Raw genomic sequence first — 56,536 nt, 5'->3', positions numbered from 1 at the left:
ACACATATCCATGCCTCAGGCCTAGGGTTCAAATATATAGATGCCTGGCCCGTGGTAAGGCATATTACGCAATCACTGGTGAAACCTTTATATGACTTACTACTTGTATGTTATTACTATATACCAGAAATAAATTTACACTTCTTAGCTGTTCGTGTCATTGAAATTATCCTGTCTAGATAATGCTAAAACCGTGGTAGGAGTTTCTTCAAAATTAAAAAAAAATTCATATATTTTGAAGGTCAGTCTGGGCCAAAAGATAAAAGGAAATCCCCATCCTTATGATTTTTCTAACCCCTTCATGCATAGAACGATGCGCGATTTCGTAAGGAGTACAGTTGCTTCTGTCACGAAAGAAGAAAATACAGACTAGGACTTAGTCAAGTCTCTAAAAGTAATTGTGGTGCTTACAAGTACCGCAAATTACCAAAATCTGCGAGCCATTTCTTAACGGATCGAAGGCAGGGGCATAGTTTGCTATGGAGTAGGAAGGGCAACTGGTCCCTCTAGACCCAATTTGCCCCCCCCCCCCCTAGACCTCAGTTTTCCCGCCCAGCTGAAATTTAGTTTCTGCAAAAAATCTTGTCACTAAGATAAGCCTGCAAAATTCAAGTATCCAGAGAAACAGACAGTTTTCTTTAGTATATTTTTGTATTTACGGTAATATATGGATCATTTCTCAATTTTCACTGTCATTTTCATTTGATTTGGGAAAATTGGCTCCAACTTTGCCCCCCCCCCCCAGGATTTTGACAGGATTTTGGATTTTGACGCCACTGTTCGAGGGGCAAATAAAATTGATTTCATGACTTCTAAGCAAAACAGTATCTGTTTGGGTTTTTTTTTGGTGGAAGGGAACAAAAAAAAACCTCAAAAATTTGTTTATATATAGGCTATTTTGGTTGAGTTTTTACGAGTCTGACAAAAATCTCAGAGGGGCTAAACCACCCCTCAATACGACCTTGCTTCTGAGAAAATATTTCATTTTTTAACGAGTAGGGCAAACCCAATGAAAAATCGAGTTTCGAATTAGGTTTTTAACGAAAGTTTATTTAGCTACTCAAGTATTTATTGTGTCAGCTAATTCCCTCCTCAGACCGTTCCCCCTCAGAAAAATTCTCCCCGCGTATAAAACTTTCCTCAATCAAAATAACCTCATTTCTTAAAATCACCAGTTTATTTAAAATCACCTCTGACTCATTCTTTTTATTTTCCTCCGTCAAGGTGAAAGGCATTTTACATAGAAACATTTGCTCCAATCTATTCATTTGAAAACTTCAACCAATTCTAACTCCCTTCTTACTAGTCAAACCACAAATTCTTGATGACAACTAGTCATCTGTAAGAGTTTGCTAAATGTTAGATTCCTGCTAAAATGTCACAGATTCTTGCCACTAAATTAAGTAATCTCTATGCTTTTAATTTTCTGGAAAAAGAATTCAGAATCGGTAATCCGGAAACTATTCAGCGAACTAACGAGCCTTAACAGACCCTTAACATGAAAACACTGCCTTAATAAATGTACGTCATTCCTTTTAAAACCCGTTCATTTTTGAAGCCACCTATTATCCAAGTTGAATTGTATGCTTTTTGTGCGTCGTCACCGGTGCCCCCTTTAACGGTTAGACAGAATGCATTTGACTTGTATAATTTGGGCTATAGGATAATATTTGCACATTAAGGGTGAGGATGGGGTTAGGTTACGTTACATTAGGTTTGGTTAGGTTTCCATAATTTTGTTTTTACAGTATTATTTTATCATCATGTTTTGTTATTTTTATTAAGATTAACTTAACTTTTTAGGTGTGTTTCCAATAGCCGACAAGTACCCAAACTATCCTAACTCATGCAAAAACTTCCTGTTAGTCTCTTCTTAATCGTCTCCTGAGAACCTCCAAAAGTCTTGGCTATATAAAATATCTTTTAAGCTTATAGGCCTTGCTAAAATCACGCTCTAGGATAGGTCACGGTTGCCACACACCTCAACTCACGTTTCTAGAAATTGTGTAGCAACTATGAAGATTATCTCCAAGTTTAGAATAAAACAGCAAGAGACATGGATTGGGGCTTACTGGAATCTGTATCAACAGATGAAAGTGCCGTCACAGTCCCTGTGATTCAGCCACTACAGAATCAATCCAGTTTTTGGGGAGCACATGGCGGAATTTCTGTAGTCAATGCAAAGCAAGCTTCATCAGCAGCTGCACCTTTCACGGCTCTTCAGGTTTTCAGTAGGGAGTCCTTAGTTCCAATAAAAACTGATCCACTCAAGTCGTGGAAGTTTTGTAATATGGGTCTCAGAAATACCTATACGAACTTGTCATAAAATTAGTGTCCATGTCCGCCGCCAATGTCCTTTCTGAAAGTGGATTCCAAGCCTGATCAGTTATTAAAATAGTTCGTGGTAACAATTTGTAAGTAAGGAACAACTCGGCCCAATAACAACCGAAGCTCTAAAATACGAAATTATGAGATTCGGCGTATCAGAAAATCACACTGCAAGGGTTTCTAGCTTCTATGTGCAAAAATGTGAAATTTTGTAATTTTTGCCAGAAGAAAGATGACGGATGTGGGTTTATTGGTTCAGTTGTTTTTATTTTTTGTTTTTTTTTTTTCGTTTTTTTGCCAGGATGATCGCATCGAACCAATGACCATGTAAGATCTAATCCTCCATTGTTAGACCAAAATGATCGGAGGGACGGAGGGCAACTAGATTTACCCTCCCTCCCACGCTCCTTTTTCCCAAAGTCATCCGATCAACATTTTGAGATAGCCAATTTGACCAGTATAGTTGAAAGGTCAAGTAATCATGTCTCTGAGAACGACACGGCCCTGCAAGTCCCTGTGGATTGGGTTGTAAGCTATGAAATTTGTCCAGTGTTTACATATAGTATTTGTTATTGGGAAGTAGACATTTTTGGGGGCGGGTGATTTTTCTGGAGGGTAATTTTATGTGGTGGAGGGGAATGTTCTGCGAGGGGATTTTCCAAGGGGAAAATTTTCTGGGAGGAGGGAAGTTTCCGGGGATGAACTTTCAAAGGGAAATTGTACACGGGAGAATTTACCAGAATTCTTAAGTAGTGTAGCTATAATGATAAGTAGCAGAGTGTCCCCCCATATAGATATAATGATAAGTAGCAGAGTGTCCCCCCATGTAGCTATAATGATAGGTACGGAGCAGGTAGCAAATTACTGTATCAATTAAAGAGAGTGGGCAGGCGTGGCAATAACAGTTTCAATCGGGCAGTCCCCCCATGTAGCTATAATGATAGGTACGGGGCAGGTAGCAAATTACTGTATCAATTAAAGAGAACAGGCAGGTGTAGCTATAACAGTTTCAAGCGGGCAGTACTCCCGCCATACAAGCAGGCAGTACAATGACCAGCTTCAACCAACCATGAAAATTCGTGCTTTTCACAAAACTATGGTATTGGAGTTAAACAACATGTTTCTATTAAAAGTCGTGCGTGTTTTCAATATATGGTGATTCGTTTCCTGGTATGAAGTTATGAAATTCTGTCTGTAAATTAATTTGGTAGTCGTTATTGTTTTATGTTTAACCTTGAAAACGGGTATAAAAACTTTGTCGATTAGTTATTTTCTCAGTTCAAAATTGGCATTTGAAATACAATGATGCATTCTAACAAAAGGAATATTGACGAAGGCTACACGCAAGAAGTAAGTTACTCTTTTATATTCTTAGTGGGTACAGAAATTAATTCTAATAAAATTTATCGAGTGGTTTATACATTCCCCTTATAGTTAACAGATTGTTAAATATTTTTGAACCTGGGTCTCCAGAGGTCGGTAAAGAGCAATATCAAAACAAGAAAAAAATATGTAAACACTGCATGTAAATGGCTTGCGAGCCATCAAATCATACCTATTTTTTTATTTCGGGCCAAAGTTCCCCACCCCCCACTATGCCACAGTCGTCTATCCCCCCCCCCACCGACCCCCCATATCCCTCCACCTCCCCCTCCCAAACGACCCCCCACCCCCACCCCAACTTTTTTTTAACTTTTTTTTTCGTTTTTTTTTTAACTTTTTTTTATATCTTTTAGAATGTCATGAAACATACTTAAAACACAAAAATTCACATTTAATATCTTCCAACTTCAAAATGGGAATGATATAGACATGTGTGTCGCGACTTTTACTATTAGAAAAATAATATTTGTAGTGACTACTTTTTCTTCTGACAGTTTTTTTTAACTATTTTTTAAACTTTTTTTACATCTCTAAATCATATCAGAAAAATAGAGTGACACTTTGGATTTAAGTTTTTAAACATATTCTTGTGCATACTATTGGTGAGTACTGATGGTCCTCTTTCAAGATTTTTTTTTCATAAAAAAACAAACTATTTTTTCTTCTTTTTTAAGACCAATTATGAAGAATGGGTTATAAAAAAATAAAATAAAAACAATAACACGCTCAATTTAAGGATAAATGAGAGAAGAGGAGTCCAGGGGAGGAGGGGTGTCTTTAAGGGACAGTGGGCAGTTTTTTGGTCAACAACGCAACATTAACATTTTTTCTGCGGTTATATTTATAATTTATTTTTCATTGTGCAAATCAGTAGTTTTTAAGTGTAGATTTAATGTTACCCAACCTCCTTAAGTGAAAATGATTTATTCTAAGAAAGTGTGCTGTATTTGTTAGAGTTTCAGAAACATTACATATTTATTTAATTTAAGCCCTTTTTTCAGTTATAATAATGTTTCGTGTGATTGACACAGAAAATATTGGTCTTAAATATTCCTCAACTGGCATTATTTTCGAAGCAGCTTTCTTACTCCTAGACGAACAACGACGTGAAATTCATAGCTATAAATGGAACGTCAGATACAATATGTATAAGTACGAGAAAAACAGATGGAGTCCAACACTAAATTTTATAAATCGAAACGGCTTTTACGTTAAAACCATAAGACCACGTAATGAAATTGGCTACACAGAAATACCAAAACCATAGGTTAGGTTAGGTTAGCCTATGTACGCGCGCGTACATAGGCTAACCTAACCTATGGTTTTGGTATTTATGTGCAATAATGTAGAATTTTGTGGTTAAGTTAGTTTAGTATTGTCATCAATAACTATTGTTTCCCTCCTTGACACCTAGCTCTTTCCGCTAAATTTTGAATTCTGTCCGTTCCGTCTCCACGGAAAAAATCGGTAAAATATCTCCCTGAAAATTTAACCCCTGGAAACCCCCCTCTTCATGTAAATTTAATCCCCGTTCAAAATCCTTACACTTGGAGATTTTTATTTTCTTTGGAGAAAATAGAATTGGACTATAGCTTTTTTATTTTCTTTGAGAAAATTCAGAAGAGAACTTGAACTTTTCTACCAGAACTAATCTGTAACTTATTTCTTTTTCATTGAGAAAATTCTGAAGAAAACTTGGACTTTTCTTCACTTCATTGAGAAAATTAGAATTAAAGTGAAACTTTTTATTTTCATTGAAAATATACACAATCATAGTATAACTTTTCCTATCTTCTATGGAAAGATTTAGAACATTACTTAAAATTTTTTCATGTCTTTGAGAAATTAAGAACTGAAGTGGAAGCTTTTTTTTCATTTTCTTTGGTAAAATTCAGAATTGAGTTAATTTTTTCTCTTCTTTAAGAAAATTCAGAAGAGAACTTGAACATTTTGCACTTCTTCGAGAAAACTCAGATTTAAAGTGTAGCTCCTTATCGTCATGGTGAATATTCAGGATCAAAGTATAACTTTTTTCTATCTTCTAAGAAAAATTTGGAAGAGAACTTTAAATTTTTCATCTCCTTGATGAAAATCGGAATTAAAATTAAGAAAATTTTTGAATTAAAATGAAACTTTTTATCTTCATGGAAAATATTCACAATCACAGTATAACTTTTCCTATCTTCTATGGAAAAATTTAGAACAGAACTTAAACTTTTTTATCTCTTTGAGAAATTAAGAACTGAAGTGGAAGCTTTTTTCATTTTCCTTGGTAAATTTCAGAATTGTGCTAAATTTTTCTCTTCTTTAAGAAAATTCAGAAGAGAACTTGAAACTTTTGCACTTCATCGAGAAAACTTAGAATTAAAGTGTAGCTCCTTATCGTCATGGCGAATACTCACGATCAAAGTATAACTTTTTCTATCTTCTACGAAAAATTTGGAACAGAACTTGAAGTTTTCTTTACTTCCTTGAGAATGTGTGTGTGTTTGTTGGGGTGTGTGTGTGGGTTTTTGTGTGTGTTATTGTGTGTGTTTAGGTTTTCTTTTGTGTGTTTTTTTGTTTTTGTGTGTTTTTGTGTGTGTGTTTTTGTGTATGTGTGTGTGTTTGTGTTTTTGTGTGTTTGTGTGTGTGTTTGTGTGTGTTTGTTTGTGTGTGTGTGTTTGTGTGTATGTGTGTGTGTGTCTATGTTAGTGTGTTTGTGTGAGTGTGTGTGTTTGTGTCTGTGTGTTTGTGTGCGTGTTTGTGCGTGTGTGTGTTTGTGTGTGTGTTTTTGTGTGTGTGCGTGTTTTTGTGTTTGTTTTTCTGTGTGTTTGTCTGTGTATTTGTTTGTTTTTATGTGTTTTTTTGTATGTTTTTTTTTTTTTGTTTGTGTTTTTGTTTGTGTTTGTGTGTGTGTTTGCGAGGGTTTTGTTTGTTTGTGTTTTTTTGTGTTTGTGTGTGTGTGTGTTTGTGTGTGTGTGTTTGTGTGTGTGTGTGTGTGTGTTTTTTTGTGTGTGTGTGTGTGTGTTTGTGTGTGTGTGTGTGTTTGTGTGTGTTTCTTTGTTTGTGTGTGTGTGTGTTTGTTGTTGTTTGTGTGGGTTTGTTTTTTTTTTTGTTGGTGTTTGTGGTTGTGTGTGTGTGTGTGTGTATTTGTGTTTTTGTGTGTTTTTTTGTTTGTGTTTGTTTTTTTTTGTTTGTTTGTGTGTGTGGGTGTGTTTGTTTGTGTGTGTGTTTGTGTGTTTGTTTGTGAGTGTTTGAGTTTGTTTGTGTTTGTTTTTTTGTGTGTTTGTGTGTTTGTGTGTGTGTGTTTTTGTGTGTGTGTGTGTGTTTGTGTGTGTGTTTGTGTGTGTGTGTTTTTGTGTGTGTGTGTGTGTGTTGTGTGTGTGTGTTTGTGTGTGTTTGTGTGTGTTTTTTTTTTTTTGTTTTTTTGTGTGTGTTTGTGTTTTTGTGTTTTTGTATGTGTGTTTCTGTGTGTTTGTCTCTGTGTGTTTGTGCGTGTATGTGTGTTTGTGTGCTTTTGTGTGTGTGTGTTTTTGTTTTTGTGCTTTTGTTTGTGTTTGTTTGTGTGTGTGTTTGTGTGTGTGTTTATGTGTTTATGTGTTTGTGTTTGTTTGTGTGTTTGTGATTGTGTGTGTGTGTTTGTGTTTGTGTTTGTGTGTTTGTGTGTGTGTGTTTGTGTTTTTGTGTGTGTTTGTGTGTGTGTATTTGTGTTTGTGTGTGTGTGTGTGTGTGTGTTTTTGTGTTCGGTTGTCTGTGTGTTTGTGTTTGTGTGTGTGTGTATTTGTGTGTGTGTGTTTGTTTGTGTGTGTGTGTGTTTGTGTGTGTGTGTGTGTTTGTGTGTGTGTTTGTGTGTGTGTGTGTGGCTGTGTGTGTGTTTGTGTGTTTTTGTATGTTTTTTTGTGTATTTGTGTGTTTTTCTATATTTGTGTTTTTTTTAATGTGTGTGTGTTTTTTTGTTTTTGTGTTTGTGTTTGTGTGTGTGTGATTTTGTGTTTGTGTTTTTTTGTGTATGCGTTTGTGTTTGTGTCTGTGTGTTTGGGTTTGTATGTTTGTGTTTTTTTTTTTGTGTGTTTGTTTGTGTTTGTGTGTCTTTGTGTGTGTGTGTGTTTGTGTGTGTTTGTTTGTGTGAGTGTATGTGTGTTTGTGTGTATGTTTATTTGTTTGTTTGTGTGTGTGTGTGTGTTTGTGTGTGTGTCTTTGTGTTTGTGTGTGTGTGTTTATGTGTGTGTATGTATGTGTGTGTGTTTGAGTGTGTGTGTGTGTGTGTGTGTTTGTGTGTTTGTGTGTGTGTTTTCAGGGGTGAGCATTTAGGGTTCTCCAATATGTTGAATCTGAAAGTGTGTTCCCTGACATGCTGAATCTGAAAGTGGGATTTCAGAAAAAATCTTTAACCTTTTAGGGTTAACTTACCTTTTTAGGGATGAACATTTAGGGTTCTCCTACATGCTGAACCTGAAAGTGTGTTCCCTGACATGCTGAATCTGAAAGTGTGATTTCAGAAAAATTTTTTAATCTTTTAGGGTTAACTTGCCGTTTTAGGGTTGAGCTTTTAGGCTTCTCCTACATGCTGAACCTGAAAGTGTGTTCCCTGACATGGTGAATCTGAAAGTGGGATTTTCATGGCGATGAACTATTCTAAAGAATAAAGATGGTTGAGGCTTAAGATGTTTATTGCTTGAACATATTAAAAAACATTTTGAAAAAATACATATTGACATATTTATAAAAAAATCTTAATCAATTCGATATGAGGAGGAGCAAGAGTTTAGGTCTTTGGATATCTGATGCATTTTTCCATGTCAGGTATCTTTTCCGGCATCCATTGAGCAAAATATCTAACTTCATCTTCCGGATCATGTACTGAATGCAGGTATTTCTCACATTTGAAGTCTTCTAAATTGAATAATGCTATGTCTTTATCACATTTTTCTAGTAAGAGTTCATTCCCATTTTTCAGTTAATGTTGAGTTCTTGACCAAAAAACTGCCCACCGTCCCTTAAAGACACTCCCTCCTCCCCTGGAGTCCTCTTCTCTCATTTACCCTTAAATTGAGCGTGTTATTGTTTTTTATTTTATTCTTTTATAACCCATTCTTCATAATTGGCCTTAAAAAAGAAGAAAAAATAGTTTGTTTTTCATGAAAAAAAAATCTTGAAAAAGAACCATCAGTCCTCATCAATAGTATGCACAAGAATATGTTTAAAAAATTAAATCAAAAGTGTAATTCTATTTTTCTGATATGATTTAGAGATGTAAAAAAAGTTGAAAAGAAAAGTTTAAAATAACTGTCAGAAAAAAAAAGTGGTCACTAGAAACATTATTTTTCTAATAGTAAAAGTCTCGACACACATATCCATATCATTCCCATTTTGAAGTTGGAAAATATTAAATGTGAATTTTTTGTGTTTTAAGTATGTTTCATGACATTCTAAGAGATGTAAAAAAAAGTTAAAAAAAACGAAAACAAAAGTTGAAAAATTGGGGGGGGGGGGGGGTGAGGGGGTTGTTGGGGGGGAGGGATATGGGGGGAGTCGGTGGCGGGGTTGACGACTGTGGCATAGTGGCGGGTGGGGAACTTTGGCCCGAAATAAAAAAAATAGGTATGATTTACCTCATGTACTAAGCTCGCAAGCCATTTACATGCAGTGTTTACATATTTTTTTCTTGTTTTGATATTGCTCTTTACCTACCTCTGCAGATCGAGGTTAAAAAATATTTAAAAATCTGTTAACTATAGGGGGAATGTATAAAACACTCGATAAATTTTAGAATTAATTTCTTTACCCTCTAAGAATATAAAAGAATAACTTACTTCTTGCGTGTAGCTTTCATCAATATTCCTTTTGTTAGAATGCCTCATTGGATTTCAAATGCCAATTTTGAACTGAGAAAACAACTCATCGACAAAGTTTTTATACCCGTGTTCAAGGTTAAACATAAAACAACCACGCCTAACAAATTAATTTACAGACAAAATGTCATAACTTCATACCAGGAATCAAATCACCATCATGAAAACACACGACTTTTAACACAAACATGATATTTAACTCCAAAACCATGGTTTCGTGAACAGCACGAATTTTCATGGTAGGCTGAATCTGATCATTGTACTGCCTGCTTGTATGGCGGGAGTACTGCCCGCTTGAAACTGTTATAGCTACACCTGCCTGCTCTCTTTAATTGATACAGTAATTTGCTACCTGCCCCGTACCTATCATTATAGCTACATGTGGGGACTGCCCGCTTGAAACTGTTATAGCTACACCTGCCCGCTCTCTTTAATTGATACAGTAATTTGCTACCTGCCCCGTACTTATCATTATAGCTACATGGGGGAAAACTCTGCTACTTATCAATATAGCTATATGGGGGGACACTCTGCTACTTATCATTATAGCTACACTACTTTCTTATACGAAATTAATTTTATTGGACCTAATTTGTCTTTACCAATTCAATTTTATATTTGAAGATATTCTGGAGAAATAGGCCAGGTAAAATTTTCAAAGGAGTTAAAGTTGTTTGGACCATATTTTTGTGGGGGTGGTAATTTTTGCAGTAGAAATTCTCCATGGGGGAATTTCACTCGGGAAAAACCTTCCGATGCAATATTTTTGCAGTAGAAATTCTCCATGGGGGAATTTCACTCGGGAAAAACCTTCCGTTGAGACATTGGGTGGGGAGAGTTTCCAGGAAAAAGTTTCCAAGGAGGGAGGATTTCTAGCTTAATTTGAAAAACCATTAAAAATTAAAATAAAAACAAGTCTTTTTTTCAAACAAAAGTAGGTTAAAAACAATTTTCCAGGCGGAATTGCCGCAAGAAGCTTTTTATGGGGAATTTTCAGCAGGGATGGAATTGTGTGAGGGAAAGGGGATCTTACGTGGGAGAAACTTTCCAAAAAAAAAATTTCTTGGGTAGGTTTTCCCAGGAGAGAAAAGGGGGATCTTCCAGCATTATTTGAAAACGAACAGAAATTAAATAAGAAAACTAATTTTTTGACTAAAAGTAAAGAGCAACATTAAAACAAACAGAAAATACCCCGTGTATGAGGGTGGATCCCCCTCATCAATACATCGCTCTTAATACTAATTTTAACTTTTTGTTCCAATTATTAAAAACAACTCTTGAAACACAAGAGTCGTTTAGTTGGAATCAGGAGATTTCTAAAATACAAAAAGAAACCTCTTGTGAAGAGCGAGGTATTGAGGAGGTTTTATCCCCCTTATGTACGGAAAAATTTCTGTTCTTTTAAGTTTTAATGTTGCTCCTTACTTTCAGTTTTAGAAAATGTTTTTATTTTTTTTAATCACTGAAAGGCTGAACCGATTCTCAGGGGAAAATATTGACATGTTACTGATTTGAATAGCCAAAAATAACCAGTAGTTTATTTTTCTTTACCCTGAGCGCGAGTAATTCCAAACCAGGATTTTTGTGATGTTTATTCATGTAATGGAAGTTTGTTTATTTTATTAAAAATTTAAATAATGTGCAATTAAAATTCAAATTAAAATGTGCAAAATACTCTTTATTTGCAAATTTTGTTATTGAATTTTGCCAAACCCTTAAGTTAATCTAAGTAAAAAATTTATCAGAAATATCGAAATCGATATATCGATTACCGAATATCGAAATTAAAAATATTGATATATCGTTTAATTAAGATATCGCCCAACACTACACTGCACTAGCGAACTATTGTTTTCCCGCAGACTGAAAGAAGCCTTGAGATAGTTAAGCATAATAATGATAATATCTCATACTAAGTCACATATAATATAAATAATTAAACGAATTATTTAATTCCCTTCAAAAACTTCTCCTTACCTCCTTTATGAGCTTCCTCTGGGATATAAAAACACGGATCCAAGTTTCCGCTAATTTGGTCAATTTGCATAGGAATGCATGGCAAACAAAGAAACAGACAAGAAAATATAAACACACAGTATCGTGTGGGTGCATGGTATTGCATTGATGTGCACCAGAAATGGTGGGCGATTGGATCATTTTGGGAGGGAGGGGAGTTTGAATTCTCAAAAAGTATTTTTGGACAAAATTTTTGAGCTTTCAACGAAAGGTCTTCCAAACCAATATGGAGGGGTTTACTCCTAGTGTCTCTCCATTTGATTGAATATTTTTGTAATAATCGTGCGATATGGACTCAGAGGTGACGGCAGATCGCTTTCTATAGTGAAAATGTTTTTAGCGTAAAATAAACGATTACATTCATATTCTTCCAGACCTAGATATGTGACTGCTGGGTAGTAATTACAAGGTTTTTCTGAAGCCCCCCCCCCCCGCCACCCGAAAAATTTTATGACTATGGCACGGAAATTCATTTTTGGGATTTATAAACTTAGCTTCGAGGAGCATGACGTTGATGACAAAACATGGCCAGTCTCCAGTTGGATTAAAAAAAATAAGATAATGATTCCGTCGGATAATCCCAGCATTCAATTTGAAAAGGCCTGAGGAGAAGCTTAAGTCAAAAGAAATGTAAATAACGATAGTTGTACGTGAGCTTGCGCTTATCATTTCTGACCAATAAGATAAAGTTTCTTTTCCAGGAAATTTTTCCCAACTTACTGGCCAATCATGGCTAAGCTAATGAATAAAAAGCGGGCTACTTGTTGTGCTTTCCACTACTCTGTTCTTCATGAGGTGACAAAAATTAGTAAGCGAATGGAAAGACGATAGATTAAAAGAAGAACAAAAAATAATCTGTTAGAAAAGGATATACGTATTCAAAGTAAGTTTTTTTTAACCAGATTTCGCTGATTTTTTAGACTCGTTAAAAACAGCATCACCTAATTTCATGGCTTTTCAGCCTTTCTAGCCGTAGTGAAAAGCAGTTGAATTTATCTACCTTAATCCTAAACAGAAAAAAACACATCTCTTTAAAAGAAATCAAACCCTGCCAACAACAATAGAAGAATCTAAAAAGCCATGACATCGTAGCATAACAAAATTAGCCCATGTCAATATTCCTACTTACTGCTCGCAATTTTTTTTAAGCTTAAACGTAGTATCTAAAAAAAACGTACCCTCTGATAATAAGCATTTTAGTTAATCTGCCATAAAATAATGCCCGCTTTATTTCTCTGCATCGTTTTGCATCATTGGTTTAAGGGTCATTTACTATAGAATTTAAATTCAAAGGAAACATTTGGGCACAGGCTATTCAACTTATATTATTGCCCGTTTCATTAAATCCTGTCTATCCTCTTCGGATGTAATGGGCAGGCAGCCATACAGAAATTCAATTCCAGAAAGGTGAGCTGCTAAACTAAAAACATATATTCAGCTCTTAAATTTTGCAAAAAATGTATTTCATTTCCTTGATAAATGCCTTGTATTAGGGCCTTTTCCTTAGAAATATCTGGAACTAGGTCTTATAATTATCAAAAGTTCTTGCTAATGAACTGTAAGTAAGGAGTGACTCGGCTCAATAGTAACCAAAACTCTAAAAAATAGAATTTTGATAATAGTAGATACACCAAAAGACTTGTCTTTTTATGCTGGTTACAAATATATAGGTTTCATTAAGTTTCATGTAACCTATCAAAAGCTACGAGCCTGAGAAAATTTACCTGATTTTTGAAAGAGGGGGGAAACATCCCGCAAAAGTCAAGGAATCTTAATGAAAATTGTAGCTGGAGATTCAAGGTATCAGACAACACTACCAGGCACGTACGCAGGAATTTTTTTCGGGGGGGGCCAATTTGTTTCGGGGGGGAGCCAAATCCTTCAAACCCATTATTCTGTGAGAAAAATCAGAAAATTATGGGAAAATGAAAAAAATCGTGAGATTTTGGGGGGGGGGGGGGGCCCGGAGGCAACCCCCCTTCGTAGGTCCCTGAACCCTACTATAGAGTTTTCAAGCTCCCATCTTTAAAAATGCGAAACTTTGTACTTTTTGCCAGGAGAAAGATCGCTGATGTGTGTTTGTTTGTATTTTTTTTTCCTTTGTTCTTCCCAGGAGTAATCGTAACGAACCAATCATCTCACAAAATTGGAAGAGCACTCATTTGCACAAAATTAGAAGTTTCATTGTCCTTTTAAAGTTACCAGAACAATTGGAGGGCAACTAGCCCCCCTCCCACACCCAATATCCCCCAAAGTCATCCGATTGAAACTTTGAGAAGGTCATTTTATTCAGCATAGTCAAAAGATCCAACAACTATGTCTTTCAGGATGACTTGACCCACCACAGTTCTCGGAGGAAGGGCTGTAAGCTATGAAGTTTGCCCATTGTTTGCATATAGTACAGGTTATTTGGAGATATACATATATGGGGGGGGGGTCTGTGGGTAAGATAAATTTACTGCTGAGGAGAATTTTATGTTGGGAGAGAAGTTTCCGGGGATGAACTTTCCAGAGGAAATTTTACACAGGGGGAAATTTGGCAGAATTTATATACAAAATGTGTTTTAATTGTTTTACTTTCTCTTTGGCAACTCCAATTCATGTGTGGAGATGTCCTGGGGGAATTATCCGCGGGAAACTTTCAGCGGGGTTGGAATTCTTTGGGAGATTTTTCCATGAGAAGGAGACTATCGACGGAAGAAATTCTCCATGGAGGAATTACCGCCAGGAAAAATACTTCACGGGGAAATTTTGCACGGGAGAAACTATCCACTGGGGGGGGGATTTCTGGAGAAGTTTTTTCCATCTAGCGGGGTTTCCCCCATGACAGCAAAACAATCAGAAATAAAATAAAATAAAAGTTTTTTTCTAATGACAGTATGCTAAGGAAATTTTTTCAGGCAGAATTTCCACGGGGGATTTCAGCAAAGATGGAATTGTCTGGGGAAAATTCTGCATCGACAATTATCGCGAAGTATCAGCAGTTTGTTACATAGTAGAGAGGAGGACAACTGCCTAATCTATCAAAGAACCTATGTTTACGCTAACTTTCTAGAGGAAATTTTAAACTGGGGCCTCATTTTACATGTGGAGATGCTCTGGGGTATTGTCTGGGGGGAAGGTTCAGCGGAGTTGGAATTCTTTGGGGATTTGTACGTGGGAAGATATTCCACGGGAGAAATTCTCCATAGAGCAATTACCACCAGGAGAATCTCTCAATGGGGAAATTTTCCACGGGAGAAAAATTGTGTGCTGGAGGGGGGGGGAGAAATGCTTTCGGCGCAAGAGAATTTCACCGTGACCTGAAAAACGATCACAAATTAAATAAGAAACAAGTCATTTTTTTCAAATTAAAGTATGTTAAGGAGTATTTTTCAGACGTAGGCTAATCGTCCGCAAAAAATTTTCTTGAGGGAATTCGCAGCGAGGAAGGAATTGTCCTGGGGTAATTTATTAGGGGGAAGGTTTTTGCGTGGGAGGAACTTTCTATGGAAAAATTGTCGTGGGGAAGGGGGATTGTCCAAGGAGAGGGAGGTATATATCCTGGGATTATCTGAAAAATGACCAGAAATTAAACAAAGCAAGCAAGCAAGTGAAAGAATCTACTGAAAGCAAGGAGCAACATTAAAACTTCTAACGAATAGAAATTATTCTGTATATTAGGAAGCCTGCCCCTCTTCTATAACCCGCTCTTTGTGCTAGACTTTGACCTTTTGTCTCAATTCTTTCAGAACGACTCCTTAAACACAAGGGCTGTTCGTTTTGAATCAGATTTTTTTTTAAGTACTAAAAAACTTAAATTTGATTGGTTGGCAAAACAATCAAATACTAAAGAAAAATTAAGTTTAAATACTCATTCTTAAACTTTGTGAAGGAAAATCAGTTGGTGGGTGCTGTTTCATGAGGGTCACCATGGAGGGACTAGCGCTGCGTGACAACCCCTCCTGGGGAGCATAAAATTATTTGAGGCCCAAGGTTGGCGAGAGCCACCACCCTCTAGAGATTGTGATGGGATAGGTGCCTTAACAATGAAGTCACTAACCCCTCAGTATTTCCTAAATGGCGTTTGTAATGAACACATCTTGTAAAAAAAAAATTGGTGTCTAATGCTTCGATCAGAACATCTAGGATTATTGAAAATTTCTCAGCACGCTTTAGAAACCCTTATAAATCAATTTCAGTAGAAACCACGCATAACTTGTGGAATAGTGTCATTCTGCAATCTTTAATGCTGCGGGTATGAGGTAGAGGGCGTGGGTTATTTTTTTAATTCGGACTCTACAGTCAAGCAAACTAAAAATCCTTGTAGAAATCTTATTTCAAAAAGTAGCGACACGTTTAACATTTGCGAAATGCATACTCAATGTCTATTATTGTGGATGTCTGTAGTATTTCCGTCTTTTCAAATGTGCAGAAAAAACAAATAGTGAAACAAAATATTCTATTTAAGCGATCAATTTAATTTTCAGCAAAGCACAAATATCTATACTTTATTGGTGGTTTGAACGGCAACCAAAATATCGTTAATAGTAGTTATTGTGATGCGGGAGCAGCACTTTGGCTTTTTCCTGCATTTCTTTTTTTTTATCCCAAAGAGTTAAGTTGGTTCCAAGAAATTTTTAAGGAGCTTTTGTTGATGTTACGGGACCTTGGGCCTAATTGATGAATACCACACTGCATTTATCATGGCTGAGCATAACTCGTGCATTAGGCCAAGAAGAGTGGTTCTTGTGTGTCCTTGAGCCAGAGCCTACTGTGCAAGTGAGATGAATCTAAAAGCGCTTAAAATGTGTGACGCTTCCCTGGAACCATCGCCAAAGTGTCTTCTAATAAACTTAGAACACTATAAATAATTGAAAAGAAGTGTTTTCTCACGGCTCAGAAAGTGGAACCCAATCTAGCACTAGTAGTCATTTTTATTCGTGATTTGGGTTGAGTTTGTTCTTTTATTTCCTAAGTCTAGGACGGAGACTGAAAAAAGGTATTACATACACATCCGAAGCTCCAATAGTCCTTCCATTGTAAAGAAGTTGTATTAAAATGCATTTCTTTTGCTCCTACTTAGATGTGGTTTTAAAAAGTTAATCCGTGATAAAAAAAAAAAAAAAAAAAAACGATCTTTTGTTGGCTCTTTAAATGTAAAGTCTTATCTTTAAAAAAGCGACATCAAATAATTAACAACTAAATAACAGAAAAACGAAGTTTGACCGTGACCCCAGAAACTGCAAATTATACGCATTATATACGCATATACGCAATTATACGCATTAGCTACTCGCATAATTTAGATAAAAATATTCTACGTAGACATAGATCCTATTTAACAAATTATATGATGCAATTTTTTGTCAAGGGTGATGTTTATATCAAATATCTGTTGCTTGTTGATGTTATCAGTGTTGCAGAGCCAATTTACAGCTGGACAGCCTATTGTTAATTATATTGGGCAATCATCACAAGAAAATCGGCTAGAAACTCAGCCTCGGCATCGATTTACTCAATATGATCGACAATATTTCAACGAGGGCAAACTAGCAGATCCTTGGTACTGGCAGAAACGATCGATGCAACTGGTAAACAGTAAACCTCTCAAGGTAAGAACCTTCTTCTGCATATCTCTGGTGCGGTTGTTCAAGGGGTACTGTGTGACGTAAAAAAAAAAAAAAAAATACATTTAACTAAAATACATTTTAACTTCTTCACTTTTTTAAACAGAAATTTGTTCACCCGATGGCAAGGCCGTACCCAGAATTTTTTTTGGAGGGGTTTTTACTCAAATTTTTTTTTTAGGGGGGGGTACACAAAAAAAAACTCAAAAAGCGCATACAAAATTTTTTCATATCCATTTTTAATTTAGTTTCCGTTTGTTTAAAAAGACATTTTCCTTGGTTAAAAAAAGAATATTTTAAATTATTTCGGTTTTTCTCTACAATAATAGAGATTCTGGCTTACTATGTTGGATAAAATTCTGCAACAAGCTTTAATGATAATTGTGTTATAATGGTTTGAATTGATGGGTACGGGGGAAGACGTTCAAATATATGAATTAGACATCTGCATAGTGTCTGGGGATCTATATGGCTGACAGAATTCTAACCCCAGTGTGCTATAGCCTTGAGTATAGAAAAAATATTAATAAACTATCCCCCTCAACTTACCCTGAAATTTTCAACTTAATTCACTTAATTTTTCCTAAGATATTGCAGATACACCTATTTGACAACCTTAAAAGCACATAGTACATTTGATGATTATTTACTTAAATGTCCCACTCAACATGCCCTGACAAATCCCCAAAATATTCCCCGAAGTTCCAATGCAAAACCTGGAGTTTTTCCTGGTGCTGTTGTTGTTGTAGTAGTAACAGCAGTAGTATTGGTATTAGTAGTAGCTTAAGAGTAATTGAAACGGTAGTAGAAGTAGTTGCAGCATGCACTTAGTACCTTTTGGCTGGTTCAACATTCCCCTCACCGTGCACTGATAGTTTCAGCTTACTTCTCTAAGCTACTCCTTGGATAAAGTTGCTACGCATTTTCGCTAACTTCCGTCCGTAGTATGTTTTGATTTAGTTTCACTTCCACCTCAACACTCCCTGAAAGTCTTATATTAATACCTTTAGCATCAGTAACGGTAGTAGTCGTAGCAGTGATAGTAGCAGATGTATTAGTACTAGTAGTAATACAAGTTCTTAGGAATAACAGTAGTAATATGTATATAGTGCCTTTCTGTTAGTTCAACATCTCTTCTTAACATGCCCTGAAAGTTTCAAATTCATAACCTAAGCCGCTCCTGGGATATTTGAGATACGCCCTTTTAATAACTTGTATGCACATAATGTGTTTTTTTTAATTTAATTCAACATTTCGATCATTCCCTGAAATTTCCACCTTAAAACCCATAGCTTTATTGGTAGCAGTAGTAGCAGCAGTGTCAGTAGTAGAAGTTTTTTTTTTTTTTGGGGGGGGGGGGTACACAAAAAAAACACAAAAAACGCATTCAAAATTTGTTTATTTCCATTTTTGTTACATTTTTACGAGTCAAAAACACATTTCGGGGGAGGGGGGGTTTAAACCCCCCTATCCCACCTCTGGGTACGGTCTTGCAAGATGGAGATTTTTGTATTGCCATCTTATCTCTTTGGTCACTAAAAAGGGGACTAGAACCATTGATTTCCGTTTGAATGAGCTTTCTCCTGATCTTCTTGTATCATTGGTTCGATACAATCACCCATGAAAAAAAAATAATAATAAAAAGAACACACGCATCCACGCAGGGTATTGTCTTGCAGAAGCTCTTAGGCAGATTAAAACACAAGTTTATTGCTCTTCACATTTCCTCCCTTAAACACAACAATTGAAAAAGCCTTCTCCCCCTCTCCTTCCACAGCATCGACAGTTTCGAATCAAACCCCAAAGCCATTTATGAGATGCTGCAGATATGGCATTTTGATAACGTAAATACCTACAGTATTTTTTTTTTGTGTTTTTTTATTATTCAACTCTTTCCGTCTTCCTAAGTCAAAATTAAACGGTGACTTAGCCCCTCTTGGTTCCCTGAAAGTTTACAGCTGATTTTTCAACGTGAGTAGTAACCGTACAATTACTTGAGAACCTACCCGCAAACCTACGCCTGAGGCATCGGGTATGTGTGTAGGTTTTCAAGTAATTGGGTTACCAGGCTCATTTGCCTATTACAATGAACTCTACATGGGTTGATAGACATGTTTTCTATTATGACACTCATTTTGAGGACATCAGAGAGCGAGCAATGTTCACTAAAGTTCAATGTCTTTTTTTGATAAGTTCAAAAAAACCAGCGTGTCTCGTTTCTTTTTTACTCGCCTATTATTTTTTTGTATATTATCAGGTTCCATATTTGAGTCTCCCTCAGTTTCGAATTGTTTATATTCGAGATAGCATTTTTGTAATTACATAGAAAAAAAATGGATAATTCTAACCATTGTCTGGTGAGTAAAAAATATTCGCATTATTAAAAATAAATTTTCATTAAGTTGAGTAAGAAATTATTTACTTAAACTATAAATAAGGGATAATTATACACTTAGAAGCCTGTTGTTTTTAGGAGCTGAAAAAACCTCTAATTCTCTTATAGGTTGAAATTTACGGTGTGATTTTTTATCAAGATCAGTGGTCTTTTAGGGAATGTTTTTTTTTGAAAAAAAGTGCTTAGCTTTTCGATCGGTAATTTGGGATTAGAATAAAATTTTTTTTTTTTATTTTTTATATTTTTTAAAAAAGTTCCTTTTTTATCAAGTTCCGTGGCTTTTTTTTTTTTTTTTTTTTTTTTTATATCAAGAAACTTGTTTTTTTTTTTTTTAGGGATGTTTTTGAAAATACTTACAGGCCAGTCTGCATTTATGGTGTTATTTTTTATCAAGATAATTTGCCTTTTTTAAGGATTTTTTTGAAAAAAAAAGTTCTTATCTTTCGATAAGTAAATTAGGATTATAATAAAATGTTGATTCTTTTAATGTATTAATTGTTACAAAAGCTTCCTTTTTATTACAGTGTGATTTTTTTTTATCACTATCACTTGTTTTTTTAGGGGTGTTTTTTTTTTAAAATATTTAATGACCAGTCTGCATTGAATAATATCTTACTGAAATTTAATGCATTCAAAAACCTCACCCCCCATTTACTCAAAAATAAAATTTTTTACCTTATAACCCTATTTAATAAATAATATTGTTAGCTATCCTTTTTATTTAACGGACATAATTATCTCATAAGAGGGATTGACAGAGCAATGCTAATTAACTTTTCCACTTCTTAAATGTAAATTTATGTCTACAATTTATTGAAATCTTAGCTTTTTACTTTACGTTCACATGAAATTAGTCTCCATAGTGTTTAATAAGGAACGCAAATACTGCTTTTTAATTTTGAATGTACAAATACAGTCACGGACACATGGACGGAGGAGGGGGAGGGTGGAGGGGGGGAGGAGCAGTTTATAAAAGGTCCTCCATCCCAATATAAAAACCTCTTATTTTGAAATAAATATGTATAAAATAAAATTAATTATTTTAAAAAAAACCAAAATGCATTTTTGAAAAATTATAATTTTTTTTTTTTTTTTTTAAGGAATACGTTAAGTGCAAAAAAAAAACTTCTGTGTAGAATGAAAAATATTGCGACCAGAAATTAAAAAACACTACAATGGCAGATGGTATAAAATTAGCTAGAAAAGTTACTCGCGATCCGGACCATCCATCGAACACTCAACTTATAGCGACAGAACCCTCTGACTCCCGCGTTGGCTCCATGGCAAACCCCCCTCAAGTATTACAAAGGAGTTCAGATATAGAAGTCCAATCAGAATTTGTAAGTATATACATAATTTTTTTCTATCCTTATTTTCAAAAATAAGACAAAATTTTCTCAGGCGCATAGCTTTTTAAAAACTTAAAATTTGTTTTTAAGCTATTTAATTTTCTTTAATTAACCAAATTAGCGATAAATAAAGGAGTGCTTATCATGCATTTCTATAACAAAAAACCTTACCTCTTAACTTATAACTAAGATGCGTTCTAATTCAATATTCCTTTTAGACAAAAAAAACTAACTATTTGAACGCGCACTTTTAGACTGGTATTTTTGTCCCTAATGCATTTGAATACATCCGCTATACTTATCAGATCTACCACTGCCTTTTAATCCGATATGGATTCTAAGTAGGGGCGTATGCAAAGTGGACTTTAAATAGCCAGATGTTTATCTTCAATAAGCAATTTACACAGGAAAAAAGGTTTTTTGACAATTTCCAAAATATGTCATAGCAGTAATGTTAAGAAACATTATTTGAATGAAGCTGTTTTTGGCCATTTCATTGAAACACTTAGGTGTTTTCAAGAAAAGAATTTGAGACTGTTCTTTTTGAACAGTGTTGTGAAATCCGATACCCCCTCAACTCGGAATGGGTATTAATTTTTTCTATCATTCTCTTGTTCGAACTTACCCTTCTAATAATACTACATTTGCCCGACAAAAAAATATTTTTTTTTTTTTTAACATGTTCAGTTGACATTATGAAAGACATAAGGCAATGTAACTTTTTTTCTTCTTTTAATGGTTCAGGTGGTGGGAAAATGACTATTAGAAATTGACAAAGTTTAATAATCATAAAATAATGATTATTTCAAATAAAAAATAAAACTTTTTTTTTTCTACATATTAAAAATATATAATTACAAGTGGCACCATCGACTGGCGATACAAGTATCTTTACTGTAACAAGACTGTCTCACCCCGCCGAGTAACATTCCTACGATAACCCATGTAGCTAGACTTTGAATTGGTTGGGTTGAGTCATGATTTTTGTGTGAGGGAGCCTGGCTGGTATGGATGACTTAACTTACGATATTGACATGGTTGAGGACCCAGAGCGGGCGGATAGTTCCATGCGCGAATATTTAGATGATGATGCTACATGTAAATCCGAACTGAGTCCTCATAACGAAATTAGATCAGAGGACAATACAGGCTGGCTCGATCAATTGTCTCCAAACACCTTAGAATATGTGCTGGGGGACCTCATGTCACATCCCCCCGATATGATTGAACAGACTGGGTGCGGTGTTATTGACAATTCTCTGCCACCCGCCACCGCTCCACTTAATGCTATAGATAGAAGTAGTACTAATACAACAGCAATAGTACCCCCTCTTCCGGATTTTTTTCTCTCCAACTCTGCCTTGCATCACACATTGGTCTACAGTACCAAATTTGGTGACCCTTTCACCTCTCGAGTGTCGGGTGATATAAGAAAAGACCCTCGGACCATTACAAATTCCTAGACGTATCCGATTAGAGTCTTTCTTGAACAAACCCGGGGTGTTTGGGGAGTAGGGGTCAGTTTAAAATCATGAAGTTAACTAAAAATATTTTTTTTTAATGAAAGTATGGGTAAGAAGTATTTGAAATACTTGCGCACCGTACAGAGCAGTGGGCAATTCACCTGATTTTATAAATTTATGGGGTTTTTTTTCTAATTTGGTTTAATAGTATTCAAAGTCCGTGGTACATTTATAAGAAGGGGGGTAGTGGATCTCTGGTTTTATTTCTAGAAAGTTTAAATGTTAAAATTTGTAGGTTTAAAAAGGATTTTATTGTAAGAGGGGGGATGCGGGGAAGGCAATTGAATTAAAATATCATTCAGATTTAGAGGGGTGTAGGGGGATACAACGAATCTGTTTCGATACGAGGCTGCAGTGTTTCAAGTATGCGTTTTTAATTGCGGCATACAGACCACTTAAAATAGATGCATCTAAGAAAAAGTTGGATGAAATGGCAGTTAATGGGAGGGAGGATTCAAAGTTCCCCAAAGTAAATTTTTATTTTTTAAATGATTAATTTCCTGTGAGACTAAAAGGAATAGATATTTTTGAGTGGGATAATGCGCATTTAAAGATTGGTGTCAAGGTTCTACAGTATGAACCAGTCTTCGAAGAGGGTCAGTGTTCCAATAAGAAGGGTGTATTATTTCCAGTGCGGGCTCCTTCAATTGAATCAGTAGAATATTGGGTGTGGCTTCTATACACCCCACCCACAGACTCCGATTCAATTGGTCATTTCAATCCAATTACGTATATTAGTAGGGTTTTATGTGAGGGTAAAAAGGGAGCGTGGGGGTGTGTGTTATTACTGTCCAACATGCCTCTCAAGATTTCTCTCTGATTTAAATTTAAAGCATCACATGAAACACTGTAAACGTCATTGATGTCAGATTGTAGAGACAGTAAGCGGAGATAGAGCGATTTTGCATTTTAAAAATTTTCAAAACACACTCCTGCAGAGCAATAATATCTCTTTGGACCGCGAGGCTAAGCTGACAGATGTGTGTTATCCCACAACTTCAAATCAAGTTAAAATACAAGACGCCATTAGGGGTATCTTACGCTCACGCACACATAGATTCCAATAATCTCATGCACGGGCTGGAAGTCGTGGAGATCTTGAGTGACGGTGAAGAATTCATGTAATTGTCATTGGTAAGTCTTGTCAAAACAGTGACCGTTGAAATTTCGCGAATTCGCTATACAAACTATCCTCTGCCACTCTCAACAGAAGACCTAGTGGCCATTAAAATCTTTACATTTGGTGGGTGTGCACGGGAGAATTTGATGAGGGGTTTGGGTCGGGGGGGAGGAGGACTTTAATATACCATGATCATGTATTGCATGACCGTAGTTTGGGAGGGAGTTCATGTATAGGAGTAGCCCCTCAGTCATCAACTTTAAACTTTAGACAACAAAATTTCCTACCTGTTTTTACGCATAATTACAATTATGACTTGAAATTTGTTCTTGCGGCGTTGGCCCACATTGCTCACGGATAAGTTGTATATTACGCATGAATCTATTGTACTTTCTCTTATAATAGCATACCCAAATTATCAGAGGAGCCACTACTGATAGAACTCTTTTGGAAAACTATTGACAAGGGTAACACGTGCCTGAATAAAATCCGTTATTTAGACTCTTTCAGCTTCTTCCCAAAATATTTAAGTTAATTGATTCAGGTGCAGACGAGTGACAATTTTGATAGCGTTCCCCTCCTCAAACAGTGTGGTGCCGATGATGAAATTTATGATTTATTAACGTGCAAGGGTATATATTAATATGATTATTACAACTCAGGGTTGAGGCTAGATGGGGTGTCACGACCGCCCATTGAATTTTTTTACAATTCTCTTACTGAGAGTGAGTGTACCAGGAACGACTACAAATTTGCTATGAGGGTTTTGGTACAGTGCGGATGCAAATATGGGTGTGATTATTGTAATCTTTACTTGGTCAGTGACATACTCAATCTTCTGGATTTTTTGTTCAAAAATACGGATAAAATATATTGTGAGTTTGGTTGGTAGTTATTTTATTATTTTTCAAATCCCCTGTTGTTTATGGAATTGATACTTAAAATAAGAAAATATTAAATTGTTCTGATTGCAATTGTGTATATGCATCTTTTTTAAGAGATATCTATTAGGGGGGGGTAGGTTTTTCACAAGGATCGTATCCTGAAAACTGATCCGAGTTGACCGCACACTGACCAAAATTCGGACGAAGTTTTTTTGGATATAAATTCTCTTTATCGATTGGCAAGGTCTCACTGCTGTTTACAATGTGACACTTCTAACTGGCTTGATACTCCCTGGGCCTTGAAGGTCCTCGACACTGTCAGTTTTGAGGAAACTGGGGCGCAAAGATTTTTTTTTGACATTTATGGTGAAATAAATATGGAAATCCATGACTCGGTAAAGGGCTTTTTTTTTCTGTGAATACAAAGATCAGTGGGCAGGGACTGTCTGAGCCCCTACAATTTGTCTTTAGTAGACGACGGTGGTATTGACTGGGTCCCTTCAAAACATAAACAAAGTGCCGATTTAAGCCCAAAAAAGAATATCGTTGTTCATCACGTGCTATTGAAATGGATGGTGTCCAATGATTTCATGGTCACAAAGATTCAGAGAGCCCTCCAATTTGATGAAAAGCCTTATATAAAAGCTTTTATTGATACCTTTGTTAATAAACGTTCACAAGCGAAAACGAAAGTTTAAAAAGAAGTATATAAACTCATTTTGAATTAAGCTTTCTGTAAAATATGCGAGAGTATACGACACAGAAGTCTATGTCACATTGTAATCAGCCCCACATATTGTACATGAATCATTGTGGATCCAAACTTCACACCGTTCAAAATCATACACCCAAATCTGGTTCTCCTACGTCACAAAAAAAGAAAAATTCTATTAAATAAAAATATTTAAGTCGGATGTGTATTAACCCAAATATCCAAGAAACTCATGTTTTCATTTTATTATAATGTATGCAAGGTTCAGTGGACGATGAAGGGAAAAGTTCAAGTTTACTACGGGGACACTGATTCACTCCAGTGAAAAGTTAATACTAAGAATCTATTGAATAATCTGGAAAATGGCGAGTACATTAGCTCACGAATGGACTATACTAATTGGAACGAATCCCTCTACCCGGAGCTAGTGAAACACCAGGTCCCAATTCAATTGTCAATGTTAAAATCTGACACGCGTAGCGATTTGATATCCAGTAGTGTTTTTCCTGGACCAAAGGTATATTGTGTGAAAACTCACGGCACGGATATCACACTAGTTTGGAAGGGTTTACCCACACACTATTTAGAAAATAATTTCAACATGAGTTTGGATAAAACATGTCCGGAACTTTGATTAGTGCCAAAGATGGAAGTCATGGCTATTTATTATTTAATATTTAAAAGATACACTGTGAGAGTTTATAAAAATGCCATGTTTAGCATATCAGAAAAAGTATTTTTACTTGTGTTTGGTTTTAAGTTTTGGCCACCCTTAAATTTTTAAATAAACGCCCGATTTTATTTTGCATTTTAAATAACAAAACTCGTTAAAGAAAAATTAACTTAAATTCACTAAAAAAAAAAGTATAAATTGGGGTAGATGTTTTTTTGGGTAAGTATGTTTTTTTTTTTAAATTCTTTTTTTTCTATCTAACTAAATTTTAAATGTGTGGGGCTGTGGGGGTGTGGGTTGGTGGTGGCGGGTGGGTATGTGTTTGGAAAAGTAATATAATTTTACTGATTATAATGCCAACCCCCCGGCCCGGGCCCGCCGCCGCCGCCCCCGGGCGCCGGGCGCTTCCGGGCCCGCCCCCGGCCGCCGCAGGGCCCGCCCCCCGGGGGGGGAGGGGGGACCCCAAAAATTAAAATGTTGTAAATAAAAGTGTATGATATTTCAAGTGCGCATTATTCCAAAAACTGTTTTATTTTTTTTATAAATAAATAAACAGAAAAAAAAAGTTTATTTTTTTAAGTTTTTTTTTTTTCTAGTTGCGATTTAATGTCTGTATATTTTATTATAAATGAATTAAAAAAAAAAGTGTATTTTTTTTTTATTCATGTTTAATTTGGATTTTTAAATTTAGTTTTTTATTTAAAGTATTGTAACCTTTTTTATGTATATAATAAAATAAAATATTATTCTTTATTATTATTCTTCTTCTCGTTATTATTATTATTATTATTATTTAACGGAGTAGTAGTATTAGGGACATTATTTAGTCATCAGACGGACATAGTCTACAGTTAGTTGTCCAGGTGAACTGTTGAAGGGAACATGTATCAATTTAAAACACCAGTCAGATCGTTTCTGTGTTGGCCGTTAATGTCGGGAAAAACAACACTCTTAACTAAAATAATTAAAAATTGTGATAAAATATTTGCGGAAAAGCCGAAAAAAATCTACTATTGCTATAGTATTTGGCAGGAGTCATATTATGAAATAAAGGCAATTGCTGCCACCACGGGGTTGGTGCAGATACAATTCATACAGGGACTTGATGTTTTCAGCATTATTGAACAAAACTCTTGGTTGATCATTGACGATCTGGCTGAATCTATTGAACAATGGTCCCAGGAAATGCTACAACTGTTCACTGGTTGCTTTCATCACAAACAGATTTCTTTTACTCTGGCTCCGAACGATCTTTTCCATCAGAGCAAATTTATGGAAACATTTTCATTTAACTGTACATACTATATCATCTACCGAGTTGTTAGTGATTCTAGGTCGCTAATCACTCTCACTAAGCAACTCTACCCGGGAGCCCCCAAATTCATGCTATCCGCATACAATCATGCAACTAATCAAATTAATGTTTACATAAAATAGGATCTTAATCAAAATAACCCAGAGGATCTACTTGTCGTCACAGATATTTTTTACAATAAAATTACAGTATATACCCCCGTGAAGACTAAAAAAAACTAGTATGTGCTATTATGACACTAAAGAAGCACCATGAAAAAATATATTTTTTTTCAGTTCCAATCACTTCAACACCTTTACTTAGGATATAAATGCTCAATCATGTTCTTGAAAAAGATTTCATTAATATTATATCCTAAATTTTTTTAATTTTTATCTTGGTTTTATTTCAATTGCAATAATTTTTTAAGAAAATTGAAAAGCAACATTTGTAATGTGTAATTAAAGGTGAATATAAAAATAACGGAACTAATTTCAAGATTAAACGACTTCTTCAGGCGGATGGTCGCTTTTTCACACTTTTACTGACAATAAGTACAGTAATTGTAAACAGTTTTCTCTAAAAGAGAGAGAGAATGTCAAAACCCTATAAATGGACTACACTATAACTCTCCCTCACAACCGTCTAACACTGTTAGAGCACTCTGGGTAAAGTACTTGACAATGACTAACTTGAGGATGATAAACAACTAATTTTACTTCAATATGCACTTCGTCAAGTGGACAAACACAAGTACTATCTGCCGAACCCCACTGCTGCTGCTGCTGCTGCTGCTGATCCCAAGAAGGAATCAGATCCACAGCATTCTGCTTCTGTTGCTGGGCCACAATTGAAGAACGATGAATTGTATTCTTGTTTAATTAAATTTGTAAATATAAGCCCCCACTATTCTCTTCAAAAAATAACACGACTCCTAGCCTATCTCTTGGAAAGTGATCACATTCAAGTTGAGAGCAATGGGGCAGGGATTATAATTCAGGACAAGAGCTATAATCCTCTTGATTTAATATATGATATTTTTACAAATCTTAAATGAATATTATAATTTGATACTCATATATAAAACTTTATAAATACATTGAACGCAAACCAAATCCTTTTTTTCAATATACAAATTCTAAAAAAAATAAATGAACCTTAGTAATCGTCATCATCATCATCATCAAAAAAAACCTTGACAACATTAAAAAATGAACTTGAATAAGAAGATTTTAAATAAATTTTGTAAAATATGAGTACACCAATTAGAGCTAGAAAAAGGCGAATAAGTATCAAGTCAACGTCACCACCACCACCACCACCAACAGGCCGTCTACAAAAGGGTAGCGGACGTTACACAACGATTTTACGTTCAAAATGGTTGAAGTTCTGAAAGGTGTTTATGAAAATATTTGTTTTGCTTTTATGTTTAGTACCCCCACCACTAGGCCATAATTAGCTTGAATAAGATATCCTAATTTGCTAGACCATCTACCGACTGGGACACGTGGCACTCTTCCGAGAAAAAAGAGACTTCACAACAACCAATATCGAAAAACTACAGAAATTGGAAAGTTGCATATCAAGATCGCCGGTATCCTTACAATCGATTAAGGAAATAGATAACTCGAAGAAACGTCAACTAACCTAATAATTGCACGAATTTTTTCGCGTCTTTCTGATTAGTCAAGACCAGAGCTATCAAAGTGTTTTTTTTAATGTGCCCATGAAATTTAAATTAGTATCCACCATTTTACGTATAAAAAAATTCACACTTATCGCGTAATTTTATATTTTAATAATCCGTAATAAATGTTAATATAGAAGAATATTAAAAAGATGTATCACAGTAAGAGTCATATAAAGTCTGCTTTTGCCGAACGATTGATAAGAACTATTCGACTTTTAATTTCAAGATATTGTACATTGAAAAATACATCGGCTTTTATTCATGATCTATATAAAATCATATTGATTTATATTCCGCTACCTCATTGATAATTGTCCAAATTAAAGCCAACGGAAGTTCATCATTCGGATCCTAATACAAATAACACATCTCTTAAACAGAGTTCCACTGAATCGTCGGGTGTTCATAAGAAGAAAAAAAAATTCAATGTTGGTTATACGGTCTGAATTCATATAAATACTAATGTTTTTTAAAAGGGGACTTACTTATAGCCCACTGAAATTTTTAAGGTGGCAAAAATACTAGACACTAAACCCATTACTTATCTTTTGCGTGGTACCAAAGATAAGGAAATTATTGGTGGATTTTATGACTATGAATAGCAACAATTTGAAAATGCTAGTAATATATATCAAATTTAAAACATATTAAAGACTTATACTTGCGTGGGTAGGAAACATGTACTAGTTCAGTGGCTAGGATAAAACGCTGAGTTTGATTCTTAGGACAGTTTTGAAGATCTTGAAAATGCCCCATGATTTCTATGTAACTTTCATGTCCAAATTTTCTGATCCTCTCTACAACGACTTGAATACGACAAGTGATTTTTGGACAAAACTCTCCCCCGCCATCAAATTTGACGGTGTATATGAAGTGGCTCTTGTCGACTGTATTCTCAAAAATACCTATGACATCCTGAGAAAGGATCGTAAACATGAAATAAAAATACGACCGTTTGAATTCGGTGATGAAGGTGCAATGGCAACTTTTGACTCTAAATCAGTTGAAGCACCTAATCTAGCTAACTATCCACCTATCAGATTGAAATACAATGAACATGATAACATGAGGGACTTGTGTCGAGTTATCAACAAAAAAATTGCATAGTCGAAAAAATGGTGCGTTTCACTTTCAATTACTCGATCGGAACATAAGGAGAATTTATATTAGCTCAATCCATGTTGAGAATGAAAGAATTATTCCTCAATGAGAATTTGACGTGAGGTTCTTGGTTTTAAAAACCGTATTATTAATGACAGAAAATGTTGGCAGCTGTGTACGGGATGGACCAAGTTATCTATGCAGACTATGCATCCAGCTTCTCCACGGACATTTGTATATTTCTCTACGCTTCATTTGTGGAAACATCTCGGGTTGGTAATTCAAATTTCTACCACCTAATAGTTCTAGTCCGACAAACCAATCAAGAACATGTTCACACATACAATATAAAGCAGTTAAAGTATGGCCCCGTGAGCACTTCCTATCTTTTGATCTTCAATATAAAGCTCAGAACTGTATCATTTTAAACAAAATATCGTAAGCAATTACTGGCAGTTGGAGCATCTCATTTTTGACATTTTGTCAACGACGACGACTGTACAATCACCTAGAAAACGAAAAATAGAAGAATTCTATTTGTCTGTCCCGATATTGACTGTTATGTTGGTGCTTTGAGTCTACGTCAAATAGGTACTGGATTGGAATACTACAAGGGGCGTACTACAATGTCTGGCTATGGTCCTGGTCGCTGGTTTGCTACGCTCTCTCGTTCTGTACTACCCCTTGACAGAAAATATCTTGTACCCGCTGCGTCAAATTTTGCTGCCTCCACACTACAGGACTGGGGGTCTGCCACGAATTTCAAGGAGAGTGTTAAGTAAAATATTAGATCTTCAGCAAGAGTCGTTGGTGAACAATTCAATTCTAGAAAAAATGGGGAGGGATTGATAAGGATGCGTTCGCGTCATTCTCTCATCAGTCTCAAGCCATGCATGAAGCAAAGGACATAAACAAGGAGTTTGATAAATAAAACACCGAAGTCCAATAGTCAGGAGAAGAAGGAGAAAAAGAAAAAGATGGTTAGATCAAAGAAGGATTTCTTCTCTTAAGATGACCTATCTAACTCACAAGGACTCATATCCATCAATCACGTCATCGTTGAATATATTCTGTGCTTAAAATGTTTATGTCAGCGTCAAATATGTCTATTATGAACACTTTCACCCTCACCAACCCCTCTCTGACAATATACCATGTCAAATATTGTTCAAGGACGACTATTTCATTGATTTGTCGTCAACATATTTTGATTTAAATGTTGTGGTGAAGAAAAAGTCAGATAAGACAACTCCGAATGACGGTGATCGTCTCTCTCCTATGATAACTGTATTATACACAACCTATTCAAACAAATTAATTTATTTATTAATGGAACATTGTTGAGCATTAGCAATAATTTATCCAACTATCCGAGTGACATTCAATTGATGATGATGACACCAAAGTCAAACACGGAGATGAGAGGACACTTACTGGGCTATGAATCTCAAACATGCTTTGATACTGACGGAGAGTTGACTCCAGCAGTGACCCAGGAGTATCAGTTAATTGGAAAATTAAATCACGAGATATTCAATATATCACAATGGCTACCCCCCAATGTCAAGATCGACATAAAGCTACAGATGTCACCATCGAATTTTATTTTTAGAAAAATACGTCCTTCAGTACCCGATACAAATGTAATTATCACGTCGGAAAGTCTCTACGTTCGAAAATAAAAGGTTCTGAGTTCTGTAGTATTAGCTGCGGAAAATATAAGAGCCAATGGTACTAACATTAAACATCTTGTCCAGCATACAATCATCAATCACCATCACAGAGCCACTGGCTCTCGTAGCTATACTGATTAATAGTTTATCAATGGAGAAATCCCTTTAAAACACGCGTTGGCCTGTGTGAAGGGTGGGAGTGCCGTTGGATCTTGGACTACATCCCCTCATGATTTTGATTTTTTCGGTTTATTTAGCCTTGTGTGCAAAGTGAATGGTATACCACTGTACACTCTATCGTTTGACAAAAATTCCTATAGAACTCTGTATGAGTTGACCATGCAATCCCGTGATCATGATTCTCAACTATTTGAGAATGGAATAACCGATTCAATGTTTTCAAAAATCATGGAGTTCTTGTTTTTGATTTTTCGAGGACACAGGTTATGAGTATAGTACGAACACGGACCGTATCTTTAGAGTGTGCATTTGCCGATGCTCTGACTGAGAGTATTACGCTAATATCACTGAGTCACTTTGAAACCTATTCGGAAATCACGCCCGATGGCAGTGTTCTACGAGACCTGGCACCATGAACACAAATCACATACTCAATGTATTTAGTCTGGCTCCAGACTTGTCCCACGACAAGTACTAGTGACGACCCTCGGACTTGATTGAAAAAATTCCAAGTGTTAACAAGATCTTAATCATTGTTAATAGTAGTTCGTCGACTTTGACGACCAGCCATTGGCTTAGCATCTTTCGAACATAGAAGAATATTGAATTTTTTTACCCTCTTGGACTATCATATAAATTCTACGTTCCATACATCAGCAAATCTATTTAAAGCAGTGGGAGAACCATTATTCAAAATCAACAAAGAGTACAGGATGTAGCGACTAAGACATGTGGCTTTCATGCACTACTCTTTTTCATGTTAAAATGTCGTGGTTACACCTGCAAGCAGTTTCTCAATGTCTACGTTGACTTACCTCAATTGAACGAATTTATAGTTGATAATATAATTAAAATTTTTTTTAATTTTTTTTTTTGTGCAATAATAATAAATTTTTATAATTTTTTTTTTTAATTTTTTTATTAATAAAAAAAAAATTATATACATTATAAAAAAACGAATATTATAATCTTTAGATTTAATACACTACTATGTCTTTGTCTAAAACAACGATTGCGGGTAGATTATCTGAATTCACAGTGTACTGATTCTGATGTATTGCAATGTCAGTGTCACATTTTCTACAGTAGAGTGTGACTTCACTCTTGTCATATCTCTGTGTATAGTCAATGATACTATTCACAGTCATTCTCAAGAATTCACATGTTTCAATTTGCCTATTTGAAGAAATTTCACAAAAAGTGTCCTCAAGTGTCGAATCAAATTCCGTCATAGTCACATAAAAATCAGTGGGCTTATAATCATAACACCCAGTGTCTTCACAAAGATGACGTTGAAACTATATTCTTTTGTTGTTCCAACAGTTGAATCGTTGACCCGGGTCCTCCTCCCAGAAAAATCTAAAACCACGACGATACCAATCTCGTAGAAAAAAACTAAAATCACTGTTAGGATTCTTTCCAATCAGACCGGGATATTTACTCTCCCACTGCTTGCACTTATCATTATGAAAATTTGAACATAGGTGACCTCTTGGATGAGAGTCAAGCACCTCTTCACGACAGGACTTACAACCTTTAATTTTTACAGCATATCATCTATGTAATTTACACGGGTCGCAGAATCCACACTTTTCATTATACTCCTCACTCAGAGTGCCATTCTCACACGATGAGCAGCAGCCCTGTGTTTACATACATAATAGAAATTAATTGAACATTCTGTCACGTGTTAACTCTCTCAATGCCACAATAAAACTCAGCTATCAGCAAAAAAAAAATTTCTGAGAGAGAAAGAGGAGTAAATCATCCTTAAGCATCATATTTCTTAGGAAAAAAGTCCAAAATTTATAAACTAGTTATTAAAAGCATATCCACAATATAATTTTTTCGTGTCGTGATAGATATATCAATAAACTGTGTAAATGCATTTGGACCACGCTGTAGAAGCTTCATTCAATAGTCTAATGATGGGGAATCAGTTTTCATTATATCAACAAGCAGTAGTTAATAAAATATCATCCTTAGAATATACAAATATTTAAAATACTCATATAGAATCAAACGAATTTAAATTTGAAATATATTACTCATTACAAGCTATTTCCCTAATATATCAATTTTTTTTTTTTTTTAGTCCTTTATATATACACAACAAATACGGAAAAAAAATAATCTATTTTTTCTAATATAGAAAATATAACACATTATAATATAGAAAGAAAAAAAAATACCATTTATTTATAAAAATTTTTATTTAACATAATTACAATAGTAATATTCACTGATGCATTTTGTTCTCATCAATATATTTCGATAGAACATCTAATGCCGAGCAAAGTTTATTTATATGGAGAATATTCACTTTTCCAGCAAAACATAGTTGCTCCTCCTGCTTAAATTTGCTTAATGATATCACGTATCTCGCATACATAATGTCCCATTCAAGACATAGTCTACAGACAGCGGTTATTTCCACAACTACATTAGGTACTCGTATATCGTTGCTGCTGCTGCTGCTGCTGTCGGTTAAATAATTAATATCCAATTATTTAAATGTACCAATAATTTTTTTTTTTTTTTCACTAAAATACGTTCAAATAAACTATTATAATTTAATTAAATTATATTAAAAATATTAAGTTTAAATAAAAATATTAATTTTTTTAAAATAAAAATAACCAATAAATTTATACTCGTTCCTCTTGGCAAAGGTGTAATGACCTGTAGAATAGGTCTACTAGAAAAACCTGTTTGTACGGGCACGTACGCACAGTATATACCTTCAAGCAAATTCCATATGATATTTCAAATTACTATACCATCTATAGAAACGGTACCTCTTTGCAAATGACCCTGGTAACCCAATTACTTGAAAACCTACACACATACCCGATGCCTCAGGCGTAGGTTTGCGGGTAGGGTTTCAAGTAATTGTACGGTTACTACTAACGTGTCCCCTAGATAATGTTGTTACACTATTTTCACTGCATTTACACATATAATATCTTTTGATTTACCTTACTACTTCACCGCGAGTAGATTTAAAATAACATTTGGGCTAATAGCATAAAAACTTTTAGACAGACCAGAGACACATGTTTGCTTGGCTTTTTCCCCCATCCCTCTGAACACAAAATTAATAGTCTCCGTGCTATCTTCTTTTTAAAAGCTCTGAAATTTTGAAAACTGAACCACTGAAACCAATGCCGAGACTTTTAATGATGAGCTATTTTGATAATTCCTCCTCCGCCGACCCGTTAATTTGGTAGCCTAGGTATACGTAGTGTTTTTAAAGTTGCACTTGTTCTTCACAGTGAATAAATCCTTGTCCCAGAGGAGCCTATAGCCACTAATGAGATACAATTTCATGTTTTGCTGGTAGCACCAAGGCCGTACCCAGGATTTTTTTGGCGGGGGTTTTACTCAAAAAAAAAAATTCTGGGGGGGGGGGGTACATAAAAAGTCAAAAAACGTATACAAAATTTGTTTATATACATTTTGTTACGTTTTTACGAGTCAGACAAACATTTCGGGGCACCTTTAGGCCTCTCATACCTGTTGGATTTCATTACATAGTTCTATGATGAACGCACCTTTTTTAGGGCAGATTATCTCTTGCTTCTAAATGATGCAAATTTTCATGAGCCAATAGCTTTAAATGAGTAACTTTAAAATTCCAGAATCAGTATGAATAGTAGATTTTTTGTTCCATTAATTAAAAATATTCGAAAAAGAAGTTTTTCAAAGAAAAGTAAAGGCCATATTAAACTTAAGATCAGCAGAAATGAAAACCCTATGATAACTCAAACTCAACACGACCAGAAATTACTATTAAAGAATAAATAAAACCAAAAATGAACCAAAATTAGATAAACAATCATAGAAAACAAACGTACAACTGGTACTAATATAAATGAATAAAAAAAAAACCTAATACGAGAAAAACTTAGATTGAATATGTAAATGAAGCTAAAAACGAAAAAAAACACTATAACCAAAAGTTTGGCTACTCCCCTTCCCTAACTGTAAAAGTCTAAAGCCCTCTGCATAATCGGCACTTTACTAAAAACCAGTTATATTATAGAAATTTTCTCTTGGACTTACTACAGCATTAAAAACAAAATCAAATTACAGTGAATAGAATCTTGAAGTGATGAGCTTTCAGCAATTAATATTATTATATATCAAATATTCAATTTAATTTTATTAGTTCTTCCCAAGACTGTTCTAGACATATAGTTTTCACTACAAACAAGAGTTTGGCTACTGCCCCCTTCTCTAACTGTAAAAGTCTAAGGCCCTCTGCGTAATTGGCGTTCTACTGAAAACGGATTATATTACAGATATTTTCTATTGTACTTATTACAACAATAAAATAAAATTAAATTACAGTGAAATAAAATCTTGAACTGATGAGCTTACAGTAATTAATATCAGTATATATCAAATTTTCCGTTTAATTTTATTAGTTCTGTCCAAGACTTTTCAAGACACATATAATTTTCAGTAAAGCACCAATGACATAGAAGGCTTTAGACTTTTACGGTTAGGAAAGGGGGCAGAGACCAAACTCTTGTTCGTAGGGCAGAAATATACCGTAACTCTTTTGATTTTGCACAAAATTCTAAGTTTTGTGGGATTTGAAAACATTCTATCAGTGCATAAATAAGTTTAAAATGTGTTAGAACCTGTACAATGTTGTACCATCTATGAGAACGTATTCTGCACGCTAACCAAAAAGTTTTTAAACTAAGACAGAAATTCTAGTTAGGAAAAATATGAATAAATGCCGTCTACTGTCACTCAGAATAATTAATGGTACCAACCAAAATAACCTAAACTCAATAAACACTTCTAGTTTTAGGAAGTTCATTTATTATACAAGAAGAGATCCCCCAATTCAAACATCTCCAGAATTGGCTGGGTATTATTGCTATTAAGTTAATAAACGTGCATATTATTAAGTAATTTTTCGGTATGTTACGACTAGCCTTATCCGTTTTATAGCCATAGGGATATTTTGCAAACTAGAATATTCTGGTTTGATTCAGAAATTTTCTAGTTGGAACCATAAAGACAGAGATCTCTAACTTTGTAAGTTTTGCTATAGGTTATGCTCTATGTATACCCCTTGAGCGTTGCTATCTGTTTCTAGTTCCTGCTGCAATCATGTTGAGGCCCCAAACGTCATATTGTATTAGGTATCCTGTTTTCCTTAAACGTTGATTTTTTTTTTTTTTTTTTTTTTTTTTGATTCAGCTTGCCAGGTAGTTGCAACCAATTACTTTGCTTTATCCGTGACTGTACGGAGAAGTTTTTATCTTTGAAGGCATTTTCTCTTTAATAATTATTGAAAAATAAAAGGTACGCGTCACTGTAACAGAACAGTTTAAATATTTCTTGGTTATATGATGTCATAGAGCACGTCAATGGCCGAAGGGTTATCAGAATAGATTATGGAATTTATAATTGTTCTTAAAAATGCTAGAATTTTATCTGATGCGTTCGGGAAGTTCTTAGAAACTCAAGAACTAGACTTTGTGTGGATTTGAAAATTAATGCGTAAACTGTTGCATAAACTACTTTCCAAAACACAGTTATGGAAAGTTTGACCCTAAAATACAGTAGAGTAGAAATTTTCAACAAGCAGTGAGACTATTACCAGGATTAAGACTTTCTCGAAGTTGTTTACCAAAATAGTATTTTTTACTTTGGTGTTTTTTTTTCGAAATGGTAACTTCTCTATTTTGCCTCTCTATTATTCTGGTTGGAGCCAAGCTAATACTAATATTAATTTCTGAAAACTTTTTGCACAAAAGTAGTTTTTCAAGGAAAAGTAAAGAAATTCATTAAACCAAATATCATCAGAAATGAAGTCCAATAATTTTTCCAGTAGGCTATAAAACTACCATGAATCGCTATCAATGAGTAAATAAGACCCAAAGTGAACATAAATTAACCTAAATAACCGAGTTAAGCTCAAAACAAACCCAAGTAAGGCTAACACCCCATTGCCTTCTAAGGACCAGAACATAATTTGCACTTTACTAAAACTGATCTTTATTTCGAGCTATGCATTTTGATTTTCTCATAAAATCAAAAAAACATCATATCCAAACCCAGATTACTGAAAATAACGTATGAATGGGGATTAAACATTTAATATACACTGATATTCCTTCGTAATAGCCTTAATAATTTTAGATTTGCTGAAGCTATAAAAGGGAAAACGTTTAAAATATATTTTAATTTCAGTGGAGTGCAAATTCTTTTTGGGTCTTTAGATGGCCAAGGGGTGTCCCCTTTACTCCTCTTTGTGCTATTTTGCCTTGTTTTGACTTTGTTATTTATTGTAATTCCTGTTCGCTATGGATTTCGTTTATTTATTGATAGTGATTTGTGGTAGTTTTACACGGAAAAAAATTTTTACTTTATTCCCACTCATGTTTTGTTTAGTGTAAATCTTTACCTTTCTTTGAAAAGCTTTTTGTGGAATTTTTTTTTTAATTTAGTTTCCGTTTGTTTAAAAAGACCTTTTCCTTGGTTAAAAAAAGAATATTTTAAATTATTTCGGTTTTTCTCTACAATAATAGAGATTCTGGCTTACTATGTTGGATAAAACTCTGCAACAAGTTTTAATGATAATTGTGTTATAATGGTTTGAATTGATGGGTACGGGGGAAAACGTTCAAATATATGGATTAGACATCTGCATAATGTCTGGGGATCTATAGATAGATATATGGCTGACAGAATTCTAACCCCAGTGTGCTACAGCCTTGAGTATAGAAAAAATATTAATAAACTATCCCCCTCAACTTACCCTGAAAATTTCAACTTAATTCACTCAATTTTTCCTAAGATATTGCAGATACACCTATTTGACAACCCTAAAAGCCCATGGTACATTTGATGATTATTTACTTAAATTTCTCACTCAACATGCCCTCACAAATCCCCAAAATATTCCCCGAAGTTCCAATGCAAAACCTGGAGTTTTTCCTGGTGCTGTTGTTGTTGTAGCAGTAACAGCAGTAGTATTGGTATTAGTAGTAGCATTAGAGTAATTGAAACGGTAGTAGAAGTAGTTGCAGCATGCACTTAGTACCTTTTGGCTGGTTCAACATTCCCCTCACCGTGCACTGAGAGTTTCAGCTTACTTCTCTAAGCTGCTCCTTGGACAAAGTTGCTACGCAACTTCCGTTCATAGTATGTTTTGATTTAGTTTCACTTCCACCGCAACACTCCCTGAAAGTCTTATATTAATACCTTTAGCATCAGTAACGGTAGTAGTCGTAGCAGTGATAGTAGCAAATGTATTAGTACTAGTAGTAATACAAGTTCTTAGTAATAACAGCAGTAATATGTATATAGTGCCTTTCTGTTAGTTCAACATCTCTTCTTAACATGCCCTGAATGTTTCAAATTCATAACCTAAGCCGTTCCTGGGATATTTGAGATACGTCCTTTACATACATGCACATAATGTGTTTTTTTTTATTTAATTCAACATTTCGATCATTCCCTGAAATTTTCACCTCAATACCCATAGCTTTATTGGTAGCAGTAGTAGCAGCAGTGTCAGTAGTAGAAGTTGCCCTGTAAGTTTCAACTTAAGACTCCAAGTAGTTCCCTGAATTTCTACCGTTAATACCCCTAGCCTTAGTAGTATCATTTGGTGGTAGTAGTATTAGTAACAGTAGTAGCACTAGCAGTATTAGTAGCATTAGCAGTAGTAGTAGTAATGGTAGTAGTAGTAGTTGTTGTAGTAGTAGTAGTAGTAGTAGTAGTAGTGGTGGTAGTAGTAGTAGTAGTAGTAGTAGTAGTAATAGTAGTAATAGTAGTAGTAGTAGCAGTAGTAGTTGTAGTAACAGTAGTAGCATTCGCAATAGTAGTAGCAGTAATAGTAGTAGTAGTAGTAGTAGTAATAGCAGTAGCAGTAATAGTTTTAGTAGTAACAACAGTAGCAGCAGTAAGAGTAGTAGTGGTAGTATACACATATTGCCTTTCGGTCGCTTGAACACCTCTCTTATCATAACCTGAAAATTTCAACTTTGTACTCTAAGCCACTCCTATGATATTGCTTATATGCCCTTTTAACAACCTGTATACTCATAGTACGTTTTGATTTAGTTCGACTTTCCCCCTCAATATTCCCTGACATTTCCACCTTAACATCCTTAGCCTTAATAATGGTCGTAGTAGATGTAGTAGGTGTCGTTGTTGTTGTAGTAGTAACAGTAGCTGTAGTGGTATTAGTAGCAGTAGTAGTATTAGTAGCAGCAGTAGTAGTAGTACCAGTAGTAGTAACACTACTAGTAGTAGTAGTAGCAATAGTAGTAGTAGTAATAGTAGTAGTAATAGGGGTAATAGTAATAGTAGTTGTACCACTAGCGTGTACATATTGCCTTCTGGTCAATTGATCATCCCCCTCATTATTCCCTGAAAGTTCCAAACCTAATACCCTAGGCCGTTCCTAAAGTAGTCCTTTTTGACACCCTACATACACGAAGTGTGTTTTGATTTAGTTCAACACTCCCCTCAATGTTCCCTGAAAACTTCACTTTAATAGCCTTAGTCTTTTTAGACACCAAGATTCTAACATGCCCCCCTTTCTCAATAATAAATACTATGTTCAGGGAATGGGTGGATGCATTGCTTACTACCCTTGCCCAAGAGCTGTGGGGGAGGGGGGTGTCATAGTTATTGGACCTTTCAACTGTACTGAAAAACACTGCTATTTCAAAATTTTATCTGATGTCTTTAGGGAGAATAAGTGGCTTTGGAGGGTGCAGTATTTTTATAGCTGATATTGCACACCTAAATAAGCACCTCTAGATGTAATGGCTTACCGGAATCTATTGGTTATAAAAAATACAATTATTTTATATGTATTTTTATCTTAGGATTTCAAGCAATGGTTCAAACACATTCTCGTACAAGCAAAAACAAATCCCAAAGACGAAAAGATTTTGAAAGGGCTTTTACATAAGCTCAAAAACAGTGATGGGGGCTCAGACGAGGTATCTGGATTTGAGCGAGAAATATCTGACATTTCTGACGACTTGACGGGACTCACCGAAAAAGATAGTAAGTATTATATTATTAACTAGACTTCCGGCACCAAGGCCACATGAAGCCTTGCAAAAACCACGACTCATGGATCACAGTTGTGTAGCAGCACTTACAATCACTTATAATTATACTGAACGGATCAGTCAGTTTTACATTTGGAGGTTGCTGTGAAATAATAAAATTACAAAAAAACGTGTTCCCTAAAAGATGAATTCTACGTAGCTACATAAATTCAGGGTCCGTGTTTGGATTGCTGTGTAGCAGCCCTAGACAATGTCCTGGACATGGGTAGCATCTTTTCTAGGAGGCAGCCAATTCTGTGATGGAGGGTAGTATCTTTTGGTGATTTTCGTAAAAATTTATTTGAAATACTACGAAGTTGTGTTGTGCACAAGGTTGGCACAACGGTTAGTTCCTAAAGTGCTAAAATTGCCCCATTTTGCGTGCTACACAGCGGTTTTCGGTGCTATGGCCCGCTCTTTCTGTTATTTCTTCTGCCTTTTTTCAAAATCCCAAAACACATTATGTTTAGATAGCAGCTTCTTGTTCTAAGAGTTCATTTATCTGGCCAAAAATCATTATTGAATATCGAAACGTAAATATTGAAATAGGAAACGATATTGGTAAATGAATGTTTATTTCCAGCTTTTTCAGCCATCTGAACAACCAGTGAACTTCCAACAGAAAAATTCCAACATACGAAAAGTGTCGTTAATATCTAGCGTAAATTTGAAGTTCTATGGGGGTAGCTGCCCCTGCCCCCCTTCCCTACACCCATGGTCCTGGGGTAAAGCTTTCTGTAAAAAGGAAAGTTTGGACATGACTAAAACAAAAACAAAACGATTTCTGAAAGTTCCTATGGCACTTGCTTCTGGTGGTAAATGCTATATAGATTAATTAATCTGAATTCAGTCTCCCTAAATAAAAGACCTAAACTCTTTGATTATGGTACTTTTTCCATGTTCTCTGAAGTGAACTCAGTCTTTTGCCTTTTTTATAATGGTGGACAATGGAGAAATTAAACCAGTTATTACAGATTCTAACCTGTTGCTGGTGTTTAGCAAAATATTTGAAAGGGTAATAGTTCATTATTTCAAGCATTTTCCACATTGTGAAGACTCTTATACAATTTCTATTTCTGGATGTTCTTAAAGCATTTGTTTTTTAACCCGTAAAATTCTTTTCTTAAAGTTGTAAAAATTTGGCACAAAAAGGCGTTGGGTCAATTGGTTTAATCCTTGTTCGTGTGGTATATTATTCGTCCAGTTATAAAAGCTGGGATAAAACAGGGGGTAAATTCCAGGGATATAAATATTTGGTACTTGTGCATTTTATGAGCACTTCTAAAAAGTCAAGTTTGATTAATGCTAATGAAATAAAATAGGATGAATATATAATAGTTTATAAACAAATTTGGGCTATATATTCGCACATTAGGGTGGGGAGGTGGGAGTAAAGCATAGAATATATTAAATACGTAACCTAACCTTGGTACCTCCCCCCCCCCCAAAACCCCAAAAAACAACAGTTTAAATATCGTAAGCGTAATGAAAACCACGCTATATTTGACGCAGAAACATTTAAAACCACTTAATGATTCTCAGAAAAGATCCCCCCTACTCCTTACCAACTTCCATGATCAAACTACAACCGATTTGACCTATCTAGCTATAGTGCGAATATTATAAAAAAACATCAAGTCTTGTTTTCTTTTTCGTAGAGAAAATTATATTCACTGTAGCCTATATCTACCATCTTATTTTTCAATGATTCCGTTTCTCTTCTATGCTGATATAGAAGGTATTTGTATACCCACTTTTGAAAGTATTAAAAGAACAAAATCTAATCTTGATCTGGAAGATGCAGCTAGACGGCATAATAGTAAAATCTTGCACTGGCACGTTAAGAACTTGAGAGGCAGCAGTCAATCTGGACTTGGCCCAGTTAAAGATAGGAAGGGGGTCGCAATTAGCGATAAGGAAAGACTAAAGAGAGATGGGCCGAACATCTTGAGAATTTGCTTAACCGAGATAGAGTTGCAGGAAAAAATATAGAGGGAAATGAAAAAGTTTGTGATACTTTGGATGTGAAGGAAGATTTGTTTTGTGAGGAGGAATTAGCAACAGTATTAAATGGATTAAAGAGTAATAAGGCTCCAGGTGCTGATAGGGCGGTAAATGAGTTTCTTAAATATGGTGGCTCTGAGGTTAGAAATAAGTTACTGAAGATATTGAATATGATTTTTGAAAAAGGGGAAGTACCTAACGATTTTAGGAAAATCTTAATTAAGCCACTTTATAAGAAAGGTAATAAAAGTGAGTGTGGTAATTATCGAGGCATTAGTCTGGTCTCTGTAGGTAGTAAATTACTTAGTAATATGATACTTTTTAGACTGAGAGATGCCGTAGACAAAGTTTTGAGAGAAGAGCAGTGCGGTTTTAGAAAAGGTAGAGGATGTGTTGACCAAATTTTCAATCTTAGGCTAATAATTGAGAAGAGCCTGAGTTTTCAAATACCTTTGTTCCTCAGTTTTATAGATTATGAGCAAGCGTTTGATTCTGTTGATAGAAGAGCTTTAGTAAAGGTTTTATCCTTGTATGGTATACCATACATGGCTGCAGTTACGGTAGGAAATGAGGTTAGCAGCTAGTTTTATATTAAATCAGGATTTAAGCATGGTTGTATTCTATCCCGCTTTATATGGATCATTTTGATGGACTTTGTCTTAAGGAGCACAGGAAATGCAATGGGAGACCATGGAATCAAATGGGGAGGAAAAAGTCTCCTGTACTTGGATTATGCTGATGATTTAAGCATCCTAGAGGAAAGTGTGAGCAAAATGAATGAAGTTTTAGAGGTTATGCGAGTTCAGGGTGCTAGAATTGGTTTGAAAATTAATGTTAGGAAGACTAAGTCACTAAGGCTAGGAATAAGTGAAGATGAAAAGGTGACGTTGTGTAATGAAAAGATTGATCAGGTGGGCAGCTTCACTTACCTTGGTAGTATTATTAGTAAAGAGGGTGGGAGCAGTGAAGATGTTAAAAATAGAATAGCCAAGGCTCAGGGTGTTTTTTCACAGTTAAAGATAGTCTGGAAGAATAGAAAGATAAGTCTGCAAACCAAGATTAGAATATTAGAAGCTACAGTGATGAGAGTGGTCAAATAAGGCTCTGAAGCATGGACGCTCCGAAAAGCGGATGAAGATTTGCTATATGTTTTCCAGAGAAATTGCTTAAGGATTGTTCTGGGTACCCGGCTAACTGACCGTATTTCAAACAATAGGCTATACGAAAAATATGGCTCAATACGGGGTGGGAGGACGTCAATCTGGGGTGGGAGGACGTCATAAAGAAAGACTTGAAGGAAATGGGAACTTCGTGGGCGGGTGTAAAAAGGGAGGCTTTAAATAGATTGGGGTGGAGGAGGAGCGTGCGTAGCTGTGTTGGCCTCAGGTGGCTTGGTTCTGTGGTGAGTTTTTAGTAGTAGTAGTAGTAGTAATCTTGAACTGATTGATCTTAGGTAGGGCAGCTTGATCAGGTGGGCAGCTTCACTTACCTTGGTAGTATTATTAGTAAAGAGGGTGGGAGCAGTGAAGATGCTAAAAATAGAATAGCCAAGGCTCAGGGTGTTTTTTCACAGTTAAAGATAGTCTGGAAGAATAGAAAGATAAGTCTGCAAACTAAGATTAGAATATTAGAAGCTACAGTGATGAGAGTGGTCAAATATGGCTCTGAAGCATGGACGCTCCGAAAAGCGGATGAAGATTTGCTATATGTTTTCCAGAGAAATTGCTTAAGGATTGTTCTGGGTACCCGGCTAACTGACCGTATTTCAAACAATAGGCTATACTAAAAATATGGCTCAATACGGGGTGGGAGGACGTCAATCTGGGGTGGGAGGACGTCATAAAGAAAGACTTGAAGGAAATGGGAACTTCGTGGGCGGGTGTAAAAAGGGAGGCTTTAAATAGATTGGGGTGGAGGAGGAGCGTGCGTAGCTGTGTTGGCCTCAGGTGGCTTGGTTCTGTGGTGAGTTTTTAGTAGTAGTAGTAGTAGTAATCTTGAACTGATTGATCTTAGGTAGTGAAAGAACCTTAAATATCAGGAAAAATTTAAACCTGAGCAAACGTTACAAAACAGGAAATATAGAACATATTTACAATGTTGTGATTTAATAGGCTCACCTATTTTCTTGATGATAAGGTTCTGGGGTCTACGGCTCGAAACTGGAAGTTTCTAAGGTGGTATATTTGCATAATTGTTAATGTGGAACATATTACGAAATGTAATGGACCCCCGTTTTTTCGTTTTTCCAAACGTTTTTCGTTTATCAAAACGAGAGTGGATTAATTTTAAAAATATATCTGCTGGCATTAAAGAGCCAAGTTAACACTTAAAACGAGCAACATTAAGTTATTTAACAAGTTATAGCTTTTTTCCAAACTGTTGGGGGGGCAACTGCCCCATCCCAAATAAAGAATTATTCCTAGTTTAAAAGATTCTTATCAAGTGAGCACTCAGCTTTTAAATTATATATTTGAATCATGATAGATGAACCATCTATTCATGCTCTAAGCTGGTCAATAATGTAATCTGTGAGTAACTTGGACCATGACTATGTTCATCAGTTCATCATGGGCTTGACATGGATTCATCATGTATGCTACTTGACAATTACTATCATCCCAAAAGTACGAAAGTCTTGTTTTATCTAAAACCCACTGAATTTTATAAAGTCGGGATAATTTTCATTTTCAACTGATCCTTTCTGAAAAGTTGTTTTTCCCAGACCTGTTTGTTTTTCCAGCTGTTTTCAAGATGTTTGTTCCTTCGAAGTGGGGATAGTCCCAAATTTCGAATTATCACGTTGTCTCCTGATTGGTTCCAATCTGTAAAATAGCTGTAGAACTCATAATTCATGATCAATGAGCCCATCCCCAGATTTTTACCACCATTTCGTGTGTATGACGACCTATTCTGAATAAAGCTTCCTGAATAAAACTTGCGAAATTTTTAGGCATAAAATCCCCCACTCTAAGGCTCTTAATACTTTTTGCTCTGAATGAAATTAGAGACCCCTTAAAACAAATATTTGACAGTTCTGTCCGGTCAATGAATTCACATTTTCTGGATGTTCAATTAACGGGTTAATTATAAATTACGTCACCCAATTGACTTCCGAAGCTATAAAGTTTCTTTTTAAATAAATTCTCTAAGTATTCTCTAAGTAAATTCTCTAATAGGGTGGATAAATGGTTGCATTATAAAGGTATATTAATTGAATGTCAGGCAGGGTTTAGGGAAAACTATAGTACAATTGATCAAATATTTTGTTTACAGGCTTTAGCTAGTAAATATACGAGGCATAGGAAAAATAGGCTATATACGGCGTTTTTGGACATTAGGGGAGCATTTGACGAAGTTTCAAGGAGTTTGTTGAAAGCGGTGTTGGTGAAATTAGGATTGTCAATTAGGTTAGTAGAAGTTATAATGAAAATGTATGAGGTGGTTAAAGTAGTAGTGAAGGTAGGTATTTCTTATTCTAGGCCAGTTTTGAGTAATGTAGGCCTCAAACAGGGATGCACTCTATCACCGCATTTGTTTTTTCTTTTTAATAATGATATTGAGCAGTATTTTAGAAATAGAAATGTCCTTATGTTAAAATTAATGTCGTTGGAGCTGTTTTGTTTATTATTTGCAGGTGACATAGTATTGCTTGCGAAATTGGCTCCGGATTTGCAAAAGATGTTAGAGATTTTGGATAGTTATCTGGAGAGTAAACAATTAGTTTTAAATATTGAAAAATCAGTTATATTAGTTTTTGGAAATGATGAAAGGGAAAAGAATAAGTTTTATTTTAAAGGGAAGGAGATGAAGGAAGTTTATGATTATATTTATTTGGGATGTAAGTTCACAAGTTCAGGGAAATGGAGTGATCAGGTGCAAATAGCGAGTTGGAAGGGTCAGAAGGCCTCATGGGCATTATTGAAGAGTCCCCTTAGGCATCTAGGACCGGCAGATATTAAGCTACAGAAGAGAATTTTTGAGACGAAGGTAGGCCCATCATTGAGTTACGGTGGGGAAGTTTGGGGTTTTGATAAAGGGGAAAAAATAGAGAGAATTTATTTAGGACATTTCAGGAGACTTTTAGGGCTAAGCGGGAAATTTAATAATCTGGTGTTAAAGGGTGATCTAGGATTGTTTTCATTGAGGGTAAAAAGATTGGTTAGAATGATAGGATACTGGCAAAAGGTGATTGGTTTACAGAATAATAGGTTAGCAAATGCAGCTTATCTGGAGGTGTTGCAGGATAGAAGTAAATGTTCATGGGCTTCCCAGGTGAAATCAATCTTAAATAGTTGTGGGTTATCAGGTGTTTGGAATGAAGGGAAGGGGATAGGGCTGGAAGTAGGAAATGTAGCAAAACTAGTAAAGGGAGTGCTTGAAGATCAGGAGATTCAGAAATGGCAGTGTGAAGTCGCAGCCTCGGTGTCCCTCGGCATTTACCGGCAATGGAAGGTGGTCTGGGGATATGATAATTATTTTAAAGCGGGTTTAAATAGTGAAGAAATTAAGTGGTATATATCAGGGAGGGGTAATTTTCTAGCACTTGGAGAAAGGAGGAAATATTTAGGGAGGGTAAGGGTAAAGGAGGGTCCTTACTCATGCCCCATGTGCAGAGAAAATGGGGAGGATCTGCTTCACTTCATGGCCCTTTGTCCCGAATTACAGGATCTAAGGAAAGATTTATTTTTTGTTAATGTGGGGACAAGTGAGTGGTTGGTTTCAGTAATGGGATCAAAAAATTATGGGACAATAAGAATGATAGCAAAGTATATAAAATTGGGTATGTCGCATAGAGATAGATTTTTGTAAAAGGGGTGGGGTGAGTGTGGAAAGTATTGTTGTGTAAAGTATTTAACATCAATTCGAGAAGCTTTTCCGGGTATCTCATTTCGTAGTTAGTTGGGGATTTATGTGTCAACGATAGCGGTCCAGGGGGGAGCTCTTGGGACTAAAGCTAGTCGTGGGAAAGTGGTCGTTCCCAGGCCTGGAACTTCCGTTCCCGGAAAGTTACATTCTTCGCTCATTTCTAAAGGCAGTCCATCTTTCGCCTCCGTCGTAGCTAGTTGTTCTTGTGCTACCTTATTTTCTCTATGTGTATTCTCACGTTATTTAATAAAGACCATTTACCAACGTTTATCGTCTATCTTTGGAATTTACGTAAACCATTACATCTGCCAATATAAAAGGGCATATAGAAAAAACTTAAATAGAGGTTTACAGAGTGGTGGCAAGCGGTTAAAACTAGTGGAGCATATATCACTAGTGGAAAACCTCCAAGTGACATTTGAGTGACCGTTATAAGTATTTACGATATCTTACGCTAAATACTGGCAACATATTGAAGAGTATTTCGCCCGCTACCAGACCGTGATATTGATCTGCAAATACTACAAAAGACTGATTAATAAGACATCGAAACGTCACGAGCTATTGAACTTTCTTTTATTCAAAGCGCCTTCTTGAGAAACACTTTCTTTTAACTAAACATTTTAAAATAGGCTATTCTACAATGCCTAATAGGGATTTCCTCGCGAGAGCTTCTACCTACTAATTCAAGTTTCAACAGCTGAGAGACTACAGTTGATTGCCACCTTCGGTTTGCCATTCTACGTTTGGTGTTTTTTTTACCTGATCTTATGCATTCGACGTGTGTTCTACATTTGACAGTTTCCAACCAAAATTTAACATTTTGAATTCGATAATCGAAAATTAATTCTCAATTGTGACTACATTTGACGCTAGTGATTTAATTGAAACCAACTACAATTGGATCTGGAAAGGACTATCTTTCGTAAGTGATTTACCACGACTAAACAACCCAGTAAATTTTATTAGACCCTTGTTGTTAGAAGTGAAGTTATTGCCCAAAATTTAGCGTCCGTAATTAAAGAACGGTGTTTAAAACAAATATTTAAATTTTTAGAATAACTGCTTTTCAAATTTTAATCTCAATATGTCAGTTTTTATTCCTATACTTGATCCTGTGGAAATTGGATATAACAAAAAGGTTGCTTTTGATTTTGTAAGACAGTGAAGGATAAATGGCATAGTTCCACCGCTTTTATTTGACTCAAATGATCCTGATTTCGATCAAGATGAACTTTATGATTACCTTCAAAAGATCAAGACATGAGTCCCAACAAACCCTCCAACTCCCCTGAGCACCATCCCAATTAATCCTCCAATAGAACAGCCTCAACAGTCCCAAGTAATAGGATCGCTAATTGACCTTTTTTTTTAGTAATAACGCCACTCACAAAGTCAGAAAGTGGAAAAATAATTAAGTTTGTTACAAAATTTGTTACAAAGTTACAAAAATTGAGTTTGATGCAAAGTTACAAAAATTTCAGTTGTTGTTAAATTGGTCTGATTCAAAAGCTTCGCGTCATTTTTGGCCCATGATTTGTTTCGCTCCTTTTTTGGGAATCTGGATCCCACGATTATAAATTTGTCAAGTTTAAAAGGTGGATTACTTGTAGTATATACCCCAGGCAAAATAGTAGGCAAAATGGTTGCAGAGTTTGTAGGCGTGGCTCAATTTAAGGAAAAGGGTATATCTATTCTATAGAAGGATGCAAAAATTAGGAAGGTCATTTAGGGTGTCCTTAGAAGCCAGGGATGATGGTGTAGTTCTTGGAAGATTTGCTCTAAATTTATTCAAGAAGTGGATCAGACCGTCCTACAAACGGTATTTGTTAGAGAATAGTGTAGAATTTTTTTTTGTTTAGGTGATGCGTATAAGATTGCAATACAATATGAACAGATAGAACAGATAGTGGGGAAAGGAGACACGTCTTCTTTTTCCAATGAATTTCTTTCTGCGCTGACGAGGGTGAAATTTGGACTCAATGATAATGAGAAGGCACTGCGAGATGGTACTGATTCCTCGCAGGGTGGTTTGGCTACCCAGGAAAAGGGAGCTGGTTTTGAAGTCCCGTGGGATGGTACTGTTGCCTCACGGGATTGTTTTTTTTGTTGCACTGCGAGATGGTACTGATTCCTCGCAGGGCGGTTTGGCTACCCAGGAAAGAGCTAGATTTAAAGTCCAGTGGGAGTGTACGGATGCCTCATAGGATGGTTTTTTTTTGTTGCATTGCGATATGGTACTGATGCCTCGCAGGGCGGTGTGGCTACCCAACAAAAGGGAGCTGGTTTTGAGGTCCCGTGGGATGGTACTGATGCCTCACGGGATGGTTTTTTTGTTGCATTGCGAGATGGTACTGATTCCTCGCAGGGCGGTGTGGCGCCCCAGGAACAGGGCGCTTGTTTTGAGGTCGAGTGTGTAGGTAATGCGTCCTCACGGGATGTTTTTGTTTTGCTGCACTGCGAGATGGTACTGATTCTACGCAGGGCCGTTTGGCTACCCATGTAGAGGGAGATGGTTGTAATATATCGCGAGATGAGGTTGATGCCTCACGGAATGGTTTTAATGCGTAGCTCTAATAGTTATGTAGAGATATCAACAGTAGTACTGCCATTTGTCGAACCACAAGTTAGTAGAGAAAAACCAAATAGGTCTAAACCGAGGCGTTCCGCAGCAATAAAACCCCGAGGATTTTATTGGGAATAACATCTTAACGTCATTGCTGCATAGTAAGATTTTTAGAGTTTCTGCAATTTCATTTATTTGTCGCTGGTATTTTCAGGATTAATTAGCCTTTACCGGTCATTCCTTTTGCCCTAATTCAGAGTTTATACATAATCCCAACTTTCCTTGTCCTCATCAAATTCAGGGGTATGGGGAACAAGTCTATATTAAAGTATACAAAGAAAAATGAAGTGTTAAAATATTCAGTGTCCGACTACTGTTATTAGTGTGGTTCGTTTATACTATGTAAGTATTTACTTATGCAAGTATTGTGTAGTGTTTGTAGTATGTAATTGTTTACTAGTTCATGCTGTAGAACGTTAGTAGGCGAGAAGTGAATGATTCGGGAAGGGAATGTTTTGAATCCAATTAAAGTTTTGGGGGTTTAATGAGAAGGGAATAAGCCAAATTTGAGAAATTTAACTTAAAACAGGGGGGAGAATCTGTAAAGTATTTAACATCAATTCGAGAAGCTTTTCCGGGTATCTCATTTCGTAGTTAGTTGGGGATTTATGTGTCAACGAGACCGGTCCAGGGGGGAGCTCTTGGGACTAAAGCTAGTCGTGGGAAAGTGGTCGTTCCCAGGCCTGGAACTTCCGTTCCCGGAAAGTTACATTCTTCGCTCATTTCTAAAGGCAGTCCATCTTTCACCTCCGTCGTAGCTAGTTGTTCTTGTGCTACCTTATTTTCTCTATGTGTATTCTCACGTTATTTAATAAAGACCATGTACCAATGTTTATCGTCTATCTTTGGAATTTACGTAAACCATTACATCTGCCAATATAAAAGGGCATATAGAAAGAACTTAAATCGAGCTTTACAGTTGTATGTGTGTAAGTTGTTTTCTTGTTTGTTATTTTTGTAGTCATGGCCCTTGATAGATGTAACATACATCTATCTATTTATGTTAGTTTAATGGTATCGTGTTCTTTATTATGTTTTTGTAATGTTTTGTAATTTTGCGTTGTTATTGTTATGTAGGCTACCATACTTTGCTATGAGTGTTATAATCATGTTATTATTTTGTGTGATTTCCCTTTTTTTGCCATGGCCCAAAGTGGCTTTTATTGCAATAAATAAATAAAAAAATAAATTCTCTAAGTTTGGTATTCCGAATTTCCAAATTTAAGAATACTGTTGTTGTTTTTTTGGGGGGTGGGGGGGAATTTCAAAGGGGAGAATTGTCGGGGGAGTTTTCTGTTGGGTGAATTACGCGGGAGATAATTTTTCATATTTAAGTGATTTTGATTCGCACATCTTTTTGTGACTATTTGCATATGTAATCAAAATAAATAAATTAATTAGATAGTCTATATAAATGTAGGGTAAATGATAAATTTATTCAGTCTGGGATTCACTCTTTTGTGGAAAGTAGGACGTTTGACAAAAATTGATGTTCGTGTTTATCAATTCAGTGCATTATCGTATTTTTAGTCATGGACCCGATTACCAAATGAAATGGAATTGTCGTGGGGGGGGACGCTGAGGGTACTAAAATACAGTGTATTATATATATTATCGTCTCTAAGAATGTGAGGCTACATAAATACCTCTTTCAGTTGTTTTCAGAATTTTTCTTGAAAATATTTTGGCCTGATTTGGCAAAAGTTACTATTTTACGGGCCAAAATGCTGGAAAGTGGCAATTTCCTATGCGGTTATTTTTTTTTTTTTTTTTTTTTTACTTAAAAGGGGTACTAGATCTTTAAGTACTCATTCGCGTTACCATCCTTTTCTAAGAAATTCCATATTTTCTTGATATTCCCTTCAGAGTTCTCATACATATTGAATTGAATGTCACAAATTCTATCGATACCGCACCTCTTATTCAGGGAGTTCAATCCTTATTTATGAAACAGTGCAAATCATGCTCTAATAGCTTTCGATGAACAGGTTTGAATTTGATATATTTCATAATTTTTTATTATATTTCAATTAAAACTTAGCTTTCAAAGTTTAGGTTTGTTGTGACAAGGGATGCTCTTTACTTGTAGTTTATGCTAAAAAAAATGATACAACGTTCTCTTAATTGCGAAGGAGGCTGCTTCTCTATCTGAAAGGGTCTGAAGGGATCTGAAATAAGAAAAATTGATTATAAGATCATAGTTTACATGGCTTTCAAGATGAGTTCCTCGAAAAATCTTCTTTTATAGGGATGTTTACCATAAATTCCAGAAGGGGGTCAGGGGGTCAATGCCCTCGCCCCTCCTGAAAAAAAGATATTATAAATGTGTATAAAAAGGAAAATCAGTACCATTTAAATTCCAGCATAAACAAAGCTCCTCCCCTGGTTTGAAATTCCTGGTGTCACTCGCAATATCCCCCACGCCTTATCCTTTTATTTCGGTAAGTATACTAATGTAATAACCTTTTATGTTTCAAAGAAGATCTTTTCCTTAATAAGACGTAAGCTATTACTTCGCATCACCAATATTATAAGGCTTAGTCCAAAAATATCCAGGGGAATGAATGGAGAATTTGTATAAATTTTTACTCCTTCCCTCTAAACACCCTTCTCTTTTTCCCAAAGGCCCACGTGGAATTGGAAAATTTTGACGTAGAAATGCCCTTTTTGTAGCTTCAGGTGCAGTCTTTCCTCCCCCAACCTACACAAAGATCCACAGGCCATTTTCCCTAAAAGCTGATGCGCAAGTATAAATGACTTAAGCCTTAAGCGAATCAACTTTGCTAAATGAAGCTTTAAAACAAATTTCTAAATCCACTGTTTTGTTTTTTGTTGTTGTTTTTTTTTGTTGGTGTTTATTTTTATTTTTTTTGCTTTGTATGGATTAACGGCATCTTTAGATTCCTCTTTGGGATAAAACTGTTATTTCATGCCAAAAAATGGCAGAAAACATCACATTGCTGAGGCACAATCCTTTTGCTACTTAAAAGGGGCACTATAACTTTAATGTTCTAGGCACATTGGTTTGATATGATCATCTCAAAAAAAGAAGCAAATAAACACGCATCGGTGATTTTTCGTTTGGGGAAGGATGCCAAATTTCACCTTTTTGTAAATAGATGGTTGAAACCTCTGTAATAGGGATCTCTGATGCGCTGAATTTAATGGTATAATTCTCATCTAGATTACCTACCATTTGATGGTGTTTTCCTCCTTTTTCTCGGATTTTAGATATTTATCAATTTCATATTGTGAGAATCACAATAAAAAGCTGATTCTTTTGATATGCATGTTACCAAAACGCCTTGTTTTAGAGTTTCGGTTGCTATCAGTATGAGTCCCTCCTTACTCAAAATGTGGTACCACGAACTAATTAACAGCCTTCACAATTCCAACTCAGCCTCAAACAAGTAATATTAACAGTTTTCATTATAATGATATATAATTTAGTACCCAAAAAAGTATACTTTTAACGAAAAAATTTTCACAAGACATCCACATTTAGCACTTTTTATTTATTTGACCAATTATTAATGTAAAAAAAAAAAAAAAAAAAAAAAAAAAAAAAAAAACAGGGACTGCGATCTTGAGTAAATTAAAGTTATTGCTGCCGCTCTACATCCTAAAAAAGACATTAGCTCTATTCTTGAAACAATTTCCCTGATCTCCGGTCAGATTTCGTTTCTTCTTCTTAATAATGAAGGTTACGGAGGAAAATAACTGGTAGGAAAAAAAAATTAACCTCTAATAGAATTAGAACCTGGTATATTATCCCTAGGCAATAGAATTTGATTTTGCTTTTTGTGTTGACTACTGATAGCTTGACTACTTTTTTTGTTGACTACATGAAGGGGAACCATGTCTTTTTTCTTATAAGGATTCAAAATTTGTTTTTAATTTTTTCCCTACCGTACAGTTTGTGCTTGATGGTCTTTCAAAGTTCTTCTTAGTGGAATTTGTGGTTTTTCAGACAAAATAATACTAGTAATAATAATAAAAAAAGAACTAGCGTTTATTATGTTTAAATTTTTTAACTTTGACTTAGTTTTTTAAACTTTGACTCAGTTTTAGGACCCAAGGGACAAAACATAAAAAAAGATTAGTTTTAGAGTCAAAAATATAAGTTTTGAGGAGTTGAGCAATTATAGATCAAACAGTAAAACAAGATATTGTGTGTTCACAGTCTTACGATTTTAGAAAGCTTCTTGATGTTTATTATCTAAGAGCTTAACAATCTTAGAAGACATATAAAAATATAAAAATAACGAAACACTCCTCTGAAAAAGTACTTTCAGGCGGAAATTTGGAAAGGTGTTGCTACAGCAACAATATGGAAAAATACATAACATTCACAGGAAATTCGAAATGATCTACTAACCTGTCTATTTTAAAATCCGTACGATCAACCTTTCCTAATAGGAATATACAAAAAAGAACGAGACAAAATGAGCCAAACGTCTTGTCTTCGCCTTTGTTCAAACATGTTATATCAGCAATGAGATTTTAAAACTTCCTATTGTCAGCTATATGATTTTTCGGTATTAGTACATTAAACGTACTCTTTTATATACTGTATATCTGTATATGGAATTGCAGACTGAAGATGCTACAGATACCGGGACAGATACCCGCCAGACTAGTTATTTCAAGACACCGCTATTAAGAATTGGAATGCAAAGAGTAGTTTTCATTGCTTTTACTATATTTAAAATGTAGTTTAGGGGGGAAAGGTACCGTGGCTAGGTTAGGTTACGTATTTAATATATGGTATCCTTTACCCCTCACTCCCTTAATGTGCAAATATATAACCCAAATTTGTTTCTAAACTATTGTATATTCATACTATTTTATTTCATTAGCATTAACCAAACTTGACTTCTTTAACAGTATATAAAAGAGTAGGTTTAATACACGAGTACCGTTTATTTTTCTATGGAGAAATAGTGATGACTGCAGACAAAGAATGAGATTCAAATTCTAGCCCTATTTTAGATTAATTAAGAAATGTGACTGCAGCCACTGATCTACCATTCACTTTAGATGAATATCAGTAACAAACCAATACCTGAGATATGACACCAATTATTAAATAGTTACTCAATAGCTCAATAGAATGTGTCAATAGCTAAACTTCCATCAGAATGTAGGTTAGATGATTTGTGCGCTGCTGAATTTCATCCATGCCCTCTTACAAACTGTTGCTGTCAGCAAAATTAAATATAGTTGAGGCTTTATAACGGAATTTCCATATATAATCTAATATCACTTTCTTGTACTGGAAGAGTTAGAAGAGTTTCAACTTATCACTTAATCTCTACTATGGTTCTAAACAATTTTTTTTTCTCCACTCACCAAAACTGTTTCTGAGGAATCCAGGCAACGATATGAAAGATATTACAAACAGAAAAACGTCTTCTATCTCAATCACAAAATGTGTGACTGATGACTACGGATTCTTTGTGATTACCTCGTCTATAATCTAACAAAAATATTTTATAAGAATTAAATTTTCATAGATTTTACAATAATTTGAAATCTGCAGCATTTCTTATTCCTTTTTTTATTCCCTATTTTTCCTTTGCATATTACCACTTACTACCTGTTCACTTAACTTGTTGTCTCGTTTTTTTATTAGTGAAAAAACACCATTTTTGCACTGCCTAATAAGCAATCTTTTTATCTTTTCTTTTCCTTTTTTTTTATTGGGAGATATATGGAAACATTTTTCTCTTTTCAGGTCACTTGTGTCACTTTAAGCTTTGCGGAGTATTGCAACGTCGGAAATTTAATTTTAATGGCAAATCTACCGCTAAGAGGACAAAACTTGGAAAAATGATTTAAGATTTGAAGAAGACTATTACTGCCTCAAAGTTAAATTAGGAACCTTCTTGCTGCTTATTCCATTGATCTCAATTTTATTTTGTAACAGAAACTATTATATTTTGTTGGAGTAAAGAAATGTTTAAGTTCCGAACAGCATATTACCATTGCTGTTAATTTTTATTGAACTATAGAGATATAGACTATCTAAAGATCATGCTGAATCTTATTTGGTGTTGCCATATCATCCTTTTTAAATTATTTTCCTTTTATTGACAGAAATAATTGAAATTGCAATTTCCCACCAAAACGTGCGGTATTTTTTCTTGAATGTGCATGGGGGCAAGGGTCTGGAAGG

The 56,536-nt window shown here is 35.3% G+C and overlaps 1 protein-coding gene across 1 annotated transcript; it reads left to right on the top strand.

Annotated features, from left to right (window-relative positions):
• Positions 1-12,295: 12,295 nt before the first annotated feature.
• LOC148949380 (uncharacterized) lies at positions 12,296-56,332 on the top strand. The gene is made up of 4 exons (XM_089092939.1): positions 12,296-12,444; positions 16,915-17,155; positions 40,632-40,815; positions 56,096-56,332. Exons 2-4 carry the CDS (start codon positions 16,919-16,921, stop codon positions 56,197-56,199), a joined length of 525 nt encoding a protein of 174 aa, XP_088949065.1. The 5' UTR covers positions 12,296-12,444; positions 16,915-16,918; the 3' UTR covers positions 56,200-56,332.
• Positions 56,333-56,536: the final 204 nt, after the last annotated feature.

Source organism: Artemia sp. Qi Xiang Cuo, chromosome 8 (genome assembly GCF_049724085.1).
Source record: "Artemia sp. Qi Xiang Cuo chromosome 8, ASM4972408v1, whole genome shotgun sequence".
In the NCBI taxonomy this organism is placed as follows: Eukaryota; Metazoa; Arthropoda; class Branchiopoda; order Anostraca; family Artemiidae; genus Artemia; species Artemia sp. Qi Xiang Cuo.
Note: the sequence above shows the minus strand (reverse complement) of the source record. Positions and strands in the feature narration are given on the sequence as shown.

Excerpts from the sequence above, each read along its gene's own strand:
- LOC148949380 (XM_089092939.1), top strand. The coding sequence starts at position 16,919 with ATGTTTATATCAAATATCTGTTGCTTGTTGATGTTATCAGTGTTGCAG. Across the intron at positions 17,156-40,631 it reads TAAACAGTAAACCTCTCAAG|GATTTCAAGCAATGGTTCAA; the intron begins GTAAGAACCTTC and ends TTTTTATCTTAG. Across the intron at positions 40,816-56,095 it reads GGGACTCACCGAAAAAGATA|GTCACTTGTGTCACTTTAAG; the intron begins GTAAGTATTATA and ends TTCTCTTTTCAG.